Source organism: Zingiber officinale, chromosome 7A (assembly GCF_018446385.1).
Source record: "Zingiber officinale cultivar Zhangliang chromosome 7A, Zo_v1.1, whole genome shotgun sequence".
Lineage (NCBI taxonomy): Eukaryota > Viridiplantae > Streptophyta > Magnoliopsida > Zingiberales > Zingiberaceae > Zingiber > Zingiber officinale.
In genome coordinates this window covers 54,271,248-54,343,336 of record NC_055998.1, presented here as the reverse complement: position 1 = coordinate 54,343,336, position 72,089 = coordinate 54,271,248, and the positions used below count along the sequence as shown (strand labels likewise).

The following is a 72,089-nucleotide window of genomic DNA, read 5'->3' as shown; positions in this document are numbered from 1 at the left end:
AAAAGATATAAATCAATCTGTGATGAAGGTAAGGAATGCAATCAAATATGTTAAGCAATCCCCCTCTAGATTAAGCAAGTTCAAAGAATGTGTAGAGATTGAAAAAATTGAAAGCAAGAACTCATTATGTTTAGATGTACCAACCAGATGGAACTCAACTTTCTTGATGTTGAACACAACTCAAAAATTTGAAAGAGCTTTTGATAGGTTTGATGAACAAGATCCATGTTTTAAATTAGATCTTCAATATACAGAATGGCATGTTCTTTTGAATGAGAATGAAGAGATGATACTTGAATTAGATGGTAAACCTAAAAGAGAATTGAAGACTTTTGATGGGAAACCAACAAGTGCAGATTGGAATAATGTTAGACTTTTTGCATCTCTACTGCAAGTTTTTTATGAACTAACATTAAAAGTTTCAGGATCTTTGTATGTCACATCCAATACTTTTGCACACGAGATTAGTTATATCCATACCATCTTGAAGGAGTGGCAACAAAGTGATGATATTGATGTGTATTCAATGGGAATTAGAATGAAAAACAAATTTGACAAGTATTGGGGAGATCCGGAGAAAATGAATAAGTTGCTTTATATTCCAGTGGTGCTTGATCCAAGGCATAAATTAGATTTCGTAGAATTTATGTTGATTGAATTATATGGAGATGAGAAGGGTGTAAAAGTAGGAAAGATAATAAAGGACACTTTATTTGCTTTGTACAAGAATTATAAGGAAAAAATGGAGCCTCAATGTGGTACTTCAATAGTTTCATCTATTCCAAAATCAGTTGACAATGATAATACTTCAACAAATATGAGTGATTTGAAAAGACAATCAATCATAGCGAAGTATAAGAAACAAAAGGCACAAGTTTTTGGTGATGGCAATATGTCAGAATTAGACAAGTATCTTAATGAAATAGTTGAAGAATATTGTGATACTTTTGACATTTTGGGATGGTGGAAGCAAAATTGTCACAGATTTCCTATTCTTTCTCAAATTGCTCGTGATGTATTAGCTATTCCTGTTGGTGCGGGTAGCACTAACGGTCTAACCTAGGTTTTGATGAATGACAAATAGGTTAAGTTAGTTTTGTTGTTGTCTGACACTTTGATCGAGTGTGCAGGAGAAGTCCAGACAGGTCGACGGGCTGACCGGATGTCTGGCACGAAGCCCAATTAGGTCGACGGGCTGACCGGATAGCTGGCGAGAAGTCCAAGCGGGTTGACGGGCTGACCGGACGCTTGGCGAGAAGTCCAGCTAGGTCGATGGGCTGACCGGATAGCTGGCGAGAAGTCCAGACGGGTCGAAGGGCTGACCGGACGTCTGGTAGGTAAGTAAGGTAAGTCACTGGAGGGGAGTGACTGCGAGGATGCGTTCCCGGGAAGAGAACATTAGGCGTCGATCCGGCTTAGATCCATTTCGGAAATCTAAGTCGAGATCGTGACTAGATTCCGGTCTCGGAAAAATGGAATCTAAGTCATACTTTTTCTGCTAATTCATACTTTATAAATTGTGCTAACAATCTGTGTTGCAGGGTATATCTTGCCTCGGACTAACCTTATTTTGCAGGAGAAGGAATCTCTGGAAAAAGGTGGTCCGGGCGCCCGGAGGAAACTTTTATCCTCTGCGTCGCCTCACCACGTGGAGCATCCTGACTGGACTTACCACGTCGCACTAGGGCGCCCGGAAGGGATCCAGGCGCTCGGAGCAGCATATAAAAGAAGCCCCAGGGGTGGAGCTTCAAACACAACTGAGAACTCTTCGACTGCTTGTCCTGCTGCTCTACGCTCCCACGACGCTCACAAAGCTCCGACAAAGTGCTCCTTCTTCTTTGGTTAATTTCCTTGTCGGTATTACTTTGTTTCATTAGCATTTCTTGTACTCATTTTGTAATCATATTCGAATTGCTAGTGATTGCCCAATGAAAGTGGTCAAGGACCACGGGCCTTCGAGTAGGAGTCGTCACAAGCTCTGAACGAAGTAAAATCAACTGTGTTCATTTACTTTTCCGCTGCGTACTTTTACACTCAAGTTGTCGAATCGATATTCACCCCCCCTCTATCGAACGATCACGGTCCTACAAGTGGTATCAGAGCAGGTACCGCTCTGATTTGGTGCAACCACCAATCAAACAGGGGGTGAAAAATTAATTTTTTTTTTTTTTTGGTTTTCAGTTTTACGAATTTTTTTCCGTTGCAAGTAAATCTAAATTGGTGCAACACCAATTTAGATACTTCTATAATTTTTTTTCTTCCGCACTACTAATCCAAGACCAAGTCTTGGGATTTTTGTTTTTCTTTTCTTTCTTCTGTGCGCAGGACTAAAATGTCTCAGACAGAAGGATTTAGCACAGTACGACCTCCACTCTTCAACGGAGACGATTTTCTGTACTGGAAGAAGCGCATGGAGGTCTACCTCAAAACAGACTTCGACCAGTGGATGAGTGTAACGAGACCCTATAAAATTCTAGCGGACAACTCCGGGAATATACTGGATCCTGAAGACTGGACAGCAGATTTGAAGAAAAAGGCATCAACAGAAAATAAAGCGATCAACACTCTACAGTGCGGATTAACAAGAGAAGAACTGAACAGAGTCGGTCCACACAAAAACGCTAAAGAGCTGTGGGACAAATTGATCGAGCTGCACGAGGGAACGAGAGACGCCAAGGTAACAAAACGAGACTTGATTTTGAATAAAATTCTTAATATAAAAATGCAGGAAGGTGAAACGGTGAATCAGCTCCACGCGAGGATCAAGGACATCCTCAACGGGCTTCATGCGATAGGCCACCAAATGGAAAATAGAGACTTAATAAGGTACGCATTAAATGCTTTTCCACGTAATAGTTTGTGAGCATCAATTGTAGATGCCTACAAAATTTCTAAAAATCTTTCTAAGTTAAAATTAGACGAGCTTTTCTGTGAATTAGAATTACATGAACAAACTAATGCTGGAGCCGAGAAAGGTATAACTTTATTTGCAGGTTCCTCCAAAGAAAAGAAAAGCAAGCCTGAATTTGAAGAAGATTCTGACCAAGACTCCGAAGACGAAGAACACCTGGTGAACTTGGTAAGAAAAATGTTCACCAGGAGAAAAAGGAGCTTCAGCAAAAAGGACCTTCAAAAGATCAGTTCTCCCTCAGAACAAAGGAACGTGACTTGCTTTGGCTACAATAAAAAGGGACACTACAAGAACGAATGCCCAAAACTGAAGTTCAACAAATCGAAGCCAACCAAAAAGAAGGCACTCAAAGCAACGTGGGACGACTCCTCAGACGAATCGGAGGAAGAAGAGCAGAAACATCAGAGCCACCTCGCACTGATGGCCCACGAAGCTGAAACAGAAGACGAGTCGGAAGATGAAGATGGGTCTGAACCCGAAACAAGCCACGAGTCCGTACTCGTTTCCGAAGGCCCGAATGAGGTATATTTTAATTTAAAAAAAAAATTTAGAATTATTTCCTGTTTAAATAGTAAATTAATTAAAATAGAAAATGAAAACAAATCACTTCTTGAGGAAAATCAAAACCTCAAGGAACAAATAAAAAATTCAAATCCAACTCAAGATCTAACACTTGAGGAGGAGAATTTATCATTAAAAAATGAGATTAACAATTTAAAAGAAATGTTAGAAAAATTCACAACAAGATCAAAAAATCTAGACTTAATCCTAAATAATCAAAAAGCATGCTATAATAAAACCGGACTAGGATATAAGTCGAATTCAAATAAAACCTTTAAATCATTAATAACCCAATACAAATCAACCAATCTAGCTTGGGTTCCGAAAGCGTGCTTAACCACGTAAATAGGACTTAATCAATATTATATACCTAAAGAAAAAATACATTATATAAAATCAAATAAACCAAACCAAAATCCAAAATACAAACCTAAATCAAATTCAAAATCTAAACACTTTAAAAATCAACAAAATTATCACCAAGTTAACCATAACTATAAAAGGAATTGACACAAACCTAAAACCAAAATTTAAATTAATGGCCAATAATTCAGGGGGAGGCTCCAGAATAGCTGACACCTCCAAAACTAACTTACCCGACAGGGTAACCCAAAACAAACTAACCCGGCAGGGTAATTAGGATTAGAGACCAAGTTTAACTTGAATCATGGTAATAGTGAAGTTTTTGGATGATAATACGTTAGGGAAACTTGGGCATCGCATGTCTAGAAAGATATGGTTTCGATCTGGTGCATTTGGCCAAGTGGAACTAACCAAAGCTACCCTTAAATGAATCTTAACTAGTTAGACCAAGATTTAGTACTAAGCTCCGTGGATAGGACTATTCGGAAAACCTCGAAAGTTTGGTTACTTCTAATGACGTCCATGTGACTCACCAAGCTTAGAAGTTTATCCGAAGATTGCCTATTTGTGGAAACCAAAGCTAAATCTGAATCTAACACAAGTTAAACCAAAACTCTATAATTAACAATCCAATTTCATCTCACAAAATCATAGGATTCCCTGATTGATAATATAGATCGGGTGAGATGAATAAGGCTTAAATTTTTTGAAACTTAAAAATTAATTTCAAAATTTTAATTTTAAACTTAAAAATTAATTTCAAAATTTTAATTTTAAACTTAAAAATTAATTTCAAAATTTTAATTTTAAACTTGAAAATTAATTTCAAAATTTCAATTTTTAATTTCAAAATTTTAATTTTAAACTTAAAAATTAATTTCAATTTTTTTTAAAAATTAATTTCAAAATTTTAAAACCTAAAAATTAATTTCAAAAACTTAAAAATTAAGTTTTAATATAAGGGGCAGCGGGCGCCCCCAACCCTTGCCCCACAAACTTTTCACTTTTGCCAAGGTTCACTCCGAACCTCAGTGCGAGAGTATTTTAAATCAAAATTTTCTTGCGGTGAAGACGCTGCTGCGATTCAACCGAGGTCGTCAGATCTATATTTGTCGATGGCTCCTCGGTAAAACTTCTTCTCCTCTCTAAAAATTTATTAGAATTTGTCTTCTCAATTTTTCTTAGAATATTTTTATATATATATACACTAGGAAACAAACGAATACTGGTGCTGGACCCTCTAATGCTAGCACTGACCCTAGGTTTCCCACAGATGAACTAAGGATTAAGTTTGAGTCAACCGTTTATAAGGCCATTAGGACTACCTGCATAGATAGATCATTCTTTTTAGGTTCATGTCCCTCCGTTAGAGAGGTTATAAACCACTATAACTTAAAGAACCTTGTCGAATGTACCAGTCCAGTAAACATAAGTCTGTGTTTTGAATTTTGCAATAACCTAGTGAAAGTAGACGATCTCACCTATACCACTAGGGCAGCGGGTACTGATATCACATTTTCCCCTACGACTATCCGAGAGTTTTTAGAGTTACGTCCATCTACTTGTTCTTTTTTGTGCTATCCTCCCAGGGATCTATCATTCGGAGATCCCTACTCACATATTACTCTCGATACGATTTATTCGTATTTTTTTGGGGGAGAGCGAGATCCCACTGTGACCCAGTTTAGGTCGGTAGAACTTCGAGTCCAGGACTACGCTCTTTATAGGGTCTTAGTCCTTTGCATTTTACCACTGACTACTCGGGACATCGTTGTGATGCGCCCATTCCATTCATTTTTACTCTATGCCCTGAGTCATAGGTTAGATATTGACATCAGCCTACATATCTTCTCCACCATTATCTACTCGGCTGGATACGTGACTGATAGACAAGTCCACATGCCATTCTGTCACATTCTGACAGCCTATATGTCCTCGTTGCACATTGATGTCACTAGAGGAGACATTGCCTATATGACCGAGTTCGATGTTATAGCAGCTCAGAACTTCTCCCTAGCTGGTATCCACGTAGATAGGGATGACGGGACTATGTCTTGGCGGAGGGGGGCACAGCACCAGCCCGATCCAGACGCACAGGTAGACGAGTTCATACTTGCACTGTTTCCAGAGGAAGCCGCACCAGCTCCACCACCGCCCCCAGCTCGAGCACCACGTCACGCTCCCCGCACTCTAGCCGACCATATGACCGGACTAGAGAGAGGTATGGCGAGTCTCCAGCAGGAGAACTCTGATTTTCATCGGGACATACGGCGAGAGGTTGCCGAGTTACGAGCTGCCGGGGAGACCCGACACACTGAGCTGATGGCGCTTCTCCGATCCTTGGGATCTGGACCACCCCCTTCATCATCTCAGTAGCTCTAGTTATGACTCACTTCTGTAGCTACACTACCTGTAAAAGATTTTGAATCTATCTAGTGATATTTCAGACCTGCATTGATTATGTTCTATCTTGGTAGCCTAGGAATTTTGAATTTCATAAATATTTTCAAAAATGATTGTTTTTAACTCATAAGTTCAAACGTGTGTCAGTTTTTTAAAACCTTCCTCCTTTTTAGATTTTCAAAAACAGTTTTGGCCTTAGACTAATTTTGAATCCTTAGAAAGCATGTACCCATAGGACTAGTTTTTGAGCATCTCACCAACACCTTAGGTTTACCTTGCTTGTGTTTGACAAACATAGAAAGGGGTGAGATGCATAGGCCAACTGTCTGGACTTAAGATGCTTATTTCAGTGCATCGGCATAAGTCTGGACGTTAAATACAAATCAGACATTAATCAGATTAAGTTCATCAGTCAAGTCAAACACTGACTGCTTATAATCATCTTAATCTGACTAACCAAGTGAAAGCTACTATCTTCTGATAGTTAGTTAGTACCTAATTGGTTAGACAGCTGTTTAATTTTAAGTGTCAAGTTCAGGGGGAGAAATTAATTAAAATTTTGTATATTTTTGTACATCTATTTTAAAACTAACTTATTTTTGAACACTAGTTTTCAAAAAGTTAAAATTAACTGAGTGTTTGAAAAATTAGAAGTTTAAAAATCCCACCAAATTTTTAAACTTGATTTTAAAGTTGAAAATCATTACAAACTTAATCTTATTCAGTTTTGTAACATATGCTTGAAAATTAAACTTTCCAAAACTTAGCTTTAATCAAATTAGCCTTAACAAATTTATTTTGGCTAAAACTTTACTTGCTTTTGAAAAATTAAATTTTTTTTGATAAATCAAATTTGAAAACTTGATTAACTTTAAACGTATATTTTTTTTCAACTTAAATCCCCCAAGTCAACTTGACTATCTTTTTAACTTGATTTAAAAATTGTACTTTTATCAGTATCTTTGAATTTTGAATCAAACTTAAATATTTTCCAAAATTAGCTGTTTCTTAACAGTAACTCTACACTATGCTTGTTTACCCTTGCCTATTTTTGCTGAATGCCAAAGGGGGAGGGTTAGGTGGTTAAGTTAGCTAAACCAAATTGAAAACACCAAAACTAACTTTAAAAACCATGTACCTGTTTATTTATTTTTTGCGTCTTTTCACTAACTTAACTAGGTTGTCATTCCATCAAAAAGGGGGAGATTGTTGGTGCGGGCAGCACTAACGGTCTAACCTAGGTTTTGATGAATGACAAATAGGTTAAGTTAGTTTTGTTGTTGTCTGACACTTTGATCGAGTGTGCAGGAGAAGTTCAGACAGGTCGACGGGTTGACCGGATGTCTGGCACGAAGCCCAGCTAGGTCGACGGGCTGACCGGATAGCTGGTGAGAAGTCCAAGCGGGTCGACGGGCTGACCGGACGCTTGGCGAGAAGTCTAGCTAGGTCGATGGGCTGACCGGATAGCTGGCGAGAAGTCCAGACGGGTCGAAGGGCTGACCGGACGTCTGGCAGGTAAGTAAGGTAAGTCACTGGAGGGGAGTGACTGCGAGGACGCGTTCCCGGGAAGGGAACATTAGGCGTCGATCCGGCTTAGATCCATTTCGAAAATCTAAGTCGAGATCGTGACTAGATTCCGGTCTCGGAAAGACGGAATCTAAATCATACTTTTTCTGCTAATTCATACTTTATAAATTGTGCTAACAATCTGTGTTGCAGGGTATATCTTGCCTCGGACTAACCTTGTTTTGCAGGAGAAGGAATCTCTGGAAAAAGGTGGTCCGGGCGCCCGGAGGAAACTTTTATCCTCTGCGTCGCCTCATCACATGGAGCATCCTGACTGGACTTACCACGTCGCACCAGGGCACCCGGAAGGGATCCAGGCGCCCGGAGCAGCATATAAAAGAAGCCCCAGGGGTGGAGCTTCAAACACAACTGAGAACTCTTCGACTGCTTGTCCTGCTGCTCTACACTCCCACGACGCTCACAAAGCTCCGACAAAGTGCTCCTTCTTCTTTGGTTAATTTCCTTGTCGGTATTACTTTGTTTCATTAGCATTTCTTGTACTCATTTTGTAATCATATTCGAATTGCTAGTGATTGCCCAATGAAAGTGGTCAAGGACCACGGGCCTTCGAGTAGGAGTCGTCACAGGCTCCGAACGAAGTAAAATCAACTGTGTTCATTTACTTTTCCGCTGTGTACTTTTACACTCAAGTTTTCGAATCGATATTCACCCCCCCTCTATCGAACGATCACGGTCCTACAATTCCGATATCGACAATTGCTTCAGAATCCGCTTTCAGTACTAGTGGTCGGGTACTTGATTATTTTAGGAGTTCATTGACTCCTAAGGTGGTAGAAAGTCTTATTTATACTCAAGATTGGCTTCGGTTAAGTTTGCAATCACTCAACGTTGAAGAAATTTTAGAGGATATGGAAAAACTTGAAAATGGAAAGTTTTTATTTTTTTAAAAAATATAATCAAATTTTTGTTTATAATTATAAACTTTATTTACTTAACTTGCATGTTTTTACCAGATTTCGCAAAAATCATAATGGACTCATCTTCTTCGACAACACCGGTGACACAAAGATCAATGGTATGTTTAAATATTGTATTTTATTTAAATTGACCTCGATACTAAGAACATGAAGCTATATGATGATATAAGTGTTGTTGTTTCTAATTTGCTCACTTTCTAATTCACACTTTCTGTGATGTTGTTATTCCTCAATTTTTTGGTGTTTGCAGCTATATAAAATCACTTGCGGAAAGAAAAAGGTATGTCAAATTTAAAAAAAAAAACACAGTCAAATCCCTATCAAAAGCTCTAGTGCTCATTTGTGTCGTTCATTGTTGGCAACCTTGCCATCCAAGCTAGCAAATAGCAATCTAACTCAATAGGACTTGATCAATTAATGTTGACTACTTTATGGTAATTTTGGCTATGTTTTCTGTCTTGGAAATTGGAATTGGTTACTCTGTTTAAAAACTTCTAGCATCTCAAACTTTTCTAGTGAAATATAAATTCTTTCTATGTTGTTGATTGAACTCGTAAGTTTCTAGCAGGACAAAGGTGGGATCTGTTGACATAATCTACCATAAAGTAGTCCAAAAATTGAGACATATAAGTTAGTGATCAGAAACTCTACATAACTTGCTTATCTCCAATTTCTTGGATTGGCATCAGTTGCAACATTTAATAGCCTTCATTTAAAGTTTGAAAGTCTATCAGTTTTGAACTTGTGAGGCTTTGTTGGCTACATTTGTTACCATAAGCTTCTCCCATCATCCAGTAACTCTAATTAGGAGTCCTGTGAAATAGTTTTCTTTGCCCATTTACTACTGGGTCTTTCCAAAAATTTTCAAATTTTCTTAATAGTAGCTTGCAGTTTGATCTTAAAAATTTATAAATTTTCTTAATAGTAGTCCTGTGAAATAGTTGAATTTGTGCAGTTTGATACTTTGATCTAGTTAAATTTGTGCAGACTACAACAAAAACTGCAAACGACAACGGATATTATCCGTTGTCATAGGGTCAAAAAACCGTTGTAACTGAGGGTGTTGTAGAATGTATTGTCCTACGACAACGGTTTTGAATCCGTTATCTTTGTAGACATTTGACAATGGTTTTTATCCGTTGTTGTATATATGCTCAAAATTTAGCTACGAAGGATACGACAATGGTTTAAAACCGTTGTGGTATCTAATTTCAACAACAGAAATAAACCGTTGTAGTAGACTCTTTTTACAATAGATATTAACTGTTGTGGTAGATAATATTTACTCGTTTTGCTTTTTTTTACAACAGTTTTAATATATTTTACAACGGATAAAACCGTTATCTTTTATCACTTTTTTTAAAAAAAATCGTTGTGGTTTACATAGTTTTTACAACATTTTTAACTGTTGTCTTTAATGTTCATTAATACCAAACAACCAATCTTATTTTACTATAAGCAAACCACCAATACAAAACTAAATATTTACTACATTAAATCCAAAATAAACATCCATATATAATTCATCTTGTAGCCACACATATACAAAAATATACAAAATGAGTTGTTACTCATCAAAATACACATGTTTTCCATTACTGTTCTCCATATACATTAAATCACATGTTTTCCATTTGTTGTTCTCCATATGGCACGCTTTTAATTTACAAATTAGCAAGGCAAGCTACATGCTAACAAAGCTCACTTCTTGCATCAAAAAAACTCAAGCCTCACGAATTGCCCGACCTGCAAAAGAAAAATTCAACAAAACTTATAAAATTCCATAATTTCAGATTATAGTCTACATGACAACATGAATTCTTGGAAAATAAGCAATACAAGGAAACATGCCATTTTATACTCGAAGTTGCATGTTTGAGGTGGTTATAGTCAAAATTACTATAAATATGACTACCAAAGAATAAGAGCAACTAAAAAACTACTTTTATCCAGTTAGGGAAAAAAATAGACAATTACAAATTTTCCTCCTTCTCTTACGTTTTCAACTAATGACTGGTTTAAAGAGGATTTTTTGCAACTTCATCAAGTTTTACATTGACTCAAACTTATGACTACCCTTGAACATAATCTTTGAGTATCTATTTGTACATGTTGCAGAACTGTTAGCCACTGCTAGAAGAAATGGAGAAACTCTTCCAACTAATGTACTCCATGTGACTCAAGGAGCCTTATCGAAATATGGTTCTAATAATAATAATAATAAATCCTCTCTCAATCAGTTGCATTCATGAGTAACACATTGGAAGAGGAATATCAAGGCTGTGTCTGAAAGGAATAGAACTCTGGTATTCACAAAATATAATTTAACCGTCAGTCCTTGCATAATGCAGAAACAACTAAATAAGCGTCATGTAACATCAAATGTTAGAATGAGGTATTGGGCAAAGGTATGTGTATAATTTATTTCATGGAACATCAAATGTAGAAACAGAGTTTTTTTTCCTTCAACCAAATATTTAAAAAAAAATAGAAATTTCCAAAGCATGACATAACTACCCAAATCTGCGTTGGATATAGATACTTGGATAATGACACTCAAACAGTGACACTAAGAGTGAACAATCACTAATCCTATTGAACACATGTACAATTTGTAAAAATAGCCATGTCAGAGATTTCGATCATACTCATGTTGAACTATATCAAGTCCAAGTAACATAGACATGGAACAGTTGTAGCACTGACACCATATTCAACCACACAAGCATTATCATACTAGAGATTTGAATGAACATTAGTTATCAAATTTCGTAAACAGTAAGCAGTAGAGTACTAGCCTTGTATGTTAAACTTGTTGAATGTACAATATCTCATAAGAAAGTTTACCTTTAATGTTATCACAATAATCACATCCAGAGAGAATACACAAATCAATGAACTGATCCATAGTGAGTCTTAGCTCTTCAAGAACCTGAAAAATAAGGATGAGAATAAATACAGTAATTCAATTAACAATAAGCAGAATAAATATACCTTTGAAACGTCAAATTCCATCACAGAGATTTTTTTGGAACTAGGATCCATTAAATGATGGAGAAACCTTAGTACCCCAAAAGTTAAAGTATCCATGTTTTCTGAGGCAACCGCAAACACCTAGAGATTGATAACAAACAAATACGTTTAGGATATTAAAGTTAAAAAAATAAAATAGAATGTGTTACATTACATCATTTTACCTTGTCACTTTTGCAAAGAGCTGCGGATTAAGCTTCTGCTTCACAGGGTACCTTTAAATCAGAAAGATGAGTTTAGCTTCTAAAACTAGAGATACAATACTTGTATATTAAGCAATTGCATGCAGAAAACAAACTCTACAGTCATCTACTGGAATCAAATTCTTCAAGAAAGTAATTTGAAAGTTCAAAATATATTTAAAGAAACTCTATGTTACATATGAAGAAAACAGATAATCAGCATGCTAACTTTATGTTGATTGCATCATAATCAATAAGATCCTCATGGTATTTTCCAATAAAATAGCAATATCAAAGATTACCTTGACAGTCCTTTTGCTGTACTTTTCAATTCCCTCCAAATCACCAGTTTGCAAACAACAAATGTAACCAAGACAACAAAATAAATTCTAGCACACTAAAGAGTCCCAATAAAGGTACTTGTTATGCACAAGCAATGACCTCAATTGTTGTGTTCAGATCATTAGTTGCATCTTTCCTCTTTAAATATCTAAAGAATAAAATAAGCTTAAATATTATCATTATCTTGCAACAAAAATAAAGGAGGGGGATAATGACAAAACTGTAAAGATCAGCCTTTTGGCAAGTTCTTGTTTCTTCAGCTCTGGAGGTTAACCGTCAAATACATATCTGGCATAAAAAAGATGATAATAAAATATGGTGGCTGAATGATAAACAAAATGATATTTAGACATGCAAATGGACTTACACTGGCTCGATACCTGCTTCTAATAATCTGATAGTTCGATTGAACATCCCTTGCAAATGACTTATCGACCATATAAAATGTCAAGAGTTAGAAGAAGAAATAAAAAAGTCCAACTCATGCATAGATTTTTCAATGAACTCTGCAAATTCTTTCCTAATTCTAGGAAGTCCTCGAGAATCACTATATGCACCTGATTGCTCGAAAGAAAGTTGAGATTCTTATTAGAATGACTAAAACAATATTTACTAATCAACATGAAAAAAATAACAAGGCCTACAGATGATGTTTTGGGTTTGTTACATATAAAGATACAACTAAAAATTGGAATATGACACAAATGTTATGAAAAGGCCAACATAAAAATTGCTTGGGTTACAAATGCACAAACAAGTACAGAATACATTTCTTTTCTAGATCACTGTTAACAAGAGGAAACAAGTTGCAAAGTAGTTTAGCTTGAGAAACAGACTGCATCAAAAAGGAAAAGGTTTAAGCAGACTGCGAGTTGAAAATTGTAGGAATATGTGAATACCTAAATCACCCGAATTCAATGAAAGATAATGTTTAGCTCTTGCAATGACATCTGTTGGGAATAAAAGCCCGACATTAGGGTCATCCAATAGAAATGGAGCTTGACACAATGCTACCACCTGGAGAATAGTATAAGTAAAAAATTACACCATTAAAAAGAGAAATCTAATGGAAAATGTCTCTTTATCTCAGGGAGCACAGAGAAGGAGAAATTGCTCCATGTACAAGGAATTTTTGACTTGTGAAGATGATTTTTTCTCACTGAGTTCCTTAAGTCAAGCAATAGAGAAGAATGATCAACACTTTGATACAAGTAGTTTTTAAGAAAGAATAAAGAGAAAATAGAAACCTGACGGGGAAATGTTAATGGCTTCTATCCGAGAGCATGAGGGTTCCCGACATTTGTGAAAATAATCTGCAAACAACAAAAAAAACCAATCTCATGGAAAGTAAGTCCAACTTGTATCTTGTTTCTTAAGAATAAATTGCAAGGGGAGTGCAGTATTATAACCTCAAATTTTAATCTCACAAGTGGCATCCCAACAAGCTAACAATAAAAAGAATCAAAGGCATATGTGCACTTCATATCTTGATACAAGCAATAAAGCAAACATATACAGTGCTAAATAACCCAAGAAGATATCTTCAACCAGATAACAAGAATGGAAAAAAAAACAATCAAAGTCAGATCTTTCAGGAATCGAAATAAGAGTCTCTTTCAATAAAATTTATTTTATTTAACTCAAATCATGTTGTGGCACAATCAACGAAAATTGTGTATGAGAAAGCATCATAACCTTCTTCCCCTCCTTCTGCAACTCCGAAGCCTGCAGGTAAAGCTCCCCTTTGACAGCATATGCAACTTTCTTCACATTCTCATTCAGCAACTTGTAGTCCAGCGGCTTCGGCGCCATCCTAATACTAATTAATGATTTAAAATCAAAACTTCTTATATTAATATTAACTAAACAACAAAAGGAGTATAGAAGAGGTCACATGCTAATTTTATGATGGAAAGCAGATCAAACTTACTTAGACATCAAAGATTCTGCTGCCTTCTCCAAGCATGGAAAAATTAGCCTATTTTGACTGAAACTTATTGACTCTCTTTGTTAGAAAATGGGCAGTCTTCTTGGAGCATATAATGTAGAAATATGCATCTCTGACTCTGTTGTAGTTCTATAGACATGAACAGAAACAACAATAAACAAGGATGCCATGGCTAAAATCCTGATGCCTTTGCAGTCTGCTATAGACCTTGTAGAAGAAGCTTGCTTACATGCGAAACAGACGTATGTTTTCATGTTCTTCTCTGATCTAAGAAGTCATTAAGAAAAACTAGAGGAACAAATCTCGTGGAAAATGATCGCCATATTCAATTAATGATACGATTAAGACGATTTGGTGAATTATTTTTTTAAAAAAATGACCCTAATTCGATTAAATCTGAAGCAGAGGAAACCCTAATCGAAGGAAAAAAAGATCGAGCGCAGAGTTGGAACTCGGAGGTGTGGTACAAGCTCATAAACAAGCGGAGGGCACTGGCCTGGAGGAGCATGGGCTGCGGCTTCCCGTCGTCATCCTCCTCACCTCTTCCCAACTGTGCGAAGATGTCGTGTGTGTTGCTATATAGGGAAACAGGTTCGAAGAACCCTCTGCCAAGGACAGACGACGAAGCGACGGCTTGCATCCCGGAGAAGGTGATGAAGACCGCATCGTCGCTCCTGTCAATGACGAAGTTGGCGCTACCTGCATTGGCACACAGGCAGCGGGTCCAGGCTTGTGCCAAAAGAGGGGAAGATGCAAGGAGCGCACCAAGGACATGGCTCATCTCAAACCTTTAGGAGGCAAAGGTAGATAAATCAAGAGTGAGGGTGAGAATGAGAGAGAGAGGAGACCACCGTTGTGGAGGAAGATCCAGTGGTCGACGGGATCGCGTGAAGAGATTGTATGAGGAGAGGGAAAGAAAATTGCCTTAGGTTCGGGAGCGCGAAGGAAAAACACTGCGCCGAAAAGAAAACAGTGAGGGGGGAAAATGACCAAATTCAATTACAACGATTTTTTCAAAACTGTTGTCGTAGATGCTAAAAAGGCGGATAAAGACAACGGTTTATAAAACCGTTGTAAAAAGTGTTGTCGTTTTAAAAAAAATATTGCTCAATGACAACAGTTTTACCAAAACCGTTGTCTTTTATATTTAATGGGGAGTTCAAAGACAACGGTTTTGGCAAAAACCGTTGTCTTTGAACAAATACGCAACGCTTTCTCTTAAAACCGTTGTCGTAGGGGTGTTGTCGTTTGCAGTTTTTGTTATAGTGAGTTTGATACTTTGATCTAGTTGAATTTATGCAATTTGATACTTTGATCTGTATAATGCAAGTTTATTTGGAAAGGATTGCTAAGGAGTAAGGACACATAGCTATGTTGGGGTTGACCTTGCTGCTTTCTGTTTTGATGTTGCTCTATGCTGTTTTGCTGTATACGTGAAAGCTGCCAGCCTGTTGCCTGCCATCCAAATTATGGATTTTTATCTTGATGTAACCAAACAATTGTGTGAAGTTTCTTGTATGTCTCAAACAAGTAAATTCTGCTGTTTTTGTGGTGTTTTTGTGTGAAGTTTTGTGGTATTTTCTTATTGACAGTTTTCTTTAGAACTTTCTTTTGTGACCTCTATTATGTGATCGAGTGATATGTGTTGGTTTCATCTAAACCTTGTATGTTTGGTTTCATCTAAACTGAGGATATGTAAACCTTGTATGTTTGGTTTCATCTAAACTGAGGATATGTGTTGGTTTCATCTAAACAATTTGCACTGCCATCAGAGCAAACACAACCAACATACATGATCGCATTGCTAAACTTGATTCGAACTTTTTTCAGTATGCCAGAAGTACCACTAGAAAAAGTTGTTTAAAGGCAAAAACTTCTTTCAAACATCTTGGGCATCAAAAAAAAGAAACTTGTTTCAGAAGTTCCTACTAAATTTCTTAAGCAACAGAAGTTAGTTGCATATACATGTATGATATCGAGCAACATCATAACGCCGAAAGCTATTTGTTTCTCTTCTTCGCTGCACTCTTCACCAAAGATTTGCAAATAATCTCTCTCTTTCTCTTCAAGTTGTCGTTAGCCTTTACCACAGAGTTCTTTGCTTGATTCTCTAATACCCTCTTCATGAAGAATTTGAGCTTCCACAATGTGGTTTCACTCTGCAGCAATACAAAGAGAAGCAAGTTGAATTAACTGATCAGCGAGAATGAAGCCTCAAAGAAGGTTGCTATATGAAGAATGACATAATAAGAACATGCTATCAATGCAAACTTGAGATCGGTATCTAAAACGCAAAGAGCAAAGTTAACCACTTTTTGCACATCTGTGAAAGAGGCATATGCACTATTTTACTAGCATAGTGGTTACAAATGGAAAGGTTTTCAAGAACATGGTGATCCAATAGCAAACGTTACAAATTCAATCCAAAAGGCCCTATTCAGCTAAATCGGTTTATTCGGTAAAAAACCGAATAAATCGATTTTTTTCGGTTCGGTTTCCTCGGTTTTTTTTGTGGAAATCGGTCGGTTCAGTTCGTTTTAAAAATTTTGGTTTATTCGGTATTCGGTTTATTCGGTTCGGTCAGTTCGGTTTTAACCGAATGCTCAGCCCTAGACTTAAGCATGGCTACCGGTGAAAAAGTTTCCTTATAATTGTTTCCCTCTTTCTGAGTGTAACCTTTTGCAACAAGCCTTGCTTTGAAGGTTTCCACCTTCCCATCTGTCCCTTATTTCCTTTTGTAGATCCATTTACATCCAATGACTTTTACACCATTTGGTGGTTCTATAAGCTCCCAGACCTTATTAGAATACATAGATTCTATTTTAGAGTTCATCGCTCTTCGCTAAGATACTGCATCTATCTTGGAGTGCTTCGCCATATGTCCGGGGATCAGGTTCATGTTCACCAGGGATTAAGTCCAAAGACTTTCCCAAAACATGAATATTTCAGGTTGTCTAACAACCCTTCCACTACGACGATGCACTGTCTGTAATTGTGTGTCATTTGTGATATGTGTTACAGTTTCTTATGATATTTCATCTTATACTCTTGGTACTAGACTAGACATGTCCTCACTTATTTCTTCTAGAACAATTTTACTGATGGGCTTGTGGTTTATTCATAATCTTCATCTAAAAATCGAGCATTGGTGCTAACAATGATCTTCTGATTTTTAGGATTATAAAACAAACCACCTTTCCTTCCCTTAGGATATCCTATAAACAGACAAACTTCTGTACGTGATTCCAACTTTTTAGTATCTTCCTTCAACACATGTGCTGGACTACCCCATATTCGAATATGACTCAGACTAGGCTCATGCCCATTTCATAATTTCATGGGAGTAAAGGGTACTGATTTAGAAGGTACCATATTCAGAATGTATACCGCTGTTTCCAGAGCATATCCCCAAAATGAATTTGGTAATTCAGAATAACTCATCATCGATCTCACCATTTCCATAAGAGTCATATTCTTTCGTTCTTCCACACCATTCTGTTGGGGTGTACTAGGTGCAGACAATTGGGATTGAATCCCAGCTTCTGATAAGTAATTCCTAAACTCTCCAATGAGGTATTCGCCACCACGATCAGACCATAGTGTCTTGATACTTTTACCATGACGTTTCTCCACATCAGCCTTGTATTCTTTGAACTTATCAAAGCATTTAGACTTGTAGTGCATCAAGTAAATGTACCCATATCTCGAATAGTCATCTATGAAGAAGACAAAATATTTGAAACCACTTCTTGCTTGGATAGACATAGGACCACAGAAATCAGAATAAACCAGTTCTAATACATCTTTGGCTCTATACCCCTTGGCCTTAAAAGGTCTCTTGGTCATTTTTCCTTCCAAGCAAGATTTGCAAGTTGGAAAGTTTTCCAACACTAATGAACCCAAGAGTCCATCGATTAATAGGCTTTGAATCCTACTCAAGTTAATATGACCAAGCCTTAGATGCTAAATATATGTTTGGTTCATTTCCGAAGGTTCCTTCTCTTATAAGATTTAGAAGATGTGTTATTAATTTTCATTTGTTGTATCGTGGGAGTTATTGAATTATAAATTGTCAACCAACGTACCAAAATAGATAACTTTCCTATTTATCTTGATAACAACTTTGTTATCAAAAAATAGAATATCAAGTTCTTTGAATAGTTTAGAAACTGAAATCTAGTTCTTTCTAAACTTGGTACATAAAGATAATTTCTTAAAATCCATGTTTTATTCCTATCAGAGGATAAACATCTCCCACTGCAACAACTACTACTTTTACAGCAGTACCCATGTAGACAGTGATTTTTCCTTCATATAGTTGTCGGGTTTCCTGGAAACTCTGCAATGAATTGCAGACATGATCAGTGGCTCTCGTATCTACACATCAGGTACCGGTAGATAACACCACTAATCATGTTTCAACAACTAATGAATAAAATACATTTTTATTGTTCTCATTTCTGAGAGGACAGTCTACCTTAGAGTCCAAGTTTTGTTTCCAATCATAATTGGGACTACTAAGTCTATTCTATAGTATAACAGCTACGGGATTGACTAACATTTGAAATCCTAAGAATCACAAAAATATTTGGTCAAGACCAACACCTTAAAATCACCGTGAATTTTGTATGCCACGTTAGTGTGGACATATACAAATTCAATTTTTAAGAGGAGATTTTATCCATTAATTTTATTATCTCGTTAACCTAACTTTATGACAAATAAAATTAATAGTTGGTCTGTCTTTGATCAAATATTTGGTCAAAACTTTGAATTTAAAATAATATTGATTCCTCAAAACAATATCATTTAAATTCACCAACATCTCAAACACCATGAATTTTGTATGTCATGATAGTGTGGATGTATACAAATTCAAACATTTGTAAGAGGAGGGTTTTACCCATTAATAACCTTATCAACCTATCTTTATGACAAATAAAATTACCTCAAACACCATGAATTTTTTATGCCACGATAGTGTGGATGTATACAAATCCAAATATTTGTAAGAGGGGTTTTACCCATTAATTTTATTATCTTGTCAACCTAACAAATAAAATTACCTCAAACACCATGAATTTTGTATGTCACGATAGTGTGGACGTATACAAATTCAAACATTTGTAAGAGGGGTTTTACCCATTAATTTTATTATCTTGTCAACTTGACAAATAAAATTACCTCAAACACCGTGAATTTGGTATGCCATGATAGTGTAGACGTATACAAAGTCTCAACATTTGTAAGAGGGGGTTTTAATTTTATTATCTTGTCAACCTATCTTTATGACAAATTAATAGTTGGTTTTCCTTCTGTTAAACAACTAATAGTAGTGACTCCGATGGGGAGGATATTATTAAATGTGCCTAAGTGTATACCATTACTTGGTACTTAGTCCATTAAATAAGATTATGCCCCTTCCGATGGGGAAGATCACACACTCCTAATTAATTTCCTATAATCATCCAAAATGGAAGTTTGATCTAGTGATCTACAAACAAACTCATCTGATGGGGAGGGAGGCACTCAGAGCCAACACACAAGTTTGTCGCATCACTTACAAACCAATAATGGAGACCGTGGAATTTATTTACTAATCCCTCTCCCACTTAGTTATTTAAGGTGAGGAATTTTAAAATATGCACATACACATCATAGTAAATAAAAGCAATAAATATGGAAATTAATTTTCCAACTGTTATAGCCTTTTCCGTCACTGTCCTCCGTGTGCTGCCAACCCTAGCTGCTGCCATCTTTAGCCACCACAATCGGGTCTAGTCGCCGCATCTATCTTGCTTCTTTTTCTGTCGCGCCTCTGGTCCACAAATAGTACCATGTCTCGCAAGGATACGATCCGCGACAAAAATAGAATTTTACATATATTGATCCGATATTCCACAAAAGAATGTACATGTAATCTAGATCGAAACAAAAATGTAAAATCCTAATAACTAATATAGCTCATGCTGTATTTAATATTACAATCATGCACACACAATAAAATGCCCTTGACATGTCCAAGGGTTCAATCACACACAATATCTATAAGCCATAATAGTTGGAGCTTGCAACCACAAAGTTAGCACATCCTACTATTATCCTGCCTAAATTATGTATGACATGTGCATAATTAAACTAAAAACCAAACACACAGAGGCAAACCCTGGCTCTGATACCAATTGTTGGTTACTATGTGGAATATCATACTGGTTCCCCTATACAAAGATTTTGTACAAGACCTGAATCTTTACTAACAACCTATTGTGTTCTTTAGAAATTAAATTAGGAATCGTAAACGGAACTTAACATTATTAATTCCAAATTTAACTTATCTGTTCTTAGTGGTTTAGACTTGGATCGCAAACGATGCTTAACATTATTGATCCAAATCCACCCATGTTACAAATTCAATTAAATATTAATTTCTAAAATTGGCTTCTAGGAATGCATGGTGAGGTACTAGACCTTCTTGGGTATGGGATCATCCACCACTGCCTAGACAAAGCCTTTTAAAGAAATCTAATATTTAATTTTCTTATATAACCCTAGGTTTAACCAAATAAAATAATCGAATTACAAATTCAAAAAATAAAAAAAAACACAAACTCGAATCATAAATTTGAAACCTAGAATCATATGCCTCTTGTGTTTGGTATTTCAAAAATTATACAAAGAAAACTAGTATGATGCGGAATAGAATTACTAGTTATACCTTTCTTTGTAAACAAAAACCTCTTGATCTTCTGCCATATTCCTCTTCTTATCTCGGACGTCGTGTGGGCGATGATGTACCGAGACGAGAACCACCCAAGCTACCTTCTTCTCCAAGCAAGTTTCGACCACCTCAAGAACTCCAAGAGAAGATGATGTTCGGCCGCCACCAAGCTCCAAGGGATGCTAATAAACAAGACCACCTATCTCTCCTTCTTCCTTAAGCAAGATCCAACCACCAACCAAGATTCTTGAGATGAAGATGCCGGCGGCCAAGGAAGAAGAATAGGAGAGGGAGAGGATGTGAAGGGCCGACCACCAACCAAGGAAATAGAAGAGAGGAAAACTAGAACATAAGTTAAGAGGTGAGGCACCTCTATGTTACATTCCGCAAGTGTACGAAAATGTCACAAGTAATATAAAAGATTATCGTATCCACAGGGACTGGAATAAGCACTAACAATATCTCAACGTGAATTAGCTAGACAATAAATCAATGGATTGACAAAGTGTAACGCCCGAAAATTATCAAAAGTATTTTAAAAATATTCAAGGATTTTTCAGGAATTTTAGAATATTTTTATGGAATTTTTAGAGTAGCGGAAGTAGCAAAAATAAATAGAAACATAAAATAGCTTAAGCGGGAATTGAACCCGAGACCTATTGGGTCCTACAACTGATAGTGGACTCTAGTAACCAAGTGAACCCAGCAGGCCCGTGCTGAAAGGAAAGGGAAACAATTTTATTTAAGTTAGAGTTGGGTGAATTAACTCCTTAATATAAATAGGGAATTAAGTGAGGAGTTTTAATTTTACCGTGACTTACCTCTACTCCTCACCCTTACACGCCGCCCCCTTCTCCTCTTCTTTCTCTCAGCACACCAAGCCCCAAGGGCTAGGGTTCCGTCCCAAGGGTTCCAACAGCACCTTCCGGCGACGACTTCGGTTACGAGGACGTTTCTCTCCGCGAGAAGAACGCGTGGACGCGAGAGAATTGTCGAGAAGATCGTCTCCACCGGAAATCTAGCGATCAGATCGTAAGGAAATCTAGCGCAGGATGTAAGAAACCCCTCACCTGCAGTATAAGTAGTTCTCGTGTGATTGCATGCTTTAGTTTATTAGTTTATGGATTTTCGGCACATAGGGTGTGCAACAGCGCACGCCAAGTGCTCGATAGTATATTCAGCACAATTAAAATGCGATTTAGGCATTTTAATAGTTTAGCTAAATGCGATAGTAGCATTTAATTAGCATATGCAGTTTTCTACAGCTTATATGGGACTATGGTCCAATGGGTGGGCTCCCACAGTCGCCTCTAGGTTCAGACAACCTAGCTCTAGGTTCAGATAACCTAGAAATAGCAAGATAAGAAAATTTAGCTATAACCAGTATTTTATTTTAGTAGTGGCACTGTACCGGATTAGATATCCATTTGGGTTGGGCTCCCACAGTCGTCCCTAGGTTTAGATAACCTAGTAAACCCTACTAAATACGGGACTTGCAAACCCGGGTCTAGTTAGGGATGCGCGCATAGCACGTACAATTGCCGGGCCCATCAGCAGCATGATTATGTATTTTCATCTATCTATGATAAATAGTTTTTTTCAAAACTCACAAATCAGTTGTATATACAGTTTAAACTCAGTTTTAGCTTGGTTTTAGTTTTAGCTTAGTTCATGCTTCAGCTTAGTTTTCATTATTGATATATGTGATAGTTCTATGATTAGTTTTGATTCCCATGTTGTATGATACTATGCCATGCTCTCACCTATTCAGCATGTATTTCCAATAACATGTTTTCAAATCATAAATTGCATCGTATGCATGTTTTGTGAGGTAGATGGTTTCTTACTAAGCGTAAAGCTTACAGATACTTCTTTCCTTATACTGCAAATAAAGGTAAAGGAAAGATGGATTAGCGGAGGCTGGAGGTTAATGCGATGAAGATGTGTGTGGATGGAACCTGGAATAAAGATCTTGGAGAAATTAGCAAACTAAGACTTTAGTTTTATATAGTGTTATTTTTCGCATTTCTAGTTATTTTAATGCCTTGAATTGTGGACGATTTGCTTAGATTGTTAGTACTTATGCTCATAATCTTAGTTATGTGTTATTGGTATGTTTTCCAGCTATTATAGAACTCCTGTAGGTGAGTTTGGCACAAAACATTGCTGAAATCAGAGGTTTGCTGTGAAATCAGAAACCCCAATCGATCAGCTGATCGATTGGGGGCCTTCAATCGATCAGCGGATCGATTGGGAGCCTGGTTCCGCGAACAGTAAGCTTCTAGATCGATCAGCCGATTGATCCAGTCGCATTCTATCGCAAAAAGAGAGTTCATGGATTGATCGTTCGATCGATCGGGAAATCGCTCCCGCGAACAGAGAGCTCTGGAATCGATCGCTGGATCGATTGGCCAGTCTGGATCGATCAACTGATCGATCCAGAATATTACCCCGAGCACTGTAGCAATCTGAATCGATCCATGGATCGATTCAACAGCTTGCAATCGATTGAGTTCAATCTGGATCGATTGGGAAGTAAGGTTTCGACCAGGAAACCTTGTAATTCAGTTCCTTGACCATAGGGGATGTAGGATATGCCTTGTATACCTTAGATTGCATCCCTCAGCACATGTAGGACCAAGAATTTGTATTAGCTTGGCAAAGTTTTAAATTGGTACAGTTTTCCGCACCTAGACTTAGTAATGGTCATGGAGATAGCTTAGCACAGCATAATGTGATGGTCTGGCCTTATAGCCTAGCCAGGAAAAGGCGGGTTGTTACAGAGTGGTATTAGAGCAGAAAATTCCATACTTCCTACACACACATCAGCATTGAACCTGCAGCTTCCAAGTAAGAATACCTCTCACTTTGTTATGTTTATTGCTTTCATCTTTGTAGATAACTAAAGTATGCTTATCTGTGATAGTAACTAATATGATAGTATTAGCTATGTAAACATGATGCTTTAGTTATGTATGTCCTTTGTTCCTTTAGAGATGGCACGAGGACGCCCAGCTAGAAGGGCCCCAGCTACTGAGCCCTAGCATGAGGCAGGCAGTTCAGTGCCTCCCCCAGACCTTACGGTAGTAGTGGCTCAGTTACATAAGCAGCTAGCAGAACAGCAACAGGAGATAGCCACCTTAAAGGCTAATCAGCAGAATACTCCCACTGTCACCCCAGAACCGAACATAGCAACCCCAGTAGTTATAGAGGTTCCCCCAGTCCAGCCTACAGCACCAGTAGCCCCAGGAAGCCTATCTGATCCAGTGGCAGAGAGTCAAGCCCGAGAACTTCTCAGGCACCAGCGAACCATGGGATGCTCAAGCCTGGTTCAAAACACTGGAGAGTACGATGGAGCTTTTGGACTGGCCAGAACATGAGAAGGTGAAATGTGCCTCCTTCTGCTTGACAGGAGATGCACATATGTGGTGGGAGAGAATTAGAGCGAACCAGATGACATGGGCTGACTTCGAGAAAGAATTCTTCGAGGAGTTCTTTCACATGCGGGTCACAAACCGCCACTACGACGAGTTCACTGAGTTTCGTCAGGGCAACCTATCAGTGGAGGAAGCCGTGAAGAAATTTAATAGACTGGCTCGTCTATGCCCCGAGCTAGTCAGCACAGAAAAAGAACGAGTCCGGTTGATGCTCAAGATGCTGAGGCCGGAAATAGCGACGAACGTGGCTGGCGGCGTTCATTGGCCGCAAACCACCGAAGAACTAGTCAGTAGTGCTCTGACCACCGAGCACTACCAGAACAATATCAAACAGCAGAAGCAAGTCCTCTCAGAGTCCAAAGGGCAAGGAGGCTTAGGTACTCAGAAACAACACGGCCATAGCTCTAACTGGAAAGGGAACTCCAGCAGCAAGCGCTAACCAGGGAGTTACCCGAAAGGAGGACCAGCTAGTAAACAGCCTAGTTATCTCAAATGTGCTACTTGTGGGAAATTCCACCCTGGAGTTTGTCGTAAGGGCACACGGGGATGCTTCAAATATGGACAAGAGGGGCATATGGCTAAGTAGTGCCCGAACAAGACTGGTGTTCCTCAACCACAGCGATTCAGTACGGTGGCCAGCCAGCTCAGTTACATCAGATGCAGGCTGCTTTAGATGGTCCGCACATCAGCCAGGGCAGATTAGAAGCCTCTCCAGCTACGACCAATGCGAGGATTTACTCACTCACCAGAGAGAACATAGCGAATGCCTCGACAGTTGTTACAGGTCAGATTAGTATTTTACAGCAGAGTACAACTGTCTTATTCGATACTGGGGCAACCTATTCTTATATATCCAGGGCATTTGCCGAGAAGTTAGCGATACCCCCAGAGGTACCCAGTAGTTAGTTTCTGACGACATTACCTTCAGGGGAAATTATGGCATCCACGCACTGGCTCAGAGCAGTGCCAGTCATTATAGCAGACAGAGAACTCTTTTGTGATCTGATAGTGCTAGATATGACTGATTATGATGTCATCTTTGGAATGGACTTCCTGATCAGATACGGTGTCTCTTTAGAGTGCCGTAAACAGAAAGTCGTATTTCAACCCGAAGCAGAAGTGCAGTTCGAGTACATTGGAGAACCGAAGAGAAAGGCCAAGAAGTTTCTCTCAGCTCTAAAAGCACAGAAATTAATGGATTCAGGATGTACGGGATTCCTAGCACATGTAGTCAATACCAGTCAGAACAGGGACCAACAGCTAGAAGAGGTCCGAGTTGTATGTGACTACCCAGCAGTCTTCCCTGAAGAGTTACCAGGCCTAGCACCAGACAGGGAGATTGAATTTGAGATAGAACTCATTCCCGGTACGAATCCTATCTCCAAAGCACCTTACCGCATGGCTCCAGCAGAACTGAAGGAACTTCATGAGCAACTACAGGAGCTGCTTAACAAGGGCTTCATACGTCCTAGTCACTCACCATGGGGAGCGCCTGTATTGTTCGTGAAGAAGAAAGATGGGAGCATGCGCCTGTGCATAGACTACCGGGCACTAAACCAAGTTACCATCAAGAACAGGTATCCTCTTCCCAGAATAGATGACCTGTTCGACTAGCTAAAGGGAGCAGCAGTGTTCTCTAAAATAGACCTCAGATCAGGTTATCATCAGGTGAAAGTTAAAGAAGGGGATATACCCAAGACAGCATTCAGGACTAGATACGGACATTATGAGTTCGTAGTCATGCCCTTTGGCGTGACAAATGCTCCAGCTACTTTCATAGACCTCATGAATAGAGTATTCAGGGACTACCTAGATAGATTTGTTATTGTGTTTATCGATGACATTCTTATTTATTCAGGAACTCAGGAAGAACATGCAGAGCACCTGAGAATAGTATTGCAGACCCTTCAGCAGAACTAGCTGTACGCCAAGTTCACGAAATGTGAATTTTGGTTAGATCAGGTGTCCTTCCTGGGTCACATCATCTCAAAGGATGGTATTAGGGTAGACCCTAGTAAAATAGAAGCTGTGAGTAACTGGAAAAGACCCAAGAACACCAGTGAGATCAGAAGCTTTTTGGGACTAGCGGGTTATTACAGAAAGTTTGTAGAGGATTTCTCCAGGATAGCCTTCCCACTGACAGCTCTCACCAGGAAGAACAGAAAATTTCAGTGGACAGAGGACTGCGAGAACAGCTTCAGCGAGCTAAAGAGGAGATTAACCAGTGCACCTATTCTGGCTCTACCTGAAAACACAGACAGTTTTGATATTTATAGTGACGCCTCTAAATTGGGACTAGGAGCAGTACTGATGCAAAATGGCAAGGTGATCGCCTATGCCTCCAGACAACTCAAGGACTATGAGAGGAATTATCCTACTCATGATCTTGAGCTTGCAGCAGTCGTGTTCGCTCTCAAAATTTAGAGACATTACTTGTATGAAGCTCAGTGCAGAGTGTATACAGATCACCAGAGTCTGAAGTACTTCTTCACTCAGAAGGATCTGAATATGCGACAGCGTAGATGGCTTGAGCTGGTCAAGGATTATGACATAGACATCCTCTACCACCCTATCAGCGTAGATGGCAGACGCACTTAGCAGAAAGTCCGATGCTACCTTACTATCCCTAGCAGCCATGTCACCGCCCCTACAGAGAGAGATCACAGATTTTGGTCTCGAACTTATAGTGAGACAGCTCTCTACTATGACATTAGCACCTAACCTGCTTGGTGACATTCAGATAGCTCAGGAGCAAGATCCTGAAATTCAGAAAATCAAGCAAGGGTTAGCAGAATCAGGAAGTAGAGAATTCAGAGTGTCCGATAGTGGGGTATTGCACTTCGGTAACAGACTCTGTGCTCCAGATCAGGAGGAACTAAAGAGAAAGATTTTAGATGAGGCTCACAGGACTCCCTATGCGATGCATCCTGGTTCCACCAAAATGTACCAGGACCTAAGGAAACGTTTTTGGTGGCCTGGGATGAAGAGAGACATCGCTAGATACGTTAGCACCTGTCTGACTTGCCAGAGAGTCAAGGCGGAACACCAGAGACCAGGAGGAGTTCTGCAGCCTATCCAGATCCCAGAATGGAAGTGGGAAGATATTTCCATGGATTTCATAGTGGGATTACCCAGAACCACGAATGGTTTTGACGCCATCTGGGTAATAGTCGACAGATTGACTAAATCAGCCCACTTCTTAGCTATCAGGATATCCTACTCCATGGAGTAGCTAGCTCAGCTGTATCTCAAGGAGATCGTCAGACTACATGAAGTTCCACGGACTATCATCTCGGACAGAGACAGTAGGTTCACGTCACACTTTTGGGAGTGTGTATAGTCAGCATTGGGCACCAAGTTAAAATTCAGCACAGCTTTCCATCCTCAGACAGATGGTCAAACGGAGCGAGTGAATCAGGTACTCGAAGATATGCTCCGAGCATGTGCCCTAGACTTCAAGGGAAGTTGGTGCAAATATCTGAGTTTAGTAGAATTTGCATACAACAATAGCTATTAGGCCACCATCGGCATGGCACCTTACGAGGCTCTCTATGGGTGGAGGTGTAGATCTCCAATCTGCTGGTATGAGAGTGGTGAGCAGAAGGAACTAGAACTCCAGACAGATCTAGTAGCAGATACCACAGCAGCTATACAGCAGATCCACTAGAGGATAGAGACAGCTCAGAGCCGCCAGAAAAGCTATGCTGATACACGGCGCAGACCCTTAGAGTTTTTAGTTGGGGATTCAGTGTTCCTCAGAGTAGCTCCCATGAAGGGAGTAATGCGTTTTGGGAAGAAGGGCAAATTGATTCCCAGATATGTGGGACCATACCTTATCACTAGAAGAGTTGGCAAGGTAGCATATGAGCTAGAGCTACAACAGGAGATGTCAGCCATCCATAATGTATTTCATGTCTCTATGCTGAAGAAGCATATCCCAGATGCCACTCAGGTGATTGAGCCCCAGTCGGTACCAGTCCGCGAAGACCTCAGCTATGATAGTCGGCCTATTCAGATAATAGACCGAGCAGTTAAGAAATTGCAGAATAGAGAGGTACCATTAGTAAAAGTTATTTGGCAAAATCACACAGCAGAAGAGGCAACTTGGGAGACAGAAGCTAGTATGAGGCAGAAGTACCCAGAATTATTCTAAGTTTGAGGACGAAGTTTTTATAAGGTATGGGGGATTATAACGCTCGAACATTCTCAAAAGTATTTTAAAAATATTCTAGGATTTTTCAAGAATTTTAGAATATTTTTATGGAATTTTTAGAGTAGCGGAAGTAGCAAAAATAAATAGAAACGTAAAGTAGCTTAAGCGGGAATTGAACCCGAGACCTATTAGGTCCTACGACTCATAGTGGACTCTAGTAACCAAGTGAACCCAACAGAGCCGTGCTGAAAGGAAAGGGAAACAATTTTATTTAAGTTAGAGTTGGGTGAATTAACTCCTTAATATAAATAGGGAATTAAGTGAGGAGTTTTAATTTTACTGTGACTTACCTCTTCTCCTCACCCTTACATGCCAACCCCTTCTCCTCTTCTTTCTCTCGGCGCACCAAGCCCCAAGGGCTAGGGTTCCGTCCCAAGGGTTCCAAGAGCACCTTCCGGCTACAACTTCGGTTACGAGGACGTTTCTCTCCGCGAGAAGAACGCGTGGACGCAAGAGAATCGTCGAGAAGATCGTCTCCACCGGAAATCTAACGATCAGATCGTAAGGAAATCTAGAACAGGATGTAAGAAACCCCTCACCTGCAGTATAAGTAGTTCTCGTGTGATTGCATGCTTTAGTTTATTAGTTTATGGATTTTCGGCACATAGGGTGTGCAACAGCGCACGCCAAGTGCTCGATAGTATATTTAGCACAATTAAAATGCAATTTAGGCATTTTAATAGTTTAGCTAAATGCGATAGTAGCATTTAATTAGCATATGCAGTTTTCTACAGCTTATATGTGACTACGGTCCAATGGGTGGGCTCCCACAGTCGCCTCTAGGTTCAGACAACCTAGCTCTAGGTTCAGATAACCTAGAAATAGCAAGATAAGAAAATTTAGTTATAACCAGTATTTTATTTTAGCAGTGGCACTATACCGGATTAGATATCCATTTGGGTTGGGCTCCCACAGTCGTCCCTAGGTTTAGATAACCTAGTAAACCCTACTAAATACGGGACTTGCAAACCCGGGTCTAGTTAGGGATGTGCGCATAGCACGTACAGTTTCCGGGCCTATCAGCAGCATGATTATGTATTTTCATCTATCTATGATAAATAGTTTTTTTCAAAACTCACAAATCAGTTGTGTATACAGTTTAAACTCAGTTTTGCTTGGTTTTAGTTTTAGCTTAGTTCATGCTTCAGCTTAGTTTTCATTATTGATATATGTGATAGTTCTATGATTAGTTTTGATTCCCATGTTGTATGATACTATGCCATGCTCTCACCTGTTCAGCATGTATTTCCAATAGCATGTTTTCAAATCATGAATTACATCGTATGCATGTTTTGTGAGGTAGATGGTTTCTTACTAAGCGTAAAGCTTACAGATACTTCTTTCCTTATACTGCAGATAAAGGTAAAGGAAGATGGATTAGCGGAGGCTGGAGGTTAATGCGATGAAGATGTGTGTGGATGGAACCTGGAATAAAGATCTTGGAGAAATTAGCAAACTAAGACTTTAGTTTTATATAGTGTTATTTTCCGCATTTCTAGTTATTTAATGCCTTGAATTGTGAACGATTTGCTTAGATTGTTAGTACTTATGCTCATAATCTTAGTTATGTGTTATTGGTATGTTTTCCAGCTATTATAGAACTCCTGTAGGTGAGTTTGGCATGAAACAGTGCTGAAATCAGAGGTTTGCTGCGAAATCAGAAACCCCAATCGATTGGGGGCCTTCAATCGATCAGCGGATCGATTGGGAGCCTGGTTCCGTGAACAGTAAGCTTCTGGATCGATCAGCCGATCGATCCAGTCGCATTCTGTCGCAAACAGAGAGTTCAGGGATCGATCGTTCGATCAATCGGGAAATCGCTCCTACGAACAGAGAGCTCTAGAATCGATCGCTGGATCGATTGACCAGTCTGGATCGATCAGCCGATCGATCCAGAATATTACCCCGAGCACAGTAGCAATCTGAATCGATCCATGGATCGATTCAACAGCTTGCAATCGATTGAGTTCAATTTGGATCGGTTGGGAAGTAAGGTTTCGACCAGGAAACCTTGTAATTCAGTTCCTTGACCATAAGGGATGTTGGATATGCCATGTATACCTTAGATTGTATCCCTCAGCACATGTAGGACCAAGAATTTGTATTAGCTTGGCAAAGTTTTAAATTGGTACAGTTTTCCGCACCTAGACTTAGTAATGGTCATGAAGATAGCTTAGCACAGCATAATGTGATGGTCTGGCCATACAGCCTAGCCAGGAAAAGGCAGGTCGTTACACAAAGTCTAAGTGTAACTATGAAAAGTAACAAAGAAACAAAAGAATAAGAAACAAGAATAAGGGCAATGATAAAGGATGTTCTAGGAGTTTTGGTTTCTTTGTAATGTTATTCAATGTAGGATCTACCAAATCATATTCCCCAATTGTCCATTATTTGTAGAAGGTTGCTGGTTCTCTCTTGCAATAGGCAACCGGCCTAGGATTGAAATATATCTAGATGCGATCAATTAGGAGTAAACCCTTTGTTGTCCTTACACGGGCTTGCCTGCCACGTGCGTCCCTCGGAAAATCAACATAGAAATCACTACTTTTCAACCCCATTAGATATAAAGATTAACGCATACAATCTATCCTACCCTCTTGAAATACCTAATTTCCCTCTCAAGATTTCCCCTCAAACGTCCTTACACGGGCATGTTCCTGTCACGAAGATCCCTTGGAAAATCGAATGAGAAGTAATCCATACAAGATCCACAAGATATTCAAACATTCAATCTAGCATGGTAATTAAGCCCTAATCTCAACAATCCACACAAGAAAGAATAGATACAAACAGGGCAAAATCATAGAAATAGGAATCTTGGCAAATCCATAAGAGTTTTCATCAAATCCCCATTACAAATACTCCCTCCATCCTAGAACAAGAGATCTAATCCATGGAACAAGGAAAGAATCCAAAAGAAGAAGAAAAGATAGGCATCTTGATCCCCAAATCCAAGAAAGATAGGGAAGAAAAGCTTATCTACGATGAAGAACCGTCTTCGGATCCAATCCTCGCTCCCCGGAGTCTAAATGTTGAAGATCCGCCCTTGGAATCACCGAAAATCCCTCCAAGAAGGTGGAGGAACGCCCAAATCTTCAATTCCCCCCAAAAGGGAGAAGATCCTCTTTGAAATGAAGAAGAAACCTTTATATAGAGGGGGAAAATCAGGCGCCACACGAACCTAGGACTTGGCCGTGTGTGGGACACGACCTGGCTCACTCCCCTCTCTGCCTATCTCACATGGCCATGTGTGAGACACGGCCATGTCTGGCTCTGCCACTGCACTCCTTGCACGGCCGTGTAGATCCACACGACCATGTCATTCTTCTCATCTAGAAACCTTACACGGTCATGTGGCTCACACGGCCATGCCATTCTTCTCCTCTGGAAACCTTACACGGCCATGTGGCTCACACGGCCGTGTGGAGCTCACACCCCCTTGCATGACATGGCCATGTGGCTCACACACCCCCTTGATTGGCCCTGCATAGCTATATCTTATTACAATGTCTTTTACTCCATCAAGATGGGATTTTCTGTAGTTGAAGTCTTCCTCAAAGTTCTATATCCTGAAGTTATCTACATATTGGTTCAAATAACAGCCCAAAACTCCAATGGATAACAAAGTTATGCCTATTTTACTCTTGGTGTGTAGTGCAGGGATTCCACACGGCCCTGTGCTAAGGCCGTGTCACATAGAAACGCATTTTAGACCTTCAAGACGTGGCTTTCTCTAGATTAAGTCTTCATAAGAGTTGTAGATCTTGACGTTATCTACATTTTGATATTGGAACAGCTCATAACTCTAACCAAGCACAAAGTTGTGGTCATTTTACTTTTGGTCTGCAGTGCTGAAAGTTCCACACGGCCTTCGCACGGCCGTGTGAGGTTCACACGGCCTTTACATGCACGCCCCCCACACGGCCTTGACACGGTCGTGTGGGTGCCACACGACTATAACATGAAGAAAACTTAGTTTTGCATGCGCGTGTCACGCTAGAAGCTCTCGACTTCATTTAAACTCCGTTTTTGCTCCAAATCATGTCCTATCGATCAAAACAAGTAAAGAGTAGATCTCCGAACAAAATATAATGGAAGTATGGCATTATAATGAAATAGGGTGCAATAAACATAGATTATGCGCATGAAGTACAAGTCGATGTGTGTTAAAGTATGTATAAAAGTGTATATAATCTACGCACATTACACCCCCAGACTTAAACCTTTGCTTGTCCTCAAGCAAAATGCCGCAATCACGATTCATGTATTCAACAATGCATCATAATCCTTAATGCACTCTCCTAACTCTATCCACAAGTTTCATTAATGAGCATGATCATAGAAATAAACCTAGTATGGCTTAAAGCATAAGTCTCTTGTGCATGGTGCAAATAAGTAACTCAAAACTCTTCAAGTTTCAATCTATGTCCTAGTCAAATCGTCATCAAGTTTGAATTCATAATGTTTCTAGTGATAGACAAGTAACCAGTGATAGACACTTACTTGCCACACACTTGGTTCATATTTCTCAATCAACCCAAGGTCTCAAAGGCGTGCTCAATCTCAAGAGAAGCTAAGCAGTCATTTCCCCAGTAACCTAACTCAGACTCAAAGGGGTGACTTACTAGATTCCACTCACGACAACTGTTTTTTATATCCCTTATTCACTTTTTTTTTCTTTGCTTTTTTTTATAAGTGTTTGGATTGTGCAAATCTTATTCACAAATGTACCTTTAGCACAAATGTTGGGATATTTTGATTTTTCCAAATGAGGTTACATGAGTTGAGCCTCATCCAGTAACCAAAATGAAGTTTGAGAAATCACCATGGAAACCAAGTACTAAACAAAAAAGATGAATCATGACTATTTCAATGATATCAACTATTCAAGTATCAAGTCAAAGTGTAGTGAAAATAAGATCCTTAAGGTTAGGCCAAGACTAAAACTTATTTCTAATTGATACTTAGCTCAATTCATGCTACTCAAGATAGAGAAAAGAAGTACACTAAACATAGTATCATCATTTGCAATATCATGAATCAAGATAAAGAACGTGCTAACAATTTACTTTAAGACAAGAAAACATAAAAATGGAGTTTGATGTTCTCAAGATGTATGCCACAAAAAATAAAAACAAAATGCAAGACATAAGCAAAACAAAAAAAACAAACAAAGCAATTCAAATGCATCTAATGCATCCCCCCAGACTTAAACTTTTCATTGTCCCAATGAAAACTAAAAACAATGTGGAGGAGATTTTAAGAGAAGTTACCAAGTGATGAGCTCCAAATGGTTGACATTCATGTTTTTAAAGATACTCCTCCATCCAATACTCACATTCCTCCACAACTTTGAATTCTACAACAATAAGATAGACAAGAAAAATTAAGTAGAGGATACATGTTTATTATAAAGAGAGAACTAAAGACATAAAAGAAAATAAGGAAAATGAACTTGGGTTGTCTCCCAAGAAGCGCTTGTTTAAGGTCATTAGCTCGACCACCTCATTAGATTCATCTAAATCTTACTCTTGGAGGGGTAAGATATTTCAGCACCCTCCTACCAAGGGCTCTTATTATGGAGGGAGCTTTCAATATAGAAGTTAAAAAGTGAAGTATCGCTCTCTCCATCTTCGTCTTCTTTAAAGTTCTTTCGGGTGGTCGAAGACGGTTCAGATTGAGTTTCCAATTATTAGCCCAAGTGAAATCTGCACATGCAAAGAAAATACAAATCTCCCACAAACATATTAGATAAGATAGAGCCATAACCATATTAAGATAAGCAGAATAAGAAATAAAAATTGAATCACATCCAACAAAGTCAATGATAGGTACCTCTATAAAATTTTTCAAAAGATCACAAGAAATACTAACCTTACTTTGCTGAGAAATACCTAAAATTTCTAAACATGTAGATGTGACTTCCTCTAAATCTAAAGATGGTTCTGGCTCTGGCTCAGGTGTTGGCGATATCAAAGATGGTGATTCTTGAGACTCAACCATATCTACATGAGTCCCTGCACATTGTTCCACAACATGATCAATTCTTACAACCTCTAAGGGTTGTATGAACAAAGGTGGTGATCCTTGAGATGCTGCTTCCACAACACAGCTCCCTACACATTTTTCCATATCATCATCATCAACACAAACATTAAAAAATAAACCAACATCTATGCCCTCAATAGGAGAATCAATAACAAGAGGATCAATAACTTCACTTGCAGTTTTAAGTTGATCTACCACATCACATTTATCATCTGAAAGTTCAATGTCACTATAACACCCTATAAAATTTGGAGGTAGATCTAAAAACTTATTTACCACTGCATTATCTTCACAATCCTCATCTGAAGAGTCTTCATCTTTATACAAATTCAAAAATCTGCACTCAACCTTACCAGTGTCACAGAATTTTTTAAAGTCATAGTTCTCATTGACCCCCACTAACCTTTGTGGGAAAGGAACCCTTAGTGAAGGTCTTGGGAAAGGTACTTCTAATTTCCCATATTCCCTTTTAGCTTGTGGAGGAGATTCAACTTGCTTATCTAGTGTTGGTATGATCAATCGTTGAGGGAAAGGTACTTGTAGCATTTGTGAACCTCCTGGAATAATGGAACTGAGTTCATGTGGTCTTCTATTGTTCTTCTCCTCAATTCTAAACATGTCCTTCTTCAGAGGTTCTTTATGATTTTTTTCAATTCTCAACCCAACATCATCACACTTTTCACTAGATCTTGTCTGCGAAGGAGGGGGATCTTCTTTAAACCAATTTGAAACAATACTTTCAATCTTTGCCCCTAAATGTTTGAACTCCCCGTTCCGTGACTTGTGATTTTCAAAACTCATAGATGGTTGAGTTACAATTTGTTTGACAGGCTCTATAGCATTTATGGCTTGCACTCCTTGAATGTTTGAGGGAGATTTCATCCAACTTATATTCGACCATTCTTAGAGGTTCAATGTCAGTTGATCAATTAACATATATGCTTCATCTACACTTTTGTCCATAAAAGAACCTCCAGCTGATGAATCCAATAAAATCTTGTCTGAGAAAGAAATTCCCCCATAGAATATGTACAAAATCAATCATTTTTCAAAACCATGATGAGGGCACTGTCTTTGAAGACTCTTGAATCTATCCCATGCTTCAAACAATGATTCTCCATATGCCTGAGCAAAATTTGTTATGCAATTCCTCATATACACTGTTATGCTTGGAGGGAAAAAATGATTCAGAAATTGCTTCTCCAATTGCTCCCAACTTGTGATACTTTGAGGATGGAGAAAATATAACCAAGTCCTTGGTTTATCCTTGATACTGAAAGAAAATGCCATCAATCGAACTGCATCTGCTGACACTCCTTCATATTTCACCATATCACAAATCTCTAAAAATGTTTCAAGATGCAGATAAGGACTTTCTGATACTTCTCCTCCAAATTTGTGACCTTGTATCATAAAAATTAACTCTGGGTCTAGTTGGAAACTTTCTGCTTCAATTTGAGGTTGCACAATGAGAGATAAAAATCTTGCAGAAAAGGGTGTAGAAAAATTTCTCATGGGCCTGCTTGACATGTTAGTGCTCATGGATATTCAAGAATCAAAAAGAAGAAATAAAATGCAATATTAAAAGCAAGAAAGAAAATACAGAATTCAAATTGCAAGAAAGAACGTGCATAATGAAAACAAGAAAGAAAAGATAAAAGAAAAAAGAAAAATGTCTAGAATAATTCATATGATAAAGATTGCAAGATATGTTTACAAAAGAAAAGAAGAAAGAAACTAGATCAAAAGAGAAAATAGAGAAAAGTTAGATTAGAGTGCTAGAATCAAAATGCAGAATTAGAGTTACAACAAAAGGAATTGACAAGAATGTTATACAAGAAAGGAAAATTTTATGAAAACATAATTCTAACAATTATACAAGAAAGAATTATGAAAACAGAATTCTAAAAGTTAGATTCAACTATGCAGATGAAAAGAAAAGTTATGTCTAGTCTAACTCAATTGATAATCCCTAATGTTATAGCGCAGTCCCCGGCAACGGTGCTAAAAACTGGTTACGTTCCGCAAGTGTATGGAAATGTCGCAAGCAATATAAAAGATTATCATATCCATAGGGACTGGAATAAGCACTAAGAATATCTCAACACGAATTAGCTAGATAACAAATCAATGGATTGACAAAGTCTAAGTGTAACTATGAAAAGTAACAAAGAAACAAAAGAATAAGAAACAAGAATAAGGGCAATGATAAAGGATGTTCTAGGAGTTTTGGTTTCTTTGTAATGTTATTCAATGTAGGATCTACCAAATCGTATTCCTCAATTGTCTATTATTTGTAGAAAGTTGTCGGTTCCCTCTTGCAATAGGCAACCGGCCTAGGATTGAAATATATCTAGATGTGATCAATTAGGAGTAAACCCTATGTTGTCCTTACACGGGCTTGCCTGTCATGTGCGCCCCTCAGAAAATCAACATAGAAATCACTACTTTTCAACCCCATTAGATATAAAGATTAACGCATACAATCTATCCTACCCTCTTGAAATACCTAATTTCCCTCTCAAGATTTCTCCTCAAACGTCCTTACACGGCCATGTTTCTATCACGAAGATCCCTCGAAAAATTGAATGAGAACTAATCCATACAAGATCCACAAGATATTCAAACATTCAATCTAGCATGGTAATTAAGCCCTAATCTCAACAATCCACACAAGAAAGAATAGATACAAACAGGGCAAAATCATAGAAATAGGAATCTTGGTAAATCCACAAGAGTTTTCATCAAATCCCCATTACAAATACTCCCTCCATCCTAGAACAAGAGATCTAATCCATGGAACAAGGAAAGAATCCAGAAGAAGAAGAAAAGATAGACATCTTGATCCCCAAATCCAAGAAAGATAGGGAAGAAAAGCTTATCTATGATGAAGAACCATCTTCGGATCCAATCCTCGCTCCCCGGAGTCGAAATATTGAAGATCCGCCCTTGGAATTGCCAGAAATCCCTCCAAGAAGGTGGAGGAACACCCAAATCTTCAATTCCCCCCAAAAGGGAGAAGATCCTCTTTGAAATGAAGAAGAAACCTTTATATAGAGGGGGAAAATCGGGTGCCACACGGCCCCAGGACCTGGCCGTGTGTGGGACACGGCCTAGCTCACTCCCCTCTCTGCCTATCTCACACGGCCGTGTGTGAGACACGGTCATGTCTGGCTCTGCCATTGCACTCCTTGCACGGCCGTGTAGATCCATACGGCCATGTCATTCTTCTCCTCTAGAAACCTTACACGGCCGTGTGGCTCACACGTCCAAGTCATTCTTCTCCTCTGGAAACCTTACACAGCCGTGTGGAGATCACACCCCCTTGCATGACCTGGCCATGTTGCTCACACACCCCCTTGATTGGCCCTGCATAGCTATGTCTTATTGCAACGTCTTTTACTCCATCAAGATGAGATTTTATATAGTTTAATTCTTCATCAAAGTTGTAGGTCCTGATGTTATCTACAAATTGGTTCAAAGAACAGCCGAAAACCCCAATGTATGACAAAGTTATGCCTGTTTTACTCTTGGTGTGCAGTGCAGGGATTCCACACGGCCCTGTGCTAAGGCTGTGTCACATAGAAACACATTTTAGACCTTCAAGACGTGGTTTTCTCTGGATTAAGTCTTCATAGTAGTTGTAGATATTGAAGTTATCTACATTTTGATATCTGGAACAGCTCATAACTCTAACCGAGCACAAAGTTATGACCATTTTACTTTTGGTCTGCAGTGCTGAAAGTTCCACACGGCCTTCGCACGGCCGTGTGAGGTTCACACAGCCTTTACACGGCCTTGACACGGCCGTGTGGGTACCACACGGCCAGAACATGAAGAAAACTTAGTTTTGCATGCCCGTGTCATGCTAGAAGCTTTCGACTTCATTTAAACTCCGTTTTTGCTTCAAATCATGTCCTATCAATCAAAACAAGCAAAGAGTAGATCTGCGAACAAAATATAATGGAAGTATGACATTATAATGAAATAGGGTGCAATAAACATAGATTATGCGCATGAAGTACAAGTAGATGTGCGTCAAAGTATGTATAAAAGTGTATATAATCTACGCACATCACTCTACCATCTCTTTTATATTCCTTGGTCTTGGCAAATAAGGAAAGTTTTATAAAAAAACTTTCTTATTCTCTTAGCCAATGAAAGGAAAGTTTAATAAAAAAATTTCCCTTTCAAACTCAATGTGGCCAGCCACCTCTCAATCATCCAAGCAAGGAAAGTTTTAAACACAAAATTAAAACTTCCTAATTTGTTTCCGAAAATTTTTAAAATAAAAATTTCTCTATTAATTTTCGCTTCATGATTGGTTATAAAAGGAAATTTTATAAATTAAAATCTTTCTATTAAAGCATGTGGATGATTTTCAAAAAGGAAAGTTATCTTTAAAATTAAAATCTTCCTCAATCTACAAATAAGGAAAGATATCAAATCTTTTCTTAATCTTTTCTAGAAACTATAAAAGGAGATATTTAATTTTAAAACTCTCTTTTAAATCATCAGGATGGTTAAAAAGGAAAGTTTTATCAAAAATTAAAATCTTCCTTTCAACTACAAATAAGGAAAGATTTCAAACCTTTCACTTAATCTTTTGTAGAAGTTATAAAAGGAAAGATTTAAATTTTAAAATCTCTTTTAAAACCATGGAATCCACATAAGAATTTTTTTAAAAAAAATAAAATCCTTTAAATTTTATTGTGGCCGGCCACCTAAGCTTGGACTCAAGCTAGGGTCGGCCACACTTCAGCCCATCCAAGCCATGTCTTGGTCGGCCCTTGCTTGGGCTCTAAGCTTGGCTTGGACGACTACATAAGGATGGGTAAGAAGGTGGGTATGGGTGGGTATAATACTTTATAAATAAGAGGCTACGATCTGGACCGAGAGAAAGAATTGGTTTTGGTCTCCCGATAAAATTAAGCTTCCCGTGTTTGCCCCGAACACCCAACTTAATTTCATCAATAATAATTCATACCACTAAAGAATTATTATTGAAATACCGCACCAACCCCAAATTACATTTTGGGCTCCTTCTTATCATGAGTGTGTTAGTCTCCCTGTATTTAAGATATAGAATGTCCACTAATTAAATGAGTTACTGACAACTCACTCAATTAATATCTAGCTCCAAGAGTAGTACCACTCAACCTTATCGTCATGTCAGACTAAGTCCACCTGCAGGGTTTAACATGACAATCCTTTTGAGCTCCTCTTGGGGACATTGTCAACCTAAATTACTAGGACACAATTTCCTTCTATAATCAACAACACACACTATAAATAATATCATTTCCTTGTAGGATCGAAAAGAATTTATATATCTCCACAATGGTATGATATTGTCCACTTTGGGCCTAAGCCCTCATAGTTTTGTTCTTGGACTCTCCCAAAAAGGCCTCATGCCAATGGAGATATCTTTTCTCTTTATAAACCCATGATCATTTCCATGTGTTTTCAATGTGGGACTATGTTTGCAACCTTGCAATGCCAACAATCCCCCCTCAAACAAACGACCACGGGCTTCCCACGTTCGATCCTCGACCCACCAAGTCTTCCTGTCCCTCGGTCCACACGACCTATTAGGACTTCCTGCCTGGTGCCTGGTCCTCTTGATCCGAACATAGGAGCCCCCACTGTCTTTGTTCGATGTCAATATTGTACCCACATGGCTTAATCAGACCATAGATCTTGTGCACAGTCGGCGATTAAACCTTCTGGCAATTCGGGCTCTGATACCAATTGTAGGATCGAAAAGAATTTATATATCTCCATAATGGTATTATATTGTCCACTTTGGGCCTAAGCCCTCATGGTTTTGCTCTTGGGCTCTCCCCAAAAGGCCTCATGCCAATGGAGATATCTTTTCTCTTTATAAACCCATGATCTTTCCCATGTGTTTTCAATGTGGGACTATGTTTGCAACCTTGCAACCCCAACATTCCCAACTTATCGGGCATCCTGATTCATCGAACTAAATCTCACCCATTGATTAGTCAAAGAAATAACTACTAGATATATGGGCTTGTTATTATATCAGGATTAAGAGCACACACTTCCATAATAACAAAGGTCTTGTTCTTTTATGTAGTCAGTATAAAAAGAACTTACCTTAAATGGTCCTGTTCAATACACTCAGAGTGTACTAGTGTAATTTTATAGTTAAGATAAACTAATATCAAATTACACTATGACTATTCCAATGGTTTATTCCTTTCCATCTTAGTCGTGAGCTACTGTTTATAATTTATAAGAAATCAATAACATGATCTTCTGTTTGTGACACCATACACCATGTTATCTACAATATAAATTAATTAAACAACTACACTTATCATATAAATGTAGACATTTGACAAATGTGATTCTTATTTCTAAATAAATGTTTATACAAAAAGCTAGGCTTTTAGTATACACTCTAACAGTGAGTTCAGATATGCTTTAAGTTCCTCGAAGGCCTGGTCACACTCCTCGTCCCACTGAAACTTGGTGGCTCAGCGCAAAATCTTGAAGAAAGGAAGGCTCCGATCGGACGACTTGGAGATGAATCATGATAAGGCTGTTATCCGACCGGTGAGGCGCTGAGCTTTACTCAAGTTTCTTGGTGGTGGCATATCTTGTAGTGTTTTTACCTTGTTGGGTTTACCTCAATGCCCCGCTCGGTGATGATATACCCCAGGAAGCGCCCACTTTTAGCGCCGAACAGACACTTATGAGGATTTAACTTTATTCCGTATGCCCGGAGGGTCTGGCAGGTCTCCTTGATATCTGCATAGAGATCGACAGCTTGGAGGGATTTAATTAATATGTCGTCGACATATACCTCTATGTTACGGCCGATCTGCCCCCGGATGAATTTGTTCATCAACCTCTGGTAGGTGGCTCCTGCATTCTTCAAGCCAAACGACATTACGTTGTAGCAGTAGGTACCGTCGGCGGTGATGAAGCTGACTTTCTTTTGGTATTTGTGGGCGAGTGACACTTGATGATACCCCTGATATGCGTCCAGAATGCATATCAGCTCACGCCCCGCCGTGGAGTTTACCATCTAATCGATCCTGGGCAAGGGATAGAAGTCCTTCGGGCATGCCTTATTAAGATCCCGGAAGTCGATGCAGACCCTCTATTTATTGCCCGGCTTGGAGACCAGCACCACATTGGCGAGCTAGCTCAGAAACTGAACTTCGCATATGTGGCCGGTGTTACGCTTCCGCAAGTGCACAGATTCATTGTCAGTAATAAAAATATCGATCCCACAGGGACTGACTATAAGCACTAGCAATTGCTCACTTATGGTTAGCAAGACTACCAACGGTCTTGATCAGGCTAAGGGAAAAGAAAGGTCGAGGGAGAGGGTCGAGAGTCGCAAGGTCAAAATATTCACTTGGTGATGAGGAGTTCTAGGGGGTCGGTTTCGTCGTGGTAGTATTGATGTGTCTCGGTTTGTCTTATTCTCACTGTCCTTATTCCTGCTATTGCCAGAAGCTAAGTGGGTTTTCTCAAGCGCTAGAATAGGGTAATGCCCTAAGAAGTCTTGTCATGGTTTACCCCTATCACTAGGGCACCTCGGCAAATCTTGAGGACATAACTCTGACTGGTAAATTAAGAATAGTGAGTAGAGCTAAGTCTGGTCTCTCGCTCCCTTGGGGAGAATCTGCCTTCCTCTCAAGGAGCTATCCTAGATGTCCGTGAACGGGTTACCCCTATCACTAGGGCCCCTCGGGTATACGATCTAGTGGTAATCCTCTACAAGGCTGACAAGTTCTTCACAATCAAAAGTAAACAATTAACAATTGAAACAAAGCATGAAGGTTCATCCAGCAAGTACAATTACAATTCGAGTCTTACATCAATCTGTACCACGACTACTCCCTAATCCCAGAACAAGGGGATCTACTCCATGAATACTAGAGAGATATCCGAAAACATAGTATAGACAAACATACAATTCTCAGCAAGTAAGAAGGAATATACTTATCGAGTGTCGAAGAGTGGCCTTCAGATCCAACTCTCAACTTCTGGAGTCGATGTGGTGGTGGAAGTTCGCTGAACGGCGGTCCAAAGCGGCGTAGAATTGCTCCAAGATATTCTTCTCCCTGATGGCTCACCTCCCCCTTGGAAAAAAGGGTTAAAACCCTTATATAGCCTTAGGGTTTGGCCGCGGTGGCACGACCGTGTAAAGGCGGCACGACCATGCCCTTCTCCGGTTCGGTGCGTGGCTGCACGACCGTGTAGGGTTGCACGGCCGTGTAGCCCTTGGGCTCTGTCTCCTGGGGCACAACCGTGCAAGTCTCCTTCTCTGCCTGGAGTGGCACGACCGTGCAGGGTTTGCACGGTCGTGTGCTGACTGGCTACTATTGTGGTCGCATGACCGTGCAGGGTTACACGGTCGTGTGCTCTTCCTCTCCTGTTTGGCCACACGGCCGTGTAGGGTCGCACGACCGTGTTGTCTGGTTGGTTTCGGTGCATCAATACTCTCCGTTCAAGCTCCGAAAATCTTTCCTGTCAACATAAAACCAAACAAAGAGCAGATATCCGAACAAAACAATAGACATGATGAATACAAGATAAAAGATGCGATCATGTGAAGAATATATGTGCATAAGTCAAGTGAATGTGCGCTAAAACATGCGTAGAAGATCATAATATTTGCGCACATCACACCCCCAGACTTGAACCTTTGCTTGTCCTCAAGCAAAATGCTACAAACTATGTTCATGAAATCCTGTAGTGTTTCATAATCCTTAGTGCATTCGCCTAACTCTATCATCTTGTTTCACTGATAAGCATGACTGTGGAGTGGCCTAAGTATGACCTAAACATAAGTTCTCAATGCTCGGTGCAGTAAGTAGCTCAACCTCTTCAAGTTTCCATTCTTCGTCCTAGTTAAGTCATCATACAATTGAGTTCCTAATATTCCCGGTGATAGGCACTTACCTGCCACACACTTGGTTCATTTTCCTTAAATTACACAAGGTCTCAAAGGGTACTTCTCGGAATCAAGAGAAACATAACATTCATTTCCCCAGTAACCTAATTCGATCTCAAAGGGGTGAATTGTTAGTTTCCACTCATGACAACTATTTTTTATCCCTTATTTTATTTTTATTATTATTATTTTTAAAATTTTTTTATATAGTGTTATAGAGGTGTAGCACTTATTACACATGCGATGCATATGTTGGGATTTGAATTTTTCCGAATGAGCTTCCATGATCCGAGGCTATCCAGTAACCAAAATGTAAATAAGGAATTGCCATGGTAACACAAGTACTAAACAGTTTGAATGAATCATAACTATTTCAAAAGTATGTCTATCATTTAAGCTTAAGTGCTTAAGTGTAGTGAAAATAAGTCCTTAAGATTAGGACAAAAACTTATACCGTACTCCGTACAATACTTAGCTTATTTCATACTACTAAAGATAGAAAAAGGAGATACACTAAACATACTAACACAATCTGGACCATTCATGAACTAAGAAAGTGCTAGACATTTTGCTATTGGACAAGTGGCCGAAGAAGTAGACAGTTGATGTTCTCAAATAATGTGCAAACAGAAACAAATAAAATGTAAATAGATAAAACTAAACTAAACAGATAAAAGAAAGCAAATAACATATGCAAAAACAAAAGAAAGACTCTCAACCAGACTCAGGTTGTGCAACAACACCCCCCCAGACTTAGACTTTTCATCACCTCGATGAAATCAATATGGTGGCGGGGGTGGGGGATAAGGAGGTCCTTGATGTGGCCCCGAGGGAAATCTAGGGAAACCAGGGAGACGACCTATGTGCTGATGATATTGATACAAAGCATCTACTTGCTGTCGAGTGATATCCATATCATCCATAAAGTTCCTAATTCTCTCTTGGTCCACCTCAAGCTTGAAGTGACCCTCCAAAAACTATTGTTGGGCATTGTGCTTCTCGTGAAGAGATTCTAAGGAGGTACGGAAGTCAGAAAAATCAAAACTAGAGGGTCTCGTGCCATAGGCAAAAGAGTGCCTAGGAGGTTCCAGATGTCTGGAAGGCTACGAGAAACCTAATGGCGAGGGTTCCTGGTGGTACTCGGGTTCTCCTACTATGGGAGGCACATTCTCGGGGGCTGGATCAGTGATCACGCAATTTACAAGATTGCGAACTGAAGTGCGCTCGGGATAAGGAAGGGGTAGAGGGAAACCAAAGGCCCTATGAAAGGCAAAACCATTCTCATCCCGATAAATCATCTTCATTACAAGACAAGAATCGATGTCGATCTTGTCATTGCCATGAATAACCTCTAGTCCGTCAAGCTCACAACCTAAATTATGTGCTATTGGAGTAATCAATCCACCAAACACAATTGTTCCCAAAGATGCCCTAGCTACCCTTACTAAGGTTTGCAGGAAATGGAACTCAGAATCAAAATCAACTTTCTTCAACATTGCCCAAAGACAATAGAGTTCAGTCTTTTTAATCACCCTGTCACTATCTCCTCGACTAAAGATTGTTTTGCTCATCACTCGGTGCATGTATCTAAAGGTCGGGTTTTGCATGCGGGATGCCTTGGCTCTAGAGGGTTTATAAGGGTCATTCGATCTAGTTATAGACCTCCAAAATTCATTCCATCTAATCCCACTATCAAATCCTTGGGCACCTCCATTAGGTAAACCAAAACAATCATCAAAATCATTAAAAGTCCACCGAACTTCTTTGTTCATCATCCTAAAAGTTATGATCCCTATGTAGTCCTCTTCAGATGAATATTTAACATCAAGCAAACTCAAAAATTCAAGGACTAGACGAGGGTAAGTCGGTGCATGACAGTACATTATATTATTCCAGTCTAAAGAGCTAATCATCCAATCAATATCATCCCTAATTCCTAGCATATCCATAGTAGCGGGATCCATATATTTCGTGCATACAATTTTCCTAGCGACAAGGTTATCATATCTAGCTTTTTGATCTTGATTTCTAAAAACAATATTAAATGTATTTTCATTACCTTCGTCGCGTGCTACCCTTTTCCTTTTGATGATGAAACTTTCCCTTTTCCTTTGTCACCTCCCAGTGCATCTCCTTCTCCAGATCCACCACTTCCTCGACGAAGCCTCTTCAAGATCTGTGACATGGTGAGCTTAGAATTCCGTGGAGATAAGTCCTTGAGGATAGGAGCAGGGGAGAGGAGGAATAGGGGATTAGCTTCTTTTTCCAAAGTTTTGGCTTGGGAATGTGTTATATCTAGATGTAGATCTAAGGAAAAGTGGACTCTAGAGGGAGAAATTAGGGTTGGCTGAGGTATGATGTTGAGGGAGAGAGTTTTGGGGGAGGAGGAAGTAGATGTTAGGGTTTCTTGGAGGTGTGGCGGCGCCGCACAAGCTTAGGCACGACCGTGTCTAATAGACACGACCAGGTTAGGTCGGGTGCTGTACGACCGTGCCGAATGGCACGGCCTCCTCCTTTCTCCTCTCGGCTGTGGGCACACGGCCGTGCTGAGTGGCACGACCCAGACCTCCTTCGCCTCTAGTTTCTCCACATGGTTGTGCCTGATGGCACGGCCAGCCCCCTTTTCTTCTCGGTTCAGGCCACATGGCCGTGCCGAGTGGCACGACCTGTGGCATTTGCTCCTCTGTCGGCTATGCACGACCGTGCAAGGTTGCCTCCCAAGAAGCGCTTGTTTTAGGTCTTTAGCTCGACCCTATTCCGGTCAGTGCGGGCTAAACCCATGGAAGCATGGCTCTCCTCCTAGGGTTAGTGTTCCAGTCTACGCCTTTAGCTTTGCTTGCGCAAGACATATATACTTCTTGTCGTCCGCGAGAGGGAGACTTTCTCGAAAGGTGCGCTCCTCGACCTCACGTGCGTCTATCCTGCTAGGATTTCCCTAGGAAAAGGAGACGCAGTTAGAAGGGTTGGACAAATCAAATTCAATTATTTCTTTATTGATCTCCAATGATAGCTTGTGATTCTTCACATCAATGAGGGCTCCTGCCGTGACGAGGAATGGTCTTCCAAGGATGATCAGGATTTTGGGGTCCTCCTTCATATCCATAATGATGAAGTCTGTGGGGATGACACAACCCCCCACTTCTACTGACACATCTTCTACTATACCCATTGGGTATCTACATAAATGGTCAGCCAACTGCAGTGTCATAGTAGTCAGTTTAATGCTTTGAAATCCCAACTTCTTGCACAGAGAGTACGGGAGTAGGCTAACACTAGCTCCCAAATTGTATAAGGCTCTCGGTATGAGTTTAGAGCTAATTTTGCACGGTATGCAGAAACTTCCTGGATCTTGAAGTTTTGGCGAGGAATTCGCCATAAAAAGAGCACTGCAACCCTCTGTCAATGCTATGGTCTCGAAGTCACCTTTTTGTCTTCTATTGGATAAGATTCTCTTTAAAAATTTTGCAAACTTCGGCATCTGGTGCAGCGCATTTAACAGTGGTACCTCAACGCAAATCTCTTTAACCTTTTTTAGAAATCGGTGAAACTCTTTATCCTTTTAGGATGCTATAAGCTTCTGAGGAAACGGGATCATCTGATTCTGTGGGGTAGTCTGACAAGCTTCTCCATTCTTTTTAGTACCCTCTTCTCCATCCCTATTTTGAGTCTGATAGGCATTAGGAGAGTGGGTTCCTTTTCTGAGTCAAGCTCCATCTGAGTGATGATTTGAGGGTTTCCCAAAGTACATCCGCTTCGTAGCTCAATACGATTGTAATGTTCCACCGGATTTAATTCTTGTTTCCCTGGGAATGTACCCTGTGCTCTTAAGATGGACTGAGCTATCTGGTCTATCTAGCTATCTTGCATCTTCTCGTGTTTTTCTGAGTTCTCCAGCCTCTGAGTTAGTTGCTTGATCTCGCTCCTCATCTCCTTTTGCTCCGAGAGAGCTTCCTCAAGCATCTTTTCAATCCTAGACAGCTGTGTAGGTTACTGCTGTTGATGAGTCTACTGTCCAGGTTGGTAGGTATGATGTGCAGGCCCCTGGTCCTGATTATTTCGGTATGAAAAGTTGGGGTGGTTCCTCCATCCAGGGTTGTATGTGTTGGAGTACGAATTGTTTTACCTCTGATTGTAGCCTGTTATTGCATCGCATTGCTCAAGCTGGTTTATCTGTGCCTGCATTGGCCCAAGGGGGAAAGTATCTTGAGCGTGGTCCACACTTCCGCAGATGTTGCAAGCACAGACTATTGCATTAGCTGTGTTGCTACCCATGGCTTCAAATTTCTTAGTCAGGGTGTCTAGCTTCATAGACATGAGTGTGAATGCATCCACCTTGAATTTTCCTAACGCCTTCATCTGATTTCCTGAGAAAGCACCGCTAGATCTTTCAGATGCCCACTGATGGTGGTTTAGCGCCACATTTTCTATTTTCTCTTCAGCTTCATCAATGCTTTTGTTCATCAGTGCTCCTCCTGTCGCAGAATCCTATGATACCTTCTTGTGATAATTTATTCCATCGTAGAAGGTGTGTAGAACTAGCCACTTCTCAAGGCCATGATGGGGGCACTGTCTCTGCACGCTCTTGAACTGGTCCCAGGTTTCAAATAGGGATTCTGAGTCTATCTGCTTGAAACTGGCTATCAGGTTCCTCATGTGGGCAGTCTTGCTTGGGGGGTAGAACTTGTCTAAGAATTTCTGCTCACATTGCTCCCAAGATGATATATTATCTGCTGGTAGAGAATTCAGCCACTTCTTGGCCCTGCCTTTCAGAGAGAATCCGAAAAGAAGCAGTCTCACCAATTCTGGAGGAACCTCATTCACCTTCATCGTGCCACAAATTTCATAAAACAGCTCTAGATGATGATTCGGGTCTTCATGTGGCCCCCCTCCAAATTGATTTCGCTGGAGCATGTGGATTACTGCGAGCTTGATCTCAAAGTTATCAGCATCGATGGGTGGTCGGGTCCTACTGTTTGATTCAATTTCTTTTTAGCTCGCTCTTGTTCAATAGCTATTTCCGTTGAGATTTCTTCGTTTGGCCATCCACTTGCTAATTTTGTCGTGGTTTTGATTTTCTTTTTAAGGTTGTCTAGTTTTTTTTCTGTTTGTTTGCTCTTTTTTACTTCTCCACAGCTTACTAGTTCGATGAATATAGTGAAGTTTTACTTTTTTCATGAAAATAATTTCTATTTGTTTGCTCTTACTGCCAACATCCTATGCAAGCTTCGCAAGTAGCACCCTTGAAGTATTCTTTGTTCTCGTTCTACTTCTACTATTCCATTTTCTCCCTTTCCTCTTGATTTCCAGCCTTGTAATCTACTTCTACTCTTCTTTTTGCCCTTTTTACCCCTTTCCTTTGATTGCCAATCACTCTTCAAAGAATTGAAAGTATATTAGAATAGATTATCGATTCACTCCTCAACTGCTCATCTTGCTTTCACAGTGAGCAAGAGGAAAGATTAATTTTGCCATAAGAAATAATCAATATTGATTTTAGAAAGTTAAAATGAAGTTAAAATATCAAAAATCGGTTAATTTAGTTTTTGATAAAAATTAATCCATATTTGTTCGGTTTAGTTTATTTGATGTTTATCCTAAAATTCAATCAGTTAATTCAAATAAATTTAATTTATTCTTTTTTTTCCTGCGATAGGCAAGAGCAGGTGTAATTGTTTTACCTATACAACCCAAGCGAGCTAAAGGATGCGTGCAGTCACGTCACGCCGTATGGATACACAGCTGGAATTAATTAAACAAAATATACTTTGTTTACACTTTGAACATGCTAGCTTTTATCTTAACTACATATCTAAGTTCTTCAACATAATGTTGCCTTGGCCTTGAGGTAGGCTCCACGAGAATGTACAAGATAATTATTGAACTATCATTACTTTGTAGGTTCATGCATGACTGAAATTTGCTCATGCTGTTATAGCTAGCACTATAGATTGCTTATCGTCAGATTAGTCAATATAGTCAATCGACTAATCTAGCAGTTCTAGTCCAATGACTTTGTATTCCTAGGAAGTCAGGATTTCACTTGAAGCATGATCAGTCATATCACCTATGTATAACCTTAGTGTTCTCACCATCTCTTCACTGCTATAGGACAGTCATTTCATGATGTTTGCTTATGCAGAAACTACTGAATCAGTCATATCACCTATGTATAAGCTATTCATTTTCTTGGAATTATTTACCAAAGACTTGATGGATGTTTCTATCTTCTAATATGTAAATTTGCTGTTTTGTGATGTGACGTTAGCTAAGTATGGATATTTTTTTCCCTCTGATACCATATTAGTCTCCCCTACAATTATTGTACCAGTTGTTAATATATCATTCTTTCACATGGTCTACTTTTCATATTTGCCATGTTTTGTGGTGGCTCTTATCTTTCAAGGAAATTTCATGCTGTTTGACAACATATAATTATAAGAGACTGTTATCATATCTAATTTAACTATCATTTCATTCTTGATGAGCCAAGGAAATCAAATCGGTTGCAAGGAATAGCAGGACAAAATCTAAGATATATAAAATTTCAGACTTATTTGATTTCATTTTTTAATTAGTCAAGACCTTGCCCAACTCTTCATCACAGCACAGTCAATTTCATTCTTGTTGTCATTGGGCAACATGTGTATTCATTGTGGTATTTTTGTGTGAACTTTTCAAACTAGCAAACTGCTGAAGGAGGCAGATAAAGAAATTGGTCATCAGAAAACGATTACCTCCCTATCAAAATCTACAGATGGCTCTCATTTTCTAACAGGTTCATCAGATAAGTTTGCCAAGGTGACAACCACTTTTATCTAGATTTTTTATCTCACACTTCAATTTTTTGTTTACTTCATAAATTTCATTTATCTCACACTGTTACATCTATGCTGAATTTAGAAGAATTAGTGTTGTTTGTACGTTTCGACTCCACTTTTTCTTTGTCCATTCTATCGCAATCAATAAAATCTTAGAAATATGAAAGGAGTTTTATGTGCTGGTGTATGCATAAGGTTTACTTTATTTATCCATTACCTTTCTGAGCAATTTTGGTTCTTTTCTTCTCATACTCACCCATCAGAGTAGTCTGAGGATTGAATTTTGTTCCTTAATGAGGGCATTTCTAGGATGTAGTTTTGTTGCAGATAAATATCTGGAATTTCTTAAGATGACCTGGGGACAAGTTCTTGTTCTTTGTTTGGTGAATTAGTGTATTTTTCTTTGATCATATTTTAAGTGTTGCAAATTTGTTGTTTCAAAAGTTCCAGGTGCTGAAGTTTTGGTATCTGTTTATATTTTGGGTTAAGTTTCTAATATGTATATATGTATTTTGCCAAAAAAAAATCTGAAAGACATCTAAAGATTCTTGTCAAAAGTTTAGTTTTTTTCTGTAGTTGTTAATTACTATCAAAGTTTTGACCATTGAACTGTGGTAGAGGATTGATACTTATCAGCATATAAATAATATGTAATGCATTAATTGTATGTCAAATTTGTAGTATTCACTCTTTTCTTTTGCTAGATGTCAGGAAAAGCAGAGGAAGGAATCCTTTTGGCTCCTAACAGTTAATCGCAAGCTTAGTGCCATGAATAAACTGTTAATGGAAGAAAATGATGGGCTGCAAAAGCAGGTGTCTGAACTTGTTTATCAGAATGGCCATATGCGCTAGCAAGTGCAAAATGTATGTATGCTTAAACTAAGCTTATCATACTTTCTGAAGTGCCTATCACAAAAAAATTGTAATGTTCTTGTTTGAAATATTTTCTTATTGTATTTGTTATCGTATCTATCAAATATTTTCATCTTTTCACTCCATCTAGTACAAGAACTAAATATGTTATCTATCTATTTCGACTTGGATAGGTAGTTCCTCACAACTGCTGTTATTTTGGCAATCCATTATGAACAATAATGTAATTTTATGAAATATTTGTCATATTTCAATTTCAATTCTGAAAACACACACTAAACTCTGTTGTATGAAGTTTTTAATCGATCTTACTATTTGTCACTAAACATTCAAGCATCTGTGACAACATGAAACACCAGTTGTGAGTCTGTGATTACAAGCGGTCAGTTTCACCATCAGCAAAACTTAACGGCTCAGCCTCCTCAAAGAGATGCTAATAACCCAACCAGGTAACAAGTGTGGTAAAGGATTCTACTTGGGTGAGGAATGATTTACAAAGAATCACCAATCAGTTGTCACCCTCAGGACATCAAACAAGCAGAGGTGCCCATCCAGTAATAGATAAAGAGAATTGTCTATTAACAAATAAAACTACTGGAGAAGATTTAGCTAAATCTCTGCACAGAGCAAGAAGGATAACGTTGGCACCAGTAAGAAGAATATTTGTGTACTATCTATTACCTTTTGATGTTGTAAGAAGAATAGTTATGTGTAATTTGTGGATACTGACTTGATGTGCACAATATCTATTATCTTTTTATGTTGTAAGAAGAATATTTATGTGTTGATTATATGGATATTGACTTGGTGTGTTTAGATACATCGGTGCATTTTTATTTGTGATTTTCTTAGTGAATTAATAATATTAACTTAATTTTATGATTTGCTTGGTGATAATATTGATTTTTCACTATTTCAGAAATTGAATTTGTGTCGTTAAACAATACTGATATTACATCGATTTTTCACCGCTGCAAAACCGGTGTCATTAACTAATATTACATCGGTAGTATACCGCTGCCAAAATTGGTGTTATTAACATATAATATTACATCGGTTTTACACCTGATGTCGTTAAGTGATACTACACCGGTTATAACCCGATGTCTAAAATGGCTGACCTTTTACATCGCCTTCATAGACATCGGTCGAAAATGTAATAGACACCAGTGGAAAATCGATGTCTATGAGAGTTTTTGTTGAAGTGAGTGGTTTGTTTTGCTGAAGCCACCCGCTTCTTGGCTTCTTTGAAGAGCTCATATACTCTTGCTGTCATGGTGACGTTGATTCTATCGATGTCCTCCATCTTCACATTCCAGAATAGCCAAGTATGTTTCCCACAAATGAAGCCAAATTGATCACGCCCGAAATCTGAGTTAGACGGAGGCCGGGTGAGCTGTCAGTGATGTTGATGAGAGGTGGCTGAGCTCTTCGGGAGTACTATTGAGGACGACTGACGAGGTGTGATGATGAAGAGGGTGGTACACGGGTCCTGCGCACACTCAGAAAAGCACCCTGTATGTTATGTAACGCCCGCCCTCCCTGCTAACCCTAAGGGACGGGGCTACGATACTCTATGTACAAATAACAGCGGAAGACGTAAAATAATTTTCTTAGTTTAATAAAAACTTTTCTTTTGTTTTCCTTTTTATCAAATCCGAACTACACTATCAGTGCCTCAATAACATGATAACAAATTTAGTAGAAACATAACATCAAGTCACACATATGGTACTACAATTCATGATACCAAAGCGTAGTTCTTTAAAAGTTTTAAAGCAGGTTCTTATTTGGTTGCCTAGCTACCGCCACACACATCTCCTTGCCTCTCCTGCTGCTCCTCTAGCTCATCCAGCTTTTTCCTTTATCTGTGGTACAAGGACAGTAAGCTGTGAGCACTCATGGCTCAGTAAGTTCCTTTCCTACTCACTAAAACCGAAAATCATAGTATAATCAAAGAATGTCTCAACATGGCATCACTTCAACTAGTCATGACATAATGTAACATACTCTTTTAAGCATATCATGCAACATGAAGAAATCATAACTAGTCATGGCATATCATAGCGTAAAGCATAGCATGAAGCATAACATAATCGTATCTAATCATGGCATATCATCATAAGGAGTCATGGCATATCATACACATGAACATATCATGGAACATAACATAATCATATCTAACCATGGCATATAAATCATCATAAGGTATATGCATATGATTTTGAAAAACATGTATCCGAAAAACATGTGTATGTCTCATGATCTTTAAAACCATTTCTTCTTACATATATATACTTGAACATAATCTCAACTTAAAGGGGATCCCGACTATGTACCACTTACATATTGCGCGCAATCTATGTAGGTCCAAGGTAGCAAGTCTTGAACCCTACAAGGCAACCATACTAGGCCCGAGTCTTACTCCATCGACCTAGGGGCACTTAGGAGCCCATCCCTAATGAGGCCCGAGTCTTATTCCATCGACCCCGGGGCGCTTATGGAGCCCACCCTTGGTACAAGCCATATAAAGTAAAGTACATGTCATACTTATACATATCATACATCATAAAAGCATGCATCACTTAGGCACGCATCATATCATAAAAGTATGCATCACTTAGGCATACATCATGTCATAAAAGTATGCATCACTTAGGCATACATCATATCATAAAGGTATGCATCACTTAGGCATACATCATGTCATAAAGGTATGCATCACTTAGGCATACATCATACCATAAAAGTATGCATCACTTAGTCATACATCATATCATAACAATATGCATCACTTAGGCATACATCCTATCATAACAATATGCATCACTTAGGCATGGATCATAAAAACATGCATATTTTAAGCATAAAACATATCATCAAGCATGCATAATTTAACCACATAGCATATCATGAAAGCATGCATATTTTAAGCACTAAACATAGCATCAAAGCATGCATATTTTAACCACATATCATAACATAAGCATGCATATTTTCAACTCATATCATATCACCAAAGCATGTAAGATTTACCCACATATCATAACATAAAACATGCATATTTTGAACTCATAACATATCGTAGAAATTCTCATCTGGTATAGCTCACAAGCATACATGTCTAAGCATAAAAGTATATCATGTGCTCATCCAATCATAAGGAACAATGTAACATGATTAATTTGGGTACTAAGCTTCCTAATCCTTTGGGTTCTTATCATGGCCGAAACCCTCTTAGGTGCCCATTTAGGTTTTAAACACATCCAAGCATGTAGAACCTAATTCATTCACATATCATTTTCATAGGAAATATCATAACCAAGATTTACTTGGACTCTAAGTTCTCCAAGTCCTTAAACCTCATTTGGCCGAATCTTAACAAGTGTGAAACAAGGTTCTAAAGGACATAAAGCATGGAAACCTTAACCATATTTATAGCATTCATTTCAAGAAATATGGTAAGCACCATTGAGTTAGTTCCTAAATTCTTTAAGCCCTTAAATTTATGTCTTGGCCGAAACTTACAAGTACTCATTTAGGTTTTCAAGCAAGCATACAAGCATGTGAACTTACTCTAACATCATGTATAAATTCATAAATGGCATCATACAAGTGGTCATGGCCGAAACTTCCCTTAGCATCAATTTAGGTCACTAACAACATATAGCATGTGAATTTTTAGCTTTCTACATTTCATATTTCATGGAGAGTGACATGAGTATGTTCAATGTAAGTTATAGGGTTTCTAGGGCATGTATCCCTTCATGGCCGAGACCTTAAGGTGTCCATTTGAATCATAGTTAAATATATAAGCATGTGAACACAATCAACATGTTATCTCAATTTCATAAGAAGCATCTTTAACACATGAGGTCTAAATTTTAGGGTTTCTAGGTCTTTAAACCCTACATGGCCGAACCTCATCAAGCATAGAATTTGTTCAAATGGCATAAAAACATAGAAAGTCATAACACATTTCATAACATGTATAAAAGTCAAGCACTATAAGTATACATTTAAATTGTGTCTTAGGTTTCCTAGGTTTTTCCTTTCTTTATCTCATAGCTTATGTTTGGCCGAAACCTTCCAAGTCTTTAAACTAGGTTTTAGGTGGCCTAAAGTATGGAAAACCTAAACAAGTTTTATGGAAAAAATATCAAAGAACTATACATATAAATTTGGTTCACAACAAGCTAGGACCCTTGTGGTCATAATTATCATATATCATGCAACCAATTTTCCTATACTCTAATTAAGCATGGGAGCATTAAACAACTTTCATATCTTATTGTCATGGAGGTTTTGAGCATGTTAAAAAATCTGTTTAAGATATTCTAAGCCATCCACCTTACCATGGCCGAAACATTAAGAGTGGTGTTCATGAGTTTCTATCAACATACAAGCATGCAACTTCTTTAAGAAACTCTATATTCTATCATATAAACATGGTGAGTTTAAATTCAAAGTATTCCTAACCCTAAACCCTTCCTTGGCCGAAAGTTGTGAGTGGGATACTTTTGGTTCCAAGTAACCTTCAAGTATGAAAACAATAATGGATCCTTAACCATTTATTTAGAGGGTTTTGTGCAAGTTAGGTAAACAAATAAATTCCCTAGCCCTTATAAAACCTTTTTGGCCAAAACTCTAGGGTTAGATACATCTCTAATCCAACATCGCATATATATAAAAATATGAGAGAAAACCTTCTTACAAAGCATAGAAAAATTATCATGAATCAAGGCTTATTTTAAACATTCCTAGGATCACAAGTCCTTCCTTTGGCCGAATTTTTCACAACTTTGTTCTAGGTTTTAAAATCCTCATAAAATCCAAAAACACATCAAAACTACTTGTACCACAGGTGAGGGGATACTTACATCCTTTTCGCTTGTGGTTCTAAAGTGTGGTGATGGAAGAAAGGGTCTCTTCTTCTTGTTCTCCTCCTTTGATTTCCCTTGGTAGCCCTCCTTTGTATCCTAGGAGGAACTTTGTTTTGGGGGCTGAAAATGGAGGAGAGGGGGCTGAGGTTCTCGGTGATGGAGAGGGGAGAATGAGAGAAATGAGAGAAAAATCAAATCTTCTCTTCACATGCTCCCTTTTATGTTAAGGGGGAAGAGGTAGCAAAATTGGTTTTTGCTTTCCTTCTCCCTTAGCCCTTTTTTTCCATTTCCTTTTTATTTTATTTATTTATTTGTTCTCATCATTCATGATGAAACAAGGGGGAATGAATCCCCTTAATGGTCCTCTTTAAGTCACGACAAAAAGAGAGAGGAAGAGGAAGAGAAAAGAAGGAAGGCAAGTTGCCTTTCTCTTGTTCTTTTCTTGTTTTCTTTTGGCTAGTTTTACTCTCATTCTTATCATGAGTTTCCCTCCTTTGCTATCAATATATTATTCCTATCCCAACTGGTTATTACCCATTAATCCTATCATTTACATCATGAGAGGTTCAAGGTTCAATCCTTGACAACTCCCTATTTTTATTTCTTTTTATTTCTTTTTGGTTCAACATTCTACTAATATTTTTCTAAGGCAAATTCATCATTCTCTTATTTTATCTTAAAAGCTTAGTGGGTGTTACATGTTAGGGACCAAGAACCAGGGAAAAAGTCTCCGGAGCAGGCCCCCCGATGCTCAAGTCAGGTACTTTTTCACCATAAACATAGTAAAGCGTAGAAAGTAGAAGACAGATGCAAAAAAGTTAGTGAGCGTACCTGCGTAAGGGAGAGGACTTCCCTTTTTATATGACAGTGCGTACTTCTGACCTCTAACAAGTGTCAGGGAATGTCAGATGTCAGATCTTGTCTAGTAGTGAGTAACACATGACATCCTCTTATAGGTCAGAGGAAGGCTCTGTTAGCAGCGAGTCACAGACCATTAGAATATACCCTGACACACAGCAATTATTCTCTGACAGGTGGTTATGATTCTCTGACGTAGTTGTCATTTTTGTTGATCGGACCTGGACAAGAGAACTCTTGACAACCAGCAGTCGACGAGCCTGACCTAGATATATTTGAGTAGTCCGCCATATCCTGACCGGGTGTATCAAGTTCTTATATGTAAGTCTGTTGTGAGAAAACCTGACCGGTAGAGATAGTTCCTACTCTTCCTTCACTGATCCTTATATTACCAGTCTGAATTCCTGATCTGGACATCTCGACCGAGCAACTAGTCTAAATTCCTGATCTAGACATCCTGACCGAGCAATCAGTCCGAATTCTCGATCTGGGCATCCCGACCGAGCATTAACTGGTTAGCAGCTTTTAACAGTTATAGCCCTTCTGTGGAGTGATACGCTCCCTCGACCTCTGACTACCACGTCCCCTGGACTTCTGACTGCCACGTCCTCTTAACTTCTGCCTGCCATGTCCACTTGACTTTTGACTATGACGTCCTTTTGACTTCTGACTGCCACGTCCCCTTGAATTTTGATTGTCACACCCACTTGACTTTTGATTGCTACGCCCCCTTGACTAGACTCTACCATTATGCACCGTATCAGTGGATATTTTTGTTAGTTAGAGCCCTAGAGCCAATTATATGATGATTGTTGTATGAACTCATTGTATTATATTCCTATATATATATATAAAGGCATTTGTTTTGGTTATTATACTTACTTGTATTGGTGCCAAATAACTAAGTATAATAGCATCCTTGAGTAGAAGGTTCCTATCTATATCAATCGATTGGTTGAATCGATAGTGAGATGATATAGAGAACACTACTCTTAATCATTCCTAGTCAAGTATTAACATTCAAGGACAATGTTAATGCGACGAAACTAGCATGTAGGTCAACTCGATGACTTGATCTCACAAGTCATGGATATAGAGACATCAAGTTGACACATGAGTATGCATTGGAGAATGTATACTAAATGACCCGCCATGAGAAAGTATCATGGATCGTTATATGAGTGTCATATACTTTCTCATATGGCTATTAGTATGATTATTAGTCCTTGGACCTGAAGTCACCATGGTTCCCTACATAAGGAGTTACATACTTTAGCTTCGTCAAACGTCACCCGTAACTGGGTAGACTATAAAGGCGATTACTGGGTATGTAACAAATTATGCGAAGAGATGTGAGTGATGTAGATGGAATCTATCCCTCCTATATAACGGGAGAGACATCGTTATTCTTGATAGAGTGAGACCACTAAGTGCATGGCCATACCCAAGTGAGTCAATATGAGATATTGAGCTCATTTGATTAGAGTGACTCTACTTGGAGTTTAAGATTTAGATTGATTAGAGGATGACACGGTCTATGCCTCAAATTGATCAATCTAGGTGTCAAGGATAGAAGGGCACTTGTCATATATTGTGAAGAGTCACAATTAGTAGTCATAAGGTGATGTTGGATCTTAACATTCTTGTAACTTGGGTAGTAATGATGTGTTGCTAGATACCGCTCATTACTTATGCTTCTAAATGGATTTAGGAGCATTGCCAACGTTACAAGAACCTATAGGGTCACACACAAAGGACAATTAGATGGAGATTATATAACACCCATTTGATCCCTAAGTTATTTTATGAGAATTGTTGCATGATTAGAATAAGCCTTATGTGAATATATCCAAAAATAAAAGAAAAATGGAACCAAAAAGAGGCATGACCAAGGTTTGAACCTTGGACCTCTTAGTAAGTAGTTCTATGTCATAACCAGTAGCCCCAACAGGGGTGTGCTGTTATAAAATAGAGGGATATTGTAGTTAAAGGTAGGGAAAGAGAAGGCTCCCTTCACTAAGAAGGAAAAGTTAAAGTTTTCTTCTTATTCTTTCAATGAGAAGTTTGTTTTGCCTTCTCCCTTCATTGAAAATAAATAAGAAAATGAGTAGGAAAACTTCATTTGCTCTCTCTTCCTCCTTCTCTCCACCGAAATCAAGCTTCTTCTCTTCACCATTGCCGAAACCCAAACCAAAGGATTTTCTCTCTAGGAAAGCTTCCCAAGCGAGGTTACTTCACCTAGTAAATCAAGCGAGAGGATGTAAGTATCCCCCTCACCTACAGTACAAGGAGCCTCCTACATTTTCTATTTAAAAAAAAATGTTTTGAAAAACTTAGTATGGATCTTTGTTCCTTAAGTTTCGGCTATAAAAAGAATAAAGAGGTTAAGGAAAGTTAAGATGTAAACCATGCTTGTACATGATCCCTTATGGTTTGTAACTCACTACATGATGTTAGGTTAAGGTTTTTAATGGTTGATATTGCTTAGATCTTGGAACTTTGCTTTTGAAGTTTCGGCCATGAAAAGATGAGGATGGTTAGAGAAAGTTTAAATGAAAACTATGCTTGTTTAGGATCCCTTTATGGTTTGTAACTCACTACATGATGTTAGGTTATGGTTTTTAATGTTTGATATTACTTAGATCTTGGAACTTTGCTCCTTGAAGTTTTAGCCATGAAAAGATAAGGATGGTTAGAGAAAGTTTAAATGAAAACTATGCTTGTTTATGATCCTTTTATGGTTTGTAACTCACTACATGATGTTAGGTTAAGGTTTTTAATGTTTGATATTACTTAGATCTTGGAACTTTGCTCCTTGAAGTTTCGCCCATGCAAAGATAAGGATGGTTAGAGAAAGTTTAAATGAAAACTATGCTTGTTTATTATCCCTTTTTGGTTTGTAACTCACTACATGATGTTAGGTTAAGGTTTTTCATGTTTGATGTTACTTAGATCTTGGAACCTTGCTCTTTAGGGATTCGGCCATGAAAAATTAAAGATGTTTAGGAAAAAAGTTTGAATGAAAACTATGCTTGTTTATGATCCCTTATGATTTGTAACTCACTATATGATGTTAGATTAGAGTTTTCATGCTTCATGTTGCTTAAAAATCTAAAACCATGCTCATAAGGTTTCGGCCAAGAAGGAATAAAGGAATTAGAGGAAGTCTTAGAATCTAATTATGTTTGTTTATGAATCCTCATTATATGTCACCCACTATATGAAGTTAGTTTAAGATTTTCATTCTTCATGTTGAAGAAAAAGATTGAGAACCATGCTACTAGGGTTCGGCCAAGAAGAAAAAAAAAAGAAAGGATTAGGTTAAAAGCTAACTAGGGTCTCTAAAGCCCATACATGCTATGTTAAGTATTATAAGAACTCAAGTATTTAATTTCCATGTCTTATGTTACTTGAAAACCCAAGAAGCATGCTCACAAGTTTCGGCCAAGACAAGAGAATTAGGTTAGGAAGCTACCTAGGGTTCCTAAGGGACTCACTTGTTATATTAAATGTTATGAGAACTTAAGTATTTGATTTCCATGTTTTATGTTGCATAAAACCTAGGATTCATGCTTTTGATGGTTCGGCCAAGTTAGGTTTTAGGGTTTGTAGGAAGTTCAAAATCTTAATCATGCATGATAATGATTCTACATGATATGGTATGAAATTTTATGTTATAATATGCTTTATGTTATGTACACACATGCCATCATGTTATGATTCCTTAGATTATGCTCTATGTTATGTATGCTATGCTTCATGATATGCTAAGAACATGCTATGTTTCATGATATGCTAAGAACATGCTATGTTTTCATGATATGACAAGAACATGCTATGTTATATGATATGACAAGGACATGATATGTTTATGAAAGGCTTATGTAAGATGAAAAACCTAAGAGATGCTTCCCTTAAGTTGGGATCAAGAGCACTCTTCATGATATGACAAGAACATGATATGCCATGATATGACAAGAACATGATATGTATGATATGATAAGAAACATGATATGCTATTTTACTTTTGTATGGCTTATACCAAAGGTGGGCTCCATAAGCGCCCCTAGGTTGATGGTCTATGAAACGGGCCTAGTAAAAGGGATGGGCTCCTAAGTTGTCCCTAGGTCGATGGTCTATGAAATGGGCCTAGTTCCTAGTAGGTTCAAGATTAGCTACCTTGGATCTATTTAGGATGCGCGCATATATGTATGCATGTGGTACAAGCCGGGCCCTCATGTTGAGATTATGTTTAAGTATATATATGATATATGTTTTCAAAAGGACATCTTGCATATATATTCATTCATGACACATGTTTTCAAAATAATATCTCGCATCTACAAGTTCATGTTATATGATTTTTCTTATGATTATGTGAGATACTTTTGAAAATATGTCTATGATGCTTATATGATCATGTTATGATTTTATGTTAATACTCTCACATGATATGATATGATTTTATGTTTATGCTCTCACATGATAGGATATGATTTCATGTTTATGTGCTCACATTATATGATATGATTTTATGTTTATGCTCTCACATGATAGGATATGAGTTCATTTTTATGTGCTCACATTATATGATATGATTTTATGTTTATGCTCTCACATGCTATGATAAGATTTTATGTTTACGCATGAGTTGTGATTTTTGTGAGTAGGAATTCACTACAAGAAAATTGGGATTCTACAACACTTAAACGACAACGCTTTTTATAAAAAGCGTTGTCTATTTTTTTTTAACAACGCTTTTAGTGAAAAGCGTTGTCTATTTCATTATTTTCTTATTAATAGACAACGCTTTTCTAAAAACCGTTGTCTATTAGTGATTTTTACAGGTCAAAGACAACGCTTCGTAAAAAGCGTTGTCTATTAGACTTTGTTTTAGTGTCTACGACAACGTTTTTTAAAAAGTGTTGTCTATTGTTAAGTTCTCATCTAAATCTTGATTAATACAAACCATTGGATCTAAGTAAGGAGTAGAAAACCTGAACCCTTCTCCCAACTCCTATCTTCTGATCGTTTTTATCCCGAACCCTTCTCCCAACTCCTCATCTCACGCGGCCTTCTCCATCCAACTCCTCTCCGGCGAACCACTCCTCCGAACTCCTCTCCGTCAAGACCACACCTTCGTCAAGCGGTAGATCCTGGTGCTAAGGCGATCGACCACGACAGATCGACCCATCTCTTCGCCTCCTTCACCCCCGACGTTGAGGCAGTGACTGGTATAAGGAGGACAAGATGAGCGTGTGTCCAGTGCTAGCCTTGGACACCCATGGCAACCTGGACGAGCAGATCACGCAGCTCATGCAGTGCAAGCCGCTCGCCGAACAGGAGGATACATCTCGCCCTTTCCCTCGCTTATTTTCATCCGATCGCTCCTTCAATTTATTCCTTCTCTGGTCAGGATGTTTGTTTTGGGGGTTTTCTGCTCGATTCATGTGTATTCTTTATAGATCTGAGGTTGAGTGGGTATTTAGCAATTTACAGATCTGCGATGCGTATTCATGCATACCTCTCTTCCTTCCTTGCAAAATTTCCATTTTTTTTAACGTTCTTCCATGATCTTATCACTGCCTGTGGATGCGAGGGGCAGGCCCCGATCGAGCCCAACAAGCATATTTCCTCCATGGTAGAGGAGGCAGCGAGGTTAGCTAGGCATTTCTGCGAGATGGAGTGGCCTGTGCTCGTCTTCCTCGATTCCCACCACCCAAACAAGCCTGAGCCTCCTTATCCGCCTCACTACGTTGTGGGATCAGGGGAGGAGGATCTGGTTCCAGGTACCTTCTCACTACTCGTTTAGGGTTGAAGCTAACTTGTTTGTTGAATTGCCTGTGTGGATGAGTTCTAGTGGGATCTGTATATTGACGAGATATTTGTTTCTAGTGTTTCTGTATATTATTTTTATCTCTTGGATGTTTGCACAATGTCATCTGGAAGCTTCAAGACAGGATGATGCCAATACTGAGTTTGTCTAATAGTTAAAAGCTCTAGATTAACACCCATACTCTCCAAATTTAACACTATGAAAATGCTAGTTTAATTTTGTTTCTTCTATATACTAGCTGCCACATAAGAAATCTCTATTGGTTAAATTCATATTTATTCTACTCACCCTGCACAGACTAAAGGCGCCATCCATTCATCTTTCTTCACGAGAATTCTGTGTTGCCGAACCAGAGTGTTTCCCCCTCCTGTTTGGCTTTAGCAATCATTTTTTGTCCACACATTTAAACTTGTAAGATAAGATAAACAGAGAGATTAAAGATGAAGAGTTTGAATTTGAAACAAGGTATATGGAATATCCTAAAACTTATTATGGGACTTTCGAGCACCAGTAGTACCACAGCTTACCTCTACTACTAAACTGTTCTAAGTTGATCGAAAACTTGTAAATTAGATGTCTGTGCTTTACCACTATTTTTGTAGCTGGATCCTTTTACTCAGTTTTGCAGTTTTATGGTTGTATAGCAGATGAGTTGAGCTAGAGCATTTAAAGAGGAGGATTCCGTTGTCATGTATAAAGTTGGTGAGCTTAACATGCCTGTTGGGTTTCTATTCTTTCACAAAGCTTTCATATTGAGCCGCAGGAGGCAAGCAGGAAGAAATCAAACGCCCTGTTGATGGACCAGCCGCAGGAGGCAAGCTTCCAGATGACATTGTGATTGGGTTTCTAGTTACATGCATTAACTGTTTGTTCTATTAACAAGGAATAGAGGTAAATGCTTCTATTCCCTTCTTGTGTCTTGCTAATTGCTAAAAGTTCACAATGAGTTCACATTGTTAAGACATTAGCTTTTGCAGTCCAATGTTTCTTTAGTGTTTTTTTTCCCCTATGAAAATAATATTTGAAATTTCTTGCAGTTTATCATTGTGAGTTAATAACTATATTTATAAGTTTTTAAATAAAATTTCAGGTTAGGGTGCTTTGCGAAAAAGCTAAGGAGGTTTTAATGGAAGAAAGCAATGTTCAGGTAGACATTACTTCTTTTAAGTAAGTTATTCAATTTAGTTAAGGCCCTTGTTAAAGTATAACATTGCTGAATTTCCTTGAAGTTGTTCACTCGCATGCTGGCCATGATCATTCTCTATTAAAATTAGAAAGGAATGTAAACAACACAAACATCAACTGATGTCTCATAAGAAGTTCTTATAGAACTTCATTGGTTGTAGGCGTAGAAGCTTACTATAGATCTGTATTATTGAACTTTAGGATATTTGCTTATATTACAAGATATATACTTCATGTAAATATGAAATAAAAAACACTTCAAACTTACTATATATACTTCATGTATTACACGATATTTGCTTTCTTTCTATAGTTTGAAGAAACGTTGCATTTCTGCCAGCTTTCTTTTTTTTTTTTTCTGCAAGCATTTCATTTCTGAGTTATGAGTTTTGGTTCATTTATAGAAAATAGCTAGTAGAAGTAATTTTTTGGTTCAAACTATTGACTGTAATTTTTTGTTTATATTTCAGGCCAACTGTTCAATCTGTTCAAAGCTCACAAAGATCCTAGACAAAATCCAATTGCTTATTCCTGTAATAGATTGAGAAAGACAAGCTACTTCTTCAGTATTGTGGTAGTAATTACTGTACTGTTTTGTTCCGTTCTCAAGCCGAAAATAATTTTTGAGTGTAGCTAGTAGAAGTAAACAGATTGTTGGCTTCGAGGACGGCTAGTTATTTTGTGCTCTTTTGTTTTATTTGTGAATATCACTATCTACTTTGAAACAGAATTAGTGTTAATTTCTCATGTAATTAAATACTAATATTACTTCAATGTCAGAATTTTATTATTTTGGTATGAGTTTGAAATCATTAGCTGAGTTGATTATATGTAAAATTCGAATCTAGACATGGTAAAAGAAAAATAATAGTTTCATAAATATAAAAATAATGATTTTTAAATTTTTTTTTTTATTTTTTTTCTTTAAAACGACAACGCTTTTAAAGCGTTGCAAAAAGTGTTGTCTTTGTAAAAAAACAACAACGCTTTTAAAGCGTTGTAATAGTATTGCAAAAGCGTTGTCTTCGCTACAAACAACAACGCTTTAAAAGCGTTGTCGTTGAGCAGACTTTTAACAACAGTGCCTTTAACAACGCTTTTTCAGGCACAAAGACAACGCTTTAAAAGCGTTGTCTATTAGTTTTTTTCTTGTAGTGCGAAAGGGACTTACTAAGCCTATGTGCTTATAGTTTTATGTTTCCTTGTACTGCAGAAAAAGGAAAAGAGTGGCTAAGCTAAGAGGAGCAGTAAGAAGGGCAAGAATGTGTTTGGAAGTGGCATGGTAGAATAGATCCCTTTGTGTTTCGAAACTTATATTTATGCCTTTATCTTTTATGTGAACCATGTTTAACTATATGCTTGATAACTACTTGAACTAGCATGGATAGATTATACTCTTATGTTTTATTGTTTCATGTGGTATGCTCATGACATCATGAATCATGTTTTAAGTAGTGATGATAAATCAAGTTACATGTTATGTTTGAAGGATTAGTATGTTAAGCATGTTTACTATGTTATATGATGATATGGTTCACATGTCATGTTTAGTCCATATGCATATGATTAAATTAAATTTTAGACAACCCACTTCCGCTGCCATAGTTCATATGCATATACATGTATGTATGTTTCAGTACAAGTAACCCCGTCCCTTCTTTAATAGCAGTGGAGGGGCGGGCGTTACAGTTTGGTATCAGAGCATGTCTGTCTTTCCACTACACACATACATCAAGCCTACATCCTGCCGCTACAAGTAAGAATTTCTATGTCTACTCTATTTTTTTTATGTACGATAAGGAATGCTTTAATTTAAGTATGCATGACTACTCTATTTTTTTTATTTATGATAAGTTACAGTTTTAGTCTAAGTATGCATGATGGTAGGTTAGGAATAATAATAACTTATGCTAGCCTTGTTGTCATTTATGAAGATAAGCATGACTAGAAGGCGTAATACCAGAGCCGATGAAGCGGTACCCCCACCTGATCTGATGCATGTAGTCACTGAACTTCAGCGTCAGGTCACAGAACAGCAGTAAATAATAAATACTCTGATGAATCAGCAAGGGAACCCTGCTACCCCACCCGGGAATCAGAATGCGATGTCAGTTATACCTGCAGCTGCACCTGTACCACCGGTAGGCCCAGCCCCAGTGGTTCGACAGGAGGCGTATCTGATTCAGTGGCAGAGGCTGAAGCCGGAAGCTTTCTCTGGTAACTGTGAGCCATGTGATGCCCAAGCCTAGTTCAAGACTGTGGAGAGCATAGTGGAGCTATTGGATTGGCCCGAACACGAGAAGGTCAAGTGTGCATCGTTCTGCCTTACGGGCGATGCCAGAATGTGGTGGGACCGAGTCAAAGCAAAGAGACAAGTGAATCAAATGAGATGGACGGACTTCGAGACTGAATTCTTCGAGGAATTCTTCCACATACGTGTGGCCAATAAGCACTACGACGAGTTCACCGAGTTCCGACAAGGTGACCTACCAGTTAATGAAGCTGTGAAGAGATTCAACCGTCTAGCGCGCCTATGCCCAGAGTTGGTCAACACCGGTCAGACTTATGCTGAAGATGCTCATACCCGAGATAGCTCTGAATGTGGCCAGCGGAGTTAATAGACCGTAGACTGCCGAAGAGCTAATCAGCAGTACCCTGATCACCGAACACTATTTGAAGGCGCTGCACGAAGGCAAGAGCCAAGCCCAATCAGGAGGACAGAAACCTCAAAATACCATAGCCAGCTGGAAAGGAAACCACAGTGGCAAGAGAAAGCAATGGAACGACTCTAAGGGTGGTCCAGCAAGCAAGCAACCCACGTTCCTTCAGTGTACCACATGTGGGAAGAAGCATCCAGGAATATGTCGTATAGGCACAAATAGGTGCTACAACTGTGGATTGGAAGGACATATGGCCAGAAACTGTCCTACTCAGGTTCAGACACCTCCCCAGCAGTATGTCCAGAACTAAGGTGCCCCCTCACAACTACACCTGATGCAAGCTGCAATAGAAGGCCCTCAGATAAGCCAAGGGAGATTGGAAATTCCGCCTGTTGCAACGAATGCCATAATCTTCTCCCTCACCAAGGAAGATGCGGCAAATGCTTCTACCGTTGTTACAGGTTAGATATTTATTTTTAGTCAGCATGCTACCGTATTATTTGATACTGGGGTGACACACTCGTTCGTCTCAACACCTTTCACAAGGAAGATAGACATGTCACCACAAGCCTTAGATTGCGAGTTCCTAACGACCCTACCTTCGGGAGAAGTAATGTCATCTACTCATATGCTATGAGCGGCACCCCATCAGAATCACAGACAGAGAACTCTACTGTGATCTAATAGTGCTTGACATGCAGGATTATGATATTATTTTAGGCATGGATTTCCTGAGCAAGTACGGTGCTTCGATAGAGTATCGTAAGAGAAAAGTGATTTTCCGGCCTAAAGTAAAGCCGATGTTTGAATTTATTGGGAAGCCAAGGGAAATCATGTGCTACGTGGTCGAAAATATGTCCGGACAGCTCTCTACCTTGACTATAGCACCGACGCTGTTCGACGATATATTGGGGAAGCAAATCCGTGTCCCAAGCATCAAAAGGATCAATCAAGAGGTCTAGAATGATGGATTCTGTATCGCTGACAGTGGAATATTATACCTCAGGGATCGCTTATGTATTCCCGACGATCTAGAGTTGTGAAAGAAGATACTGGAAGAAGCCCATGCAACATCCTATGCGATGCATCCTGGATCTACCAAGATGTACCAAGACCTGAAAAAGAAATTCTGGTGGTTATGTATGAAAAGAGACGTGGCTCAGTATGTCAGTACCTGTCTGACCTGCCAGAGGGTTAAAGCAGAACACCAAAGACCTGGAGGAGTACTACAGCCAATACAAATTCCGGAATGGAAATGAGAAGATATCTCTATGGACTTCATTTAAGGATTACCCAAAACGACAAACGGCTACGACGCTATATGGGTAATCGTGGACAGATTGACGAAATCCGCCCACTTCCTAGCAATCAAGATGACCTATTCGATTGAGCAACTGGCTCAATTATATGTCAAAGAAATTATTAGATTACATGGGATTCCTAAAACCATTATTTCTGACAGAGATGGTCGCATTATTTCACATTTCTGGGAATGTGTTCAGAAGGCTCTTGGCACAAAGCTATTGTTCAGTACTGCCTTCCACCCTCAGATCGACGGACAAACAGAAAGGGTGAACCAAGTACTAGAAGATATTGTAGGACCGTTGGGCCAGCTAGAAGGGTTGGTAAATAACCTGTGAATTAAAAACAAACAACCCTTCCTCGAACGATTAAGCTAACACTTGTAAAATGAATTAAGCAGATAAATAAAAGCATAAAAGAAAAGACGAGGCACCAGATGTTTACTTGGTTGCAACCGATGTGGTTGTTAATCCAAGGAAGATTAAGCTCAAAAACTCCTTCAGGCGGAGAAGCCTCTTACAGCGTTTAGGCACAGAAAATAGAAGCTTAACTACAACTAAAGTACACAAGTGTTTTGAAATAGAATGATCGTGATTATTGAAAAGCTTCTGGACCAAGGCTATATTTATAGCCTTGGTCGGGGCGCTTGGATGGGTTCCGAGCGCCCTGGGGGGATAAAATTTATCCCCCAACGGTTGGATCGAGTCAAAGCTCGATCCTGTGAAAAAGTCCCTTCCGGGCGCCCCGGATGGTTCCGGGCGCCCCGGACAGCTCCGGGCGCCCTGGAGCCAAAAGTCAACCCAGTTGACTTTTGGTCCGTGCTCTCTTCTCTGGTTCAGCTCGCCTCTGGTCCGGGTCTTTCTGCTCCGGCTCCGCTTGCTTGGGTGATCTCTGACATCCGGAATAGGGCTCACCCGAACCCATCTTCCGGTCTTCTCGAGCGTGCTTCCCTCCGGCTTCTCGTCCCTCGGAATTACCCCACCAGCATACTCATCCGCAGACTTCGTCCCTCGGTCGCACCCCGTGCCGACCTTCGCGCTAGCTGCGTCTCTTGCTCCCCGAGTAATCTTCCGCTCCGGCTTTCGTACCTCGGAACCACCGCGTGCACTTCCTTCTCGTCCGCCGGTGTACTCTTCCGCAGCACCTCGTCGCTCGGACGCACCGCGTGCCGTCCTTCTCGCTAGCTGCGTCTTCCGCTCGAGTACCTGTGCTCCTAAGCTCCTGCACACTTAGACACAAGGTTAAATACAACGCAGGACCTAACTTAACTTGTTGATCACACCAAAATAACCTTGGGGTTCCAACAATCTCTCCCTTTTTGGTGTGATCAACCCAAGTTAAGCTAGGGTCAACACAGATATAAAATAAAATTAAGTCAATTAACTTAATTTGCAATTTAAGTGCAAAAGGGTAGAAAAAATTAGATTTCAAAAAAATTTAATTTTCAATATTTCTACCTCCCCCTAGACTTATACTTTCTCTTCTCCCCCTTTGATCACAATAAGAATGGGGTTTAAAAAAAAACAATCTAAGGGTTAAAGACTTTAGAAAAAAATATCTCTAAATCAAATCAAAAAAATTTCTAAGTCATTAAGAGCAATTTCGAGAATCTTTGAAAATTTTGCAATAATTTTCACAAAAAAAATCATTCTAAGCCCAAATATTTATGCAAGAAAATTTATCAGAATTGATAACGTAAAAAAATTTTCTTTGCATTTATTTAATTGTTGTTCTAATGCTCTTTATCAACAGGATTTAAATTTCCATTTTAATTTATCAAAACTTCTTAAATCACACTGTTTCAAATTTAAAGCCACAAATATTAAACATGCAACAATTTGTATCATGTTAATTTCTATTATTTTTTGAATTTCAACTTCACAAAAATATTCAAATAGCATAAATTCTAACTTGATAAAATTCCTCAATAATATAAAAAAATCTTTCGGCAATGTGCAAAATTCGTTTGAAAGAATTTTTTCTAATTTGCCAGAATTTTTTAACAATAAGAATTTGCAGAAATCTTTTAATAATAGATTTCTTAATCCGAAAATATTTTTCGATGAATCAATTTCTAATTCATAAAACTTTTTCAATAAAGTAATTTGTAATTCCAAATTTTTAGGACCAGAAAAAGTTTTCGATAATATTTCTAAGTTGCATAATTCTTTCGAAAAACTTCTTTGTGATTCACAAAAGTTTTTTAGCAAAGTTTCCAACTTGCAAAATTCTTTTGTTAAGATATTTTGAAATTCGAAGAACTCTTTTGATAATATTTCAAATTTGCAGGATAAGTTTGACAATTGATTTTCTAATATAAAAAACTCTTTCGATGATTCGCAAAAATTTTCAGGCAATTCTTCGATTGAATCATTCAATTGATCAGAGGTTCGAGTCCATACCTGACTTACCTTGTCAGTAATTGATTCTCCCCCTATCGAGTTGCTTTCTTCCGAAGATTCTCCCCCTTCATCGATCTCGGGATGTACTTCGGCTGTTGTAGTACTTACCTCGATTTCGGACTCTTCTGTCGGTGGCTCGGTGTCTATTGAGGTGTCAGCTTCTGAAGGTTCTTCGTAGAGCTGCAAGAACTTTTCCCAAAGTTCTTTTGCGCTTTCATAATCTGCGACCTTTTTGAAATCTTCCTTTGGTATTACATTCAGAAGATAATATTTTGCCCGCCCATTTGCCATAGACTCCTCACGTTGCTTTTCGTTCCAGAGGCGTAGATCGAGTCCTTCTCCGTTCGTGTTCTTTGGTTCTTCATAACCAAATTTCATTATTAAAGAAATACCAGAATCTGAGTTAAGGTATACCTCCATGTTTTGTTTCCAGATGTAATACTCCCCCTCGAATGCAGGTGGGTAGTCGCTAGCTCCGGCCATCGTTTTTGTTGTGTCAGACGGCGGTTAGTCCTTCTGAGGTGTACTTGGCTCTGATACCACTTGTAGGACCGTTGGGCCGGCTAGAAGGGTTGGTAAATAACCTGTCAATTAAAAACAAACAACCCTTCCTCGAATGATTAAGCTAACACTTGTAAAATGAATTAAGCAGATAAATAAAAGCATAAAAGAAAAGACGAGGCACCAGATGTTTACTTGGTTGCAACCGATGTGGTTGTTAATCCAAGGAAGATTAAGCTCAAAAACTCCTTTAGGCGGAGAAGCCTCTTATAGTGTTTAGGCACAGAAAATAGAAGCTTAACTACAACTAAAGTACACAAGTGTTTTGAAATAGAATGATCGTGATTATTGAAAAGCTTCTGGACCAAGGCTATATTTATAGCCTTGGTCGGGGCGCCTGGATGGGTTCCGGGCGCCCTGGGGGATAAAATTTATCCCCCAACGGTTGGATCGAGTCAAAGCTCGATCCTGTGAAAAAGTCCCTTCCGGGCGCCCCGGATGGTTCCGGGCGCCCCGGACAGCTCCGGGCGCCCCGGATAGTTCCGGGCGCCCCGGAGCCAAAAGTCAACCCAGTTGACTTTTGGTCCGTGCTCTCTTCTCTGGTTCAGCTCGCCTCTGGTCCGGGTCTTTCTGCTCCGGCTCCGCTTGCTTGGGTGATCTCTGACATCCGGAATAGGGCTCACCCGAACCCATCTTCCGGTCTTCTCGAGCGTGCTTCCCTCCGGCTTCTCGTCCCTCGGAATTACCGCGTGTCCCTTCTCGTCCACCAGCGTACTCATCCGCAGACTTCGTCCCTCGGTCGCAACCCATGCCGACCTTCGCGCTAGCTGCGTCTCTTGCTCCCCGAGCAATCTTCCGCTCCGGCTTTCGTACCTCGGAACCACCGCATGCACTTCCTTCTCGTCCTCCGGTGTACTCTTCCGCAGCACCTCGTCCCTCGGACGCACCACATGCCGTCCTTCTCGCTAGCTGCGTCTTCCGCTCGAGTACCTGTGCTCCTAAGCTCCTGCACACTTAGACACAAGGTTAAATACAACGCAGGACCTAACTTACCTTGTTGATCACCAAAACAACCTTGGGGTTCCAACAGATATGTTACGAGCTTGCGCCTTAGACTTCAAGGGGTGCTGGTGCCGATATCTATGCTTAGCGGAATTCGCCTACAACAAT

The 72,089-nt window shown here is 39.0% G+C and overlaps 1 protein-coding gene, 3 long non-coding RNA genes and 1 other non-coding gene across 8 annotated transcripts in view; 3 read left to right on the top strand and 2 right to left on the bottom strand.

Moving 5' to 3' along the window:
- LOC121999383 (zinc finger BED domain-containing protein RICESLEEPER 2-like) overlaps positions 1-9,715 on the top strand; it is a 9,807-nt gene extending 92 nt beyond the window's left edge. Inside the window, exons 1-4 of the mRNA XM_042554071.1 lie at positions 1-1,040; positions 8,779-8,840; positions 8,993-9,022; positions 9,698-9,715. The exon at positions 1-1,040 is cut by the window's left edge and continues 92 nt beyond it. Of these exons, the coding sequence (XP_042410005.1) occupies positions 1-1,040; positions 8,779-8,840; positions 8,993-9,022; positions 9,698-9,715 (1,150 nt within the window). The remainder of the gene's footprint in view (positions 1,041-8,778; positions 8,841-8,992; positions 9,023-9,697) is intronic.
- Positions 9,716-10,442: 727 nt separating this feature from the next.
- LOC122000122 lies at positions 10,443-11,802 on the bottom strand. Its single transcript, XR_006116956.1, has 3 exons — positions 11,737-11,802; positions 11,590-11,674; positions 10,443-10,488 (listed from the first exon to the last, which is right to left on the bottom strand). It is a non-coding gene; the product is annotated as an uncharacterized LOC122000122 (long non-coding RNA).
- A 1,423-nt stretch (positions 11,803-13,225) lies between these two features.
- On the bottom strand, positions 13,226-14,021 carry LOC122000121. The gene is made up of 3 exons (XR_006116955.1): positions 13,995-14,021; positions 13,547-13,612; positions 13,226-13,316 (listed from the first exon to the last, which is right to left on the bottom strand). It is a non-coding gene; the product is annotated as an uncharacterized LOC122000121 (long non-coding RNA).
- A 21,693-nt stretch (positions 14,022-35,714) lies between these two features.
- Positions 35,715-35,820, top strand: LOC122003115. Its single transcript, XR_006117788.1, has one exon. It is a non-coding gene; the product is annotated as a small nucleolar RNA R71 (small nucleolar RNA).
- A 26,500-nt stretch (positions 35,821-62,320) lies between these two features.
- LOC122001408 lies at positions 62,321-64,686 on the top strand. 4 transcript variants are annotated; one of them, XR_006117351.1, is made up of 4 exons: positions 62,321-62,822; positions 63,517-63,760; positions 63,960-64,016; positions 64,525-64,686. It is a non-coding gene; the product is annotated as an uncharacterized LOC122001408 (long non-coding RNA). The 4 variants fall into 4 exon arrangements; XR_006117349.1 differs by having other exon boundaries at positions 63,514-63,760; XR_006117350.1 differs by having other exon boundaries at positions 63,498-63,760.
- The last annotated feature ends 7,403 nt before the right edge of the window (positions 64,687-72,089 follow it).